General features: G+C 40.7%; 2 long non-coding RNA genes across 2 annotated transcripts; one reads left to right on the forward strand and one right to left on the reverse strand.

Moving 5' to 3' along the window:
• Nucleotides 1-13749: 13749 nt before the first annotated feature.
• Nucleotides 13750-55468, reverse strand: LOC138886898 (uncharacterized). The gene is made up of 3 exons (XR_011405855.1): nucleotides 55014-55468; nucleotides 30026-30113; nucleotides 13750-14790 (listed from the first exon to the last, which is right to left on the reverse strand). It is a non-coding gene; the product is annotated as an uncharacterized lncRNA (long non-coding RNA).
• LOC104226824 (uncharacterized) lies at nucleotides 15186-22626 on the forward strand. Its single transcript, XR_710942.2, has 2 exons — nucleotides 15186-15699; nucleotides 22309-22626. It is a non-coding gene; the product is annotated as an uncharacterized lncRNA (long non-coding RNA).
• Nucleotides 55469-72089: the final 16621 nt, after the last annotated feature.

Raw genomic sequence — 72089 nt, forward strand, 5'->3', positions numbered from 1 at the left:
TTTGATAAGGTAGATTGTTCGAAAATTTTCTAGATTCATATGCAAATTGCCACAATTAGCCAAGGTACCAGCTCATTATAAACATACTTCTCAAAGTTGAAGTTACTTTGGGCAGAATTTGATTGTCAAGCCCCAATTTCGGGATGTGATTTTGCTAAATCTCATGAATTTGTTGTTTTTATGGAATGATTGAAGCTGTTATAATTTCTCATGGGACGTAATGAGTCTTATGAATAGTCGTGTAGCAAAGTTCTTATTATGGTGCCAGTTCCTACTTTATACAAAGCTTAATCCATGCTCACTGAATGAGAGAGCCAAAGAATTATGTCTGCTGCTTCTGCCTCTATTGAAGGTGGAGAATGACATCTCTGATAGATGCTAGAAGCTGAGGTATGCAAAGAAAAAAGAGGAACTATAATGTGCAGTGTGATTTTTTGCAAAATGAAGAGCCATACGCGTGTAGAATGCGATAATATTATAGGATATACAGGTGACATAAGCCTAGAAAGAAGTTTGGGAACAATACTACTAACAATTTGATAGTGGAAAAGCACAGAAGAATGGATTTTGGTGGAAATAATATCAGCACAACTACTGCAGCTGGTGTACCAACTCCATATTTCACACCAGCACAACACAATCAGATTCTGTAGCTACTTAGCAAGGATAACCATGCAAAGCTAATATGACGGGTAGTATCAAAGCATTATTGGTCAATTCTGGGTATAAAAATTGGATTGTGGATACTCGAGCAACAAATCATATGATTTCAGATTTAACAATGTTATTTGAAAGGATCAAGCTTCATAATACTAAGAAAGTTCATCTACCAAATGGTAGTGTTACTGATGTGTCACATATTAGATCTGCCATATAGCGGGGGGATTAGTGAATAATGTGCTATATGTCCCTGATTTCAAATACAATCTATTTTCAGTGTCTAAGATCACTAAGGAGCTGTAATATTTTGTTCTCTTTTTGCTAGATTTTTGTATGTTCAGAGACCTCTACACTGGCAGAGTGAGAGGGATTGGTAAAGAGGATTATGGCGTATACCTATTGCCTCAATTTCCTGCTAAAAACACTACAATATCAGCTAAAAATTTAAGCACAAGATCAGAGAACATGAACCTTGGACTGTGTCACAGAAGGATGTGGCATGCACCTGTTGGAGTGATTAGAAAATATCTTGACTTACCTTTAGTAGATTGCACTAGAACTATACAAGAATGTTTTGTTTGCCCATTAGCTAGACATACTAGATTACCCTTTCAAAATGGTACAAGCATGGCTACTGAAACATTCTATTTGATACATATAGATATCTGGAGCCCTTACAATATACAGACTCATGATGAAAATAAACTGTTTCTCACTATTGTTGATGATCATTCTAGAGTTATTCCGTTGTTCTTGTTGAAATTGAAAAGTGATGTTGTAGTCATTTTGAGATAATTTTTTAAAATGGTGCACACACAATTCAATAAGACATCACCCATTTCTCAATTTTCTCAAACTCTAAACCTCCATGGGCGATTTTCCAAAGACTTAAACTTATCCAAATCATTGGGTAAGTGTATCTAATCAATTTCCAACTATATTTTTGTGATTATATCTTAGATTTCACATCAAATTCATAAGAATATAAAGGAAAATTTGGGGAAAATTGTAAAATCTTTCAAAAAATTTACAAAAATGATTTGAATGATCAAATGGTATCGTAATTGGATAGTTTTTGTATGGGTGAACTCATATTGGAATGGGTATTCGATTTTTGTAAATTTTGTCGGGTTCCAAGGTGTGGGCCCAGGGAGTTGACTTTTGTTGACTTTTTGCAAATTGTATAAGAATCATAGTTTTGTTAATTGAAATTGTTTTCTCCTGCATTGTTTGATGTATTCAAGTCATATTTGGTTAGATTTGAGCCTTCCAAAGGTATTTTCGCCCGAGAACTGCATTTTAGAGTATCAGTTTATTGTCTTTGAGGTAAGTATCTTGCCTAACCTTGTGTGGGGTACTTCCCCTTAGGATTTGAGTCTTCTATGTTGATTGTAGTTCGTGTACACGAGGTGAAAAGTGCATGCTCGGATTTAATTGTAGAAAATTGGACTTTTAGGGTTCTTAGGTCTTTTTATTTACTGTGTATGAATGTGTTCTTGACATGATTGAGTTTTCTATTTACTAGTTTCACCTCTACATGCTTAATTGGAATTAATTGCTTCACGATTCACTCTTATTTCCTAATTGAATCTTATTTGATTTAATTGAAGAATTCTGCCTCTCCTATTGTCATGCTATCTTTTCATAGTTGCTTGTCTTATTTTAGAATTATTATTATCCCTCCTGAAATTGTTTAGTCTTAAGTGAAGCTAAGATCATCTTTCCTTAAATTGAATTATCGAATATCCTCGAAATTGTCCCACCTTAAAAGGAGTTTAGATAACCTATATCTTTGTAGACTTGCACTTATTTGGGACTACTTGACTCGTGTTGATTTCCTCGTTATTGACTTGTGTATTGTGGATTCATCGCTACATGTTAGTTTTCTCGTTGCTAAATTATCCCCTTTATGTCAGCATTCATTTCTGTGGTTACTCTTTGTGAGCTGGTTATACCGCTTCCTTGTGATTTACAATCCTTGAGTTGATTTACTTATCTTGCCTTATATTATTGTCATTGTTGTTGTTATACATATTGTGGTGATGTAAGAGCCTTATGTTTTGCTGTAATTGTTGTCTCTGTTGGTTGCGCTGCGTATTTATTTTGGGACTACAGATTGGTATTCCGGTACCCCCCCCCCCCGCGCATGTTTATATTTGGGACTACAGGATGACACCCGGTAGATCCCCTTGTATTGGATATTTACTTTGGGACTACGAATTAGTATTCCGGTAGATCCCCCTGCATATTTATATTTGGGACTACGGGACGACACCCAGTAGATTCCCCTGTATTGGATATTTACTTTGGGACTACGGATTTGGTATTCTGGTAGACTCCCTACACATTTATATTTGGGACTACGGGAACGACACCCGGTAGATCCCCCTGTACTGGATATTTACTTTCGGACTACGGATTATTATTTTGGTAGATCCTCCTGCACATTTACATTTGGGACTACGGGACGATATCCCGGTAGATCCCCCTGTTGCAATCTCTGTGTTCTGAGCTATTGTTTTTATTGATCCTATCCTTGTGTAAACAATATATGTGTTTTCCGTTCTATTCCTTACACTTACTAGCTGGTATGAATTATGGTAGGACACTTGCACATGCATACACATGACTAAGCACCCTAATTAGATAGGAGGCTTCTTGGTAATGTCGAGTATAGACGCACACCATTGTTTATTTGTCTTCCATGTGAGAATGACTCTATTTTGTACGTGAGTTGTCAGTATAACTATGTAGTGTGATGAGGGTACAGGATGCCAAGTGTCAGGGTTCAGGTATAGAGACCCGTATTATATGATTTTGAGATCAGGCGTCACAGGGTGACTTATATTCAAAGGATATTTATTCGAGAAAATTATATTCGAAAGGTATTTATTTTGAAAGACCTATTTTGGAAAAATATTTATTGGAACGAAGTATATTTCGAAGCATTTTTATCACTTGGAGGATTTGGCTAATTAGTTGGAGTTTGCCTGCTAAGACCAAATGTGAAAGTTGTTGTAGTTATTGAGTTATGACTTGTCTTTTCTGTTATTGTGATTTCGGAGTTGGGTTGTATTTCCTGTGCTCTTATTACGGTGTTCCACTGTTACTTGTTGTTTTCTTTCCTTAATGCAATTAATGTATTGTTAGCCATATCGCGTAGTCCTTATATAGATATTATGCTCTGCTTTTCTACACTTATACTTGTTTAGTTTATTAGACCAATAGGTGTATCGACTGTTCCTCGTCACTACTCCACTGAGGTTAGTCTTGATACTTACTGGGCACTGTTGTGGTGTGCTTATGCTACTCTTCTGCATATTTCTGTTGTGCAGATGCAGGTATCGTTCGTTAGTAGCTGTGCAGATCATTGCCAAGGAGACTCAAGGTAAAACTGTTGCTGCGTTCGCAGGCTTTGGAGTTACCTTCTTACTTGTATTCAACTGTTTTCATTCTTTTCCCAACAGTTATATTTAGAAGTGTTAGTTAACTCTGTAGAGCTTATGACTTGTACTACCAGATTTTGGGAATATATTCATTTGATAAAGGATTCATTTCAAAAAAAAATTTAATATATTGTTTATTATTGGTGTTCTTCCGTAAATGTTAGGCTTACCTAGTTCTTAAGATTAGGTTCCATCACGAAACCCAATGGAGGGGAAATTTGGTCGTGACAGGTTTTATGCTTGGGTCTCGTGTGGTGAGTCTGGGTTGAGGAATTATGGTGTTATAGCGAGGAGAAGTATCAAGTTGGAGGTAAATCAGAAGAAACATGGATAAATAGGATAGCTTGGTATTAGGTCGGATGACATGGTGAAGGATATGATTAGTTCTTTGGGTGCTTTCGAGGTAATGAGTTTCTACAGGTGTTTTGCGACAATTCTCTTGGGTTTTAGTGGCCTGCGTAGCTTGGTTGAGTTAGAGGGATTCAGTCCTGATGGTTTAGTTTTGTGCAAATGGAATTCGGAGTTCTTGATGGTTTCTACCATGGTTAGGGATGTATATTTTCTACAGGCGTGAGGAACATGGGATGTGTAATGATTTTCTTCTAGATGGGATCAATGGAAAGTTCTTGGCTAGTTGAGTATGTAGCTGCTTGTGGCTCAGAAGGTATATGAAGTTCTCACGTTTATCCTAGGATGATATGGTATATGCGGTATGTTGTGTAGGATTGAGATTTGCATGTGTAAGGTCACGGTTCAGTTTTGAAAGGAAGGTCACAAATCCTTAGGTAGCATGGACAGTTCAAATGACTAGATAAATGAGATCACCGATTGGTATGGCTTGATGAGGGCATGCTTTTTAGAAAGGGCGATGTATTTGAGTTGAGGATACTTCATTAGTATTGCGGCACTCTTTTGTTGGATCGACTGCTGATATTCGAGTATGCTTGGTGGCACAAAAGAATTATAGGAGTACTTCTGGTGGGATGATTGGGTATTAGAGGTGTGTTGTATATTCGGACAGTGGAGTTGGAATCGGATATGGTAATTCGTGTGCTGTGTGGATTTGGAGACTGGGAATTCTCATAAATAGGTTAGGTCATGGTTGTGGAGCGCGTATATCGGTGTTCTGTGGTAACTATTAGAGGTTTGGAGACCCGAGTGGATCCTTATTTCTTAGTATGCTAGAATTTGGTGTGATATTGGGTATGGACTGGTTGTCTCCGTGATGTGTTATTCTGGGTTATTGCTCTAAGGCGGTGGCATTGGCTATACCGGGGATGCCACGGATTGAGTGGCGAGGTTTGACGGGTTATGTTCCTAGTTGGGCGATTTCAGTTTTGAAGACCCATCAGATGGTTGGGAAGGTTTGTCTTTCTTATTTGGCCTTCGTGATGGATGTTAGTGCAGAGGCTTCTACCATTGATTCAGTTCCAGTGGTGAGGGATTTTTCGGATGTGTTTCTTGCTGCCGGGCATGTCACCGGACAAGGTTGTTGGTTTCAGTATTGATTTGGTGTCGGGTACCGTATTGTATGGCACCGGCGGAGTTGAAGGAGCAGGTTCAGGAACTCCTTGACAAGGGGTTCATTGGTAGGCCAATATGGATGTGTATTCTAACTTGAGTCGGCTTGGTTGACTCCGAGTTGTATTGTCGAGAGATGTGTTGATTCGATTGTATTGAGCTTCTTAGTGATCTGGGAGATCTATGAGTTGTCTTTCCATGTTGCGAGGCGTTAGGATTCGTTGGTTATAGGCACATATGGTACAGTCTTATTGGGGCCTCTCAGTGGAATTCGAGTGGGAGGAGTATTGGGTATTGCTCGGTGGATGGCGTATTGGTTGTGCCCTTTCAGGTTTGTGTGATGTTATGTCAATTACCTCGCCGTGGTTATGATGAATTGCTTTGGTTCTATACATTAAATTTTGCGCGGTTGTCGATTTTGAGCATAGAGACTTGATGTGTTTCATGCGGACCAGTGTTTGGATAGGGTCGCTCATTGAACCAAAGTTATGTAGAGGTATGACCCTTCAGATTAGATTCGTGTGTTCTATTTCTACGATGTGTGATGTGTTCTCAGCATTGTGTGTGGTAGTACTAGTAAGCTTGCGGTACAACTCTTTCATTTGAGTCATTTTTCATGATTTGAGTACGTTCGGATTGTTGCCTATGGGTGCGCGGATTGCACAAGTTGTGTCTTTGGATTGTATTGATGTGTCATGTCACCAAGGTAGTTGTGTTGGATTAGATGAGATCATTGGGATCTAGAATGAATATAAACGGATTCGGTTTCGGCGTGTTGGAAGGATAATATCGATGTTCGTCTCAGAAATTTGCTATGGTCCTTGTTAGGGGAGAATTGGCTTCACGAATGGTTGATCTGAGGAAAGGTTATGGATTTCTACATGTTTCATTTATCGTTGGCAGTATTCAGAAGTGTTGGAATGAGGCTTTATTGGATAAGAGGCTTATTATCGATATTCGGTTGTTTTGAGCAACTGCTGTAATTAGAAGTTATCGCTACGAGTGTTTGAGTTATGTGGTATATCGTGTAATTGCATCTAAGGTTGCAGGTATGATTTGTTACAGCTTGTTCGGGCTTATTCAGGGTATAAATGTGAGATTTTAATCTAGTAGATGATTTCAGAAGTGGAAATGTGGTTCTAAGGTTTATGGGCTAGGTTGGATTGCGAAATTTTAGTTACATTATGTTATCAGACCTATATGAGATAGGGTTACGTGGGATCAGCCCTGGATATGTGCATGGTAAGGTTACACGGCGATGTGGTGGCTTTCGGAACAACTCTGGGCACGTTCGAGGGCGAACCTATGTTTAAGTGGGGGAGGATGTAACGACCCGTCCGGTCTTTTTGAGTGTTTGCACTTTGCTTGCCAGTTCTCAGGCATGACTAGCCCTGTGTGATGTATTGTGACTTATGTAAACCGTCGGTTTTGGTTTTCAGGATAATCGGAATGAATTTGGAAGAAAACGTTCTTAGTTTGAAGCTTAAAATTTGAAAGATTTGACCAAGTTTTGACTTGTTGGTATATGATCTCAGATTGAAATTTTTATGATTTGGTTAGCTCCGTTAGGTGATTTGGGACTTATGAGCATGATTGGAATATGTTTTGGAGGTCCGGAGTAGATTTAGGCTTGAATTGGCGAAATTGGAATTTTGGTGTTTTCCGATTGATAGTGGAGATTTTGATATAGAGGTCAGAATGGAATTACGTAAATTGGAGTAGGTCCGTTGTGTCACTTAGGATATGTGTGAAACATTTCAGGTCATTCGGACGTGGGTTGATAAACGTTTTGATCAAAAGCGGAATTTGGAAGATTTTTGGAACCTTAGGCTTGAATCCAATGTTATTTGGTTGATTCGATGTTGTTTGAGGTTTTTTGAAGACTGGTATAGGTTTAGATAGTGCTATATGACTTGTTTGTGCTTTTGGTTAAGGTCTCGGGGCCTCGGGGTGATTTCGAGTAGTTATCGGGAGATTTTGAGTTGGGTTTGGCAGCTGAAGTTTTCTATTGCTGTCATAACTGCACCTGTGGCTAGGGGACCGCAGGTGCGGACTCGCAAAAGCGGATATGAGCCGCAAATGAATCCACAAGCGAAGAGACCAGAAGACGTAGATGGGGGAGTTAAGCCGCACCTGCGGGCCCGCAGATGCGGAGTTTGGGTCGCAGGTGCGGAAAGGCGACTTTAGTGAAAAATCACAAAAGCAGTGCATTTGACCACAGAAGCAGAAATAGACCGCAGGTGCGAAAAGCCTGGGTCAGAAAGTATAAAAGATTTCCTTCGCGATTTTTGGTCATTTTCCTCAATATTTCATTCGGGGTGAAGCTTTTGGGAGCAATTTTAAGGGAGATTGTCAGAGGGATTCATTGAGGTAAGGTCCTTGGTTCCTAAGCTCGTTATTATGATACTTTTATCTTTGTTAGCATGAAATTTAAGGGAAAATCAGTGGTAAATTGGGGGTTAGGGCTTGGTTAATTGGAGAGTTTTGAGTGGTGATTTGAGGGGCCATTTGCAATCCGATTTTGATGCTTTTGGTATGAATGAACTCGAGGGAGGATAAGGAGTCTATTGATGTAATTTTTATCAGATTCCGAGATGTGGGCCCGGGGGTCAGGTTTGGCCAATTTCGGGATTTGTATTGTAATTTGATTATTTTCGCATGGGCCTCGTTCCCTTAGCATATTTTGACATCATGATTCTGATTTTAGATAGATTCGACCCGAGTTGAGGCCGAGGCGTGAGGCAAGGGCATCGCGGCTAGAGTTTGGACTAGATAAAGGTAAGTAATGATTGTAAATATTTGTCCTGAGGGTATGAAACCCCGGATTGCACATCGTTGTGCTACTTGAGGCGACGCACACGCTAGATGACGAGCGTGGGGTCATGCACCGTTAGGGATTGTGACTTAGTCCGTCCTGTATGATTGTTTAGCCGCGTATTTGATTAAAAACTGTTTGCTATCATCATGTTTTGGGCTAAATGCCATATTTGGGCCTCGTGCCAACTGTTTTGGACCCTTAGGGGATTTTTACTACTATTCCTCACTGTTTTGATTTCATACTTGTACTCAGTCATGTTGTATTCTACTGTTTTCATAACTCAACCATATTTACTTCGTTTTTTATATTTTTAAACGATATTTTGGGCTGAGCATCATGCTTTACTATTGCCCGAGTGGCATGAGAGATTTCTAACTGAGTGAGGCCGAGGGCCTGTGTTGTGAGGATATTATGGGATCGGGCTGCGTGTCGCAGCAGTGTTGTATCGATTTATGATTATGAGCTCGAGGGTCTGCTTTGTTATGCCACGAGGTGGCTTGATATGAGTCCGAGAGCTTGTTTAATTACGCGACGAGATGGCTTGTTATTGCGCTTGGGCCGTAAGGGGCCCCTCCCGGAGTCCGTACACCCCCAGTAAGCGCGGGTACCCAGTGTGAGTGATATGTTGTAGCCCGAGGGGCTGTTGTTGTTTCATATTTTTGCCCGGGGGGATATTTACGTTTTTATCATTTTTACTCACTGTCTTTATCACTCGTTTGAAACTATTGAAAGTTCTTTTAAAAGGGTTTTACTGAAACTGAGCTTGATTTACGAAGGAAACGATTTTTGTATTGTTTTGGAAATGTACTGCATTTTGATGTAGCGTTATGTTGTGTTTTACGTGTTTTCTTACTACTCAGCTTTCATTTACTTTTATTACTTACTGAGTTAGCGTACTCACATTACTCCATGCACCTTGTGTGCAGATTTAGGTGTTTCTGGACCCAGTAGCGAGTGTTGATTGCTCAGTGGCAGAGTCAACGGAGTTAGCAAGGTAGTTGCTCGATGTTCGCAGCACTGCTTTTCTCCCTCTTTTCTTCCTTAGACTGTATTTAGTACATATTTTAGACACTTCATTGTATTCAGACCTTAGTAGATGCTCGTGACTTGTGACACCCCGATGTTGGGCTTGTGTATTTATTCTGCACTGTTTATTTAGACTTACATTATGAGATATCTGATTAATTAAAGACTTAAAAATGATTGTTATTGATTAAATGGTTAATTCGAGAGTTGTATCAGCTGGCCTAGTTTCACGATAGGGGCCATCATGACTGGGTCAGTTTTAGGGTAGTGACACTCAGGTTAATCGGAATTGATTTGGGAGGATGATTCTCAACTAGGAAGCTTTAAGTTGGAAGAGTTGACCAAGTTTGACTTTTGAGTATTTGACCTCGGATTGGAGTTTTGATGGTTCCGCTGGGCCTGGAAGGTGGTTTTAGACTTGGGCATATTCCCGGATTTGCATTTGGATATTTCTAGAAGGTTCGACACTTATTGGCCAAAGTTGAAAATTTGAAGGTTTGGAATGTTCATGAGTTTGACTGGAAGTTGACTTTGATGCCATTGGCTTTGGATTGTGGTTCCGGGAATTGGGATAGCTTCTTATGTCATTTGGGACTCGTGTTCAAAATTTGAGTTCATTTCGAGTTGATTTAATAAGGTTCGGCATGGGTTTTGGAAGGTGAAAGATTCAAAGTTCATTAAGTTTGATTTGAGGTGCGAATCATGGTTTTGATGTTGTTATGTGTGATTGGAGGTTTCGATTAGGACCGTATTATGTTATGGGACTTGTTGGATTGTTCGGACGGGGTCGCGAGGGGCTCGATCGTGATTCAGGTTGATTTCGAACCATTTTTCTTCATATTTGCATTGTTGGTTTCTGTTGATGTCTAGTGCACCAAATGTTCTTCGCTATCGCGAAGTTTGAGGTGCGATCACGTAGGGGAATATCTAGAGATGGGTATTTCTTCTTCGCGTTCACGAATATTTGTCCATGTTCACATAGGTTGCTAGAGATTGAGCATCGCGTTTGTGCAATTGTGTATGCATTCGCGCAGTGTAGAGCTAAGTTGGGCAGGTCTTCATGGCTTCTTCATCGCGTTCTGAGCCTGGGGCTGCATTCCCGTAGAGACTTTTCGAGGCTGAGCATTTTGTGCTTCACGATCGCGAAGCTTGTTCCACGATCGCGTAGAGTATTTCAGGGGCAGTGCGTTTTTCTTCTCGCGATCGCGATTCATTAATTCGTCCAGTGATTATAAGTACTCTATTTTTGGGAGTTTCGGCCATTTTAACATATTTAGAGCTATGGAGCTTGAATTGAGACAGGTTTTTAGGCAATTTTCACCATATGGGTAGGGGTAAGTGTTCTCTACTTGGTTTTGATTATATTTCATGAATCTATCCTAGTTTTTGGCATTTGGTTGATGATGACAAAAGAGAAATTAGGGTGTTTTTGACTAAAATTTCATAAAGTAAAATTTTGAGTTTTGAGCATTGTTTTCGAGTCGGATTTGAGTGAAACTAGTATGGTTGGACTCGTACTTGAATGGGTTAGCAGATTTTGAGAGTTTTGTTGGGTTCCGAGGTGCGGTCCCAGGTTTGACGTTTTGGTTGACTTTGGGGATTTTGAATAAAGTTCAATCTTTATTGATTGTGATGGTTTTCTTTGGTATTATTTGATGTTCTTGAGTAGTTTATAGCTAGTTTTGAGCTGTTCGGAGGTCGGTACGGGGGGGGGGGATAGCATTTTTAGTGTATTGTTTGGCTTGCTCAGTATTAGATTAGGCTTGTTCAATATAAGTAACACTTCTAAACTTTGCGGTAAGGGTATGAACCCATGAATATATGTGTTATGTGTTTGTGGTTGAGGTGACGCATATGCTAGATGACGGGCTTCTGGGCGTATATCAGGTGAATATTGACTCGGTTGATTCAGTAGTACTATGTAGCTATCTATCTTGTTTCTAAACATGAAATTCCTACGTCTTAGAGTAATTGAGTTGTGGTCCATGTTAGAAACCATGTTTAGGCCATGTACTCATTCTATTGGGACCCACTGAGGTCATTTCTGCTGTTGATTTATTTGCTTAAATTGCAATTACATGCTCAGTCATATTCATTCATTTGCATATCATATCTCAGTCTCTGTTATCATTTATTGTCACATCATGTTATCATTGTTTGGGCTGATTGGCATGCGATTTACGAGCCAGAGAGACTGGAGAGATTGATGACTGAGTGAGGCCGAGGGCCTGTTTGTGAGTGTTATTGATGGGATCGGGTTGCACGATGTAACGGGTACTATTGACTCATGATAGGATCGGGCTGAATGCCGCAATAGGCATTATTGATTCTTGATGGGATCGGGCTACAAGCAGCAATAAGTTTTATTGGCGCTTGGGCAGGATCCACCCCTCTGGAGTGTGACATACCAACAGTGAGCGCAATACTTATTAATTCATGATGGGATCGGGTTGTGCACCGCCACATCAGGTACCTTACAGTGCTGAGTGACTAAGTGTGATGAGTGATTAAACGTGATGAGTGGGAGTGTGAGGCAGTGATACTGAGTACTTTGAGAGTATGTGTCACGCTCCAAACTAGAAGAGGCATGGTCGTCACCTCGTGTCGTACGAGCGTATCACTCTGTAACTGTGGACTCTAGAGGGGTAACCCTCAACTTAGGCTGATGAGGCCATATTCTAAATCGTCTGAAAATAACGTTTCTCTCATTTGTGGGGTAAACATACCCAAAAGCTCATATATATAATTGTAGAGGCTGACGAGGCCGCCATGAACATCTAATGATATACAAACTATACAGGACTTGTCTACAAGCCTCTAGAGATAATTGAACTGTACCATGGTCAGGACAGAGCCTCGACCTACCCATCAAACCTGTATATATAAAATGGACTCCATGGTCTAGACCTGGCAACTCCGAGGAAGTGGATCTTACCAACTAAGCTGATGTTTGACTTTGTCTGCTGGGAGGGTCTGTCCAACTGTCAATGAGGACCTACAGACATGAAATGCAGCGTCCCTGGCAAAAGGGACGTCAGTACAAAATAATGTACCGAGTATGTAAGGCAACATGATAACTGAAAGCTGAAACTGAACTGATAATATAATAACTGAAAGTAACTTGGAGTCAAAGATAATCTGAAGATATGCTTACCTACTAATACTGGCTCAACTGTCTCAATATAGTAAGTAAAATAGTTGTCCGGCGTTATAAGGCTCAGTATGTGTAACGGATCTGCCGTAGTAGGCTCGCTCGTAGGCACTTGGCCATACTACGCTCTGTATCTCGGCCATTCTGGGCTCGCTCATAGGCGCTCGACCACAGTAGGCTCGGTATATAACTCACCATCTGATCAGAGGTTGCCCAATAGGGGCCTGCCCATCGATTATAGCTCGATGGTAGTGAAAATATTGTAATATTGTATATATATAGACTCTCTGCTCTCTTGGTTAACAGAAGACAAAACTAAACTGAATATGAAGTCCCGATAAGGGAGAATACTGTAACTTATGAGAGTAGGATAGTGTATATAAATTCGGGAGTATGAACTTCTCTTTATGCCTCATTATCAAACACATGTAATTATGAGATCATGCCAAAATGAAGGAAAGACTTAGTCGTAACATACCTTATCACAATATATCCAATCACCAAGTTGAACTCGCCTCTTCTCACCTTAATCTACAACAACGATAATAATACTATCATTAAGTTATGAAAGGTACAACTATCGTACAACGGACGACAAGCTTATTTTGTATAAAAACGGGCAGCATCTCCCCTATAATCCTTATTTCCTCCAAATTCAACATTACCCCAACAACATAAGAACACAACAATAACAATATATATACATTATTTTCTAGCCTTATATTACACCATCAAATACTACAAAATAGCCCAACACACTCCAATCTTTTCATACACAAAACGACCACCATAGTAGTGTCAAACGACCCGAAAATATTACGATGAACGATCAACCCACCACCCTACATCTATATAGTGATTATCCACACCCTTCCTCATCCAAAACTCCACAAAGGAGTAGTAAAATACGCAGCCCAATAGCAACACAAAACAGTCCACAAAATAGTCCGCTACAAGTGAATAACTCGAACTCACGGCTTCCGACCACCGTCCCGTGAGTTCTTAAAAGTATAGAACGACTTACCATGAATTTACATAAAAAAATATGGATGAAATAGAGCAGTAAACTTACCTTATTTGTTGGATAATTCAGCCCTTATCTTGGTTCTTCAAACTCTAGGTTTTACCCCCAATTAGAACTTGAAAGGGAGAGAAAATCCATTAGGGTTTGTGGGTAGTTTTTGGGAGGAAGTTTGCAGGGGTTTAGGTATGGTTATTTGTGATATATAATGAGGTTTATATTTCAGGAGATAAGCCCTTAAATGGGCTCTTTGGCTAACCCGAAATTGCCTCTTTTTGGGCTCTCATTTAACCAAGTAGGTGACACACCTACTTGTCACCTAGTAGCCTATGCAGTCTTGCCAAAATTCATATCTCTCTCTACTCTTATGTTGTATTGATAAATGGTTTAATGAGTTAGAAAATAGACTCATAGAGCTTCAATTTTATGGGTGGAACACCCCATAAATCTAAGTATATTGGGAGAAAATTGCAGTTACATTTGACCTAAGTTTAAACACATTTATGAATGTAACTTGTGATGACCTTTTCCAACTTTTGTTCCACAACTCGCTCGACTTCAAATCATAACACACGTCTATCACACAACTAAAATAATTCATAACATAATCTCCTTATAATTTTAAACACCCTATTCTCACCCAAAAGTACATGTTACAATATTCCCAACTTGTCGACTTTCGGCGAAACTTTTTTTTCTTCAATTCATTTAGCTTCGAAGCCTTCAAACCCTCTTGGTACTTGGTATTCATGATCTTAAATATTTGTAACCTCCATTGTAACATGATTAACTTACTTTATGTACTTTCAAAGTTGATCTCATTTCTGAGTTTACATCAATTGACTTACAAATACTTTCACGTACGAAAACATAGGATGTAACATCATTCCCTCCTTTGGAACATTCGTCCTTGAATGTTGATTGATGCGCCTATTAGTCTCATAACCTATAGCTCTTATGAATATTTTAATACTGTCCTTTCCATCTAGGCATTTATTTTGTGTATAAATTCGAAGGCTAGGGCATTCCCCCCTTTAGGTCTCTTTCTCACACCACGACTTGTTGTCGGAATTCTTCAAATCTTGTAGCTGTTGCGACCTTCTATAATGCAGCCTGTATGTGCGCTTGTGAGCACCTAATTTTTGCCCTGCATGAAAAATGTCACGTTTAATTTCATGTCATCATAGGTCCAATTTGCATGAAAAAATTAATTTTATTATGAAAAAATCACAAAAATGGTCATTATTACATATTTAGCTTTTAGTCTTTAGGAAGTAGTGTCTTTATTTAGTTTTAAGTTAATTAGTTGTTTTAATAGATAAACAATATCAATTTTTACAAATTAGATTGATTTAGGATTTTATTAGATTTTTAAAATCAAAGAAAAAGAAAAATGAAAAAAAAAAAATTGATTTAGTCTTCCTACCCCAAAGTTAATTAGCCCAAATTCATGACTCAAATCCCTTCAAGCCCAAACATTGAGCCCACATTCCTACCCCTATAAAATAAGACTTAACTTCTAAAATAAAAAAATACCATAGATCCCTAAGCAAAAATCCGCCGTTTTTGGACCTACACAAGAGAGACCCCCCTTTCTTCACAAAAAAACCTTCCTTCTCCGATCTGCCACGAACAAAATGAATTAATCAGCAATACTACACCTTCAATCTCAAAACCTAGCTCCCCACCCTAGCTTCGAACGAAATCAGCCGCAAACAACCACTAATAGCAACCCACTTCTGCCATCTTCCGACTCCCAGCACATCCAACAATATAGTAACCCATCAATTTAGCAAATTGGCCAACGAGCTGCCCAACTGCATCTGGTGCCACCGATACAAATACTTTTTCTCCTTTCTTTGCTTTAGCAACTTCATGAAATCCAGCATAAGTCGTTAAACCAGTCATCCCTAATTAAGTTTGATGTGCCGTCGGGGTTCAAAATTCGCATGTTGGTCCTTGTCTTTGGATTTTGTAGCAATTGGTTGAGCTTTGAGCATCGTCTTCAAGTGTATAACTTTTCGAACACCAAATTGAGTGATAGTTCATCTCACAGGTCCACACCCTTATCCTTATCTTTATTATAACTTCATTTATGAGTTATTTGAAATGTGGTTTTGGCTCATTCTTCCTAATGTTTTTTAATCGAACTAAGTTTCTTGGATTGGGATGATTTCGGCGTCTAATGAAGCTGTTGGACCAACCTTTAGTCAATATTTGTGTCAAAATTTAATCCAATTTGTCTTCTTATCTTGTTTCGTCAACCTATAGTATTCTGTTATTCTATTTACTCTTTGTCTGTTGTTTGTGGATTCCAAAAAAATATTTTGGCAAGTGTGAACTAGTCATTCTCATTATCTGTGGTATATTAGAGCCATTGGGTCTTGTAATATTAAAGTGAGATTAATGATATTTTGGGCTTTTAGATTTAATAAGTCACAACAAGAATTAGGATTCGGACTCAAATACAAACTGGCTGAAATAAAAATCTACACTTCATCCACAAATGATTTCCATAACTCTGGATTTTCACAATAATCTTGAAGTAGTTTAGGAAAATAACTCATGAATATCGTAGTTTGCTTTAGGCGCGATTGATAAAATCATCGTGGCCATCATACGGTTCCCGTAATGTAGTTGTGATAACTAATTTCCAAATCTGGGGGTACATTTATGTGAACCCCCACAACTTCTAATAACTTTAATAAATTAAACATCTTGTAGATCGTGGGTACGGTTCCCGTGACATGATTCGCAATGTGTATCAAACAAACAAGTGTACGATAATCGTAATTTGTTCCAGAATAATTTCATAAAATAATCAAAAGCGGTTATAAAGTTAAAAATGCACAATAGGTTTAAAATGTGTAGTAAATTTGATAATAGGCCAATAATTAATAGTTTAAGCGACCGTGCTCGAATCACGGAACCCAGAAATGCCTAACACCTTCTCTCGGGTTAACAGAATTCCTTAGAATTTCTGGTTCGCAGACTTTAAAAATAAAGTCAAAATTTCCTCGATTTGGGATTTTAAAATAAACCAGTGACTTTGGACGCCAATTAAACTATTCCAAGTGGCGACCCTAATAAATTAAATAATCTCATTTCGATTAATGTCACTTTAATTGGAAAAACTCCCTTATATCCCCCCACGGGTGGATAAAAAGGAGGTGTGACAGCTTTGGCGACTCTGTTGTGGATAAAAATCCAGAACTTCTGGTTCAGGGTTGAAGAATTCGAGCTTAGAATAACTGTTATAATTGGCTTTTATATATTATCTGACTTTTATTACATGTTTGAGCCTAATGTGCTAAATCCGTCTTTTATCGCTTTGATATTATTTGAACTATATATAAACTGCTCCGTAACCCTTCTCTTCTCATATTCGAGGAAGTGCACGCTGGCGTGACTTCTTTTATGTTAGTGTCATACCCCATTTTAGAAAGAGGTTCGGACAAGTTACAAAGCTGGATGACCTTTTGGTTCCCGGTACGTAACCCCCCATCGACTCGAGTTGTACGCTCGGGTACACCAGGTTTAGAACAATACACCCAGATTTTTAAACTTAGAATAACTCATCCTCATGCCGGATCCCTAGTAGGAACGTTTGTTTACATCACGTGCATTTGACTTTGGGGACTCAACACAGTGGTTGAGTCCGTCTAGGACAAGTGTACCCAAAATTAAAAGACCATTCTGATGCATCTTACGTGCTACTTGCGCATTTGTTTGATTCGGCTTGCATGTTGACCAGCTTCTAGAATAGGGAAAGAAAAAATACAAAAAACAAAACAAGAGTGAGGTTGGTATTTGAAAATCCTGAAACTCTTCCAAAATTCTAAAAAAAAAGTCATTTCAAAATGAGCCAAATTTTCAAGTGTCATGTTTCCCTGTTCCATCAAAACTGACTGAACTACGTGGGTCTGATTCTCACCGGATGTGAGATACGAGGCAAATCTCATTGGTTCCAGCCCCAATTTTAAAAAAATCCAAAAATATTTTCCTTTAGTGCTTCTTTAGAAATCTTTCCTTAGAAAATTCAAAAAAAGAGAAGTTTTTTTTAAAAACTCAAAAAAATAGTTTCCTTCTTTCTAAAGTCTTTCATACGAAAAAAATCAAAAGAAAAGAAAAAACAAAATTAAAAAAATCAAAATCCAAAATGCAGGTATCCTTTCTTTTGAATTATTTTTCCCAAAAATAAAAAAAAGAATCCAAAAAATAAAATTCTTTTCCTTTTTTAAAAGTCTTTCTTTCGTAAATGTCATAAAAAAATTTAAAAAAATTTGAAGTTCAAAAATATTTTCGCTTTTCTTTATTCGTAAATAAATAAAAACTCAGAAATCCAAAACATTTTCTTAAAAGTCCCTCTTTCGAAAGTCGAGAGGCAACATCCAAAATCCAAAAATATTTTCTTTCTTCTTTAGAAAAAGAGAAAACAAATGAAAATCAAACAAAAATATTTTCTTTTTACTTTTAAAATTTCCAAAGTTCAAATCAAAATCAAATGAATTTTTAAAAGTCTTTCTTTCAAAAATAAAATAAAAAAAATATTTCCTTTCTTCTTTTTAAAGTTCTTTCAAAAATTCCAACCGAAAAAAAGTTAGTTTATTTACTTCATTTCGATCTTCCCGAACTACGCAAGATCTGATTCATGCGGCGACATGATATGTTGGAAATCCTCATCGGATTCGATCATAGCCATAAAATTAACTGAGTGAAAAATAAACTGAAAAAAAAAATTGAGAAAAAAAAAGAGTGAAAAAAAGAGAGTGCCAAAAAATAAAAGAGCGACAGAAACAAAATAAAAAAATCAAATCAAGAGTGATTAAATAGAGACAGAAATAAAAGAAAAGGGATACATACTGAAAGGGTTAACTAAGGTCGGGATGAAACATGCAACCGTTCAAACACATGATAGAAACGTTTAACTATTTAGGTGCATTGCATCCAAACGTGCGATTTCCTATCTGTTAAGCGTCTCAAAACTAACAAGGTTGTTAGGTATACAAATTAGCCAGACTTTGGTGGTTGGTTTTGTTGGTAGTCTAGCCTCCCTCCTTCACAAGATCTAAAGGCACAGATGGCCTTCGCAAGCAATCTACCAACCATCGGTCCTGAGGATAGCCCGGCATTGGCTATTTTGCAGCTAGAATCAGCAGCTGCTAAAGAGAATAAGATGTTGCTTCTTCGCATATTGAAAATGTGGGACGCCTGGTCTAATGGTATGGAACTGCCAAGTGCAATCCTTGGGTTCCTTGAATTGATCCCCAGGTCAGGTGAGATTACCAACGCCCATGTGCCCAACCCGCTCATCCCATGTGGGCACCCTCCAATGCCCTCCAATAATCCTGGCATGCCTTCTGTGGTTCGCCCCCAGGCGCCAATTTCCAGGGCACCTCCACTATTGTTCTCTGCAGCACCAGTCTGCACCAAAACACAACCAACTTTACCACGGTCGTATATTGAGTCTCTAATGTTAACCTTTCAGGGTCCACAGCTTCAATCAAAAATATAATATGTGACCCCGTTCTCTTTCACTCAACCCCTGCAATATGATCTCTTGGTGGAGCAAGAAAAGGTTATTAAAAATTCCGAGCAAAAGGAAATGGCTCGGAAGATGAAAAGCCTCGAACAAAGCCTGTAAAACATGCAAGGTCTGAGTGGCCAAAAGAGTGTCTCATACTATGACCTCTGTATGTTTCCCCATATCCACTTGCCGACTGGCTTCAAGATGCCAAAATTTGAAAAGTAAGACGGGCACGGAGACCCGATCGCTCATCTGAAACGATAATGTAACTAGTTGAGAGGCGCTGGTGGAAAAGAGGAGTTGCTAATGGCCTATTTTGGGGAAAGCCACACCGGAATCGCTTCTGAGTGGTATACGGATCAAGAAATTACTTATTGGCATGTGTGGGACGATATGGCCCGAGATTTTATCCGCCAGTTCCAGTATAATGTGGACATCGCTCCCGACAGAAACTCTTTGACCAATTTGAAAAAGAAAACCGCGGAAAGCTTCCACGAATATGCTGTCAAATGGCGTGAGCAAGCTGGCAGGATAAAGCCTCCAATGGGTGAAATTGAAATGGTCACTATCTTTCTACAGACCCAAGAGGCGAACTACTTCCAGAACATGATGTCCGTTATGGGAAAGCCGTTTGCTGAGGCTATCAAAATTGGGGAAATGGTTGAAACGGTTTAGAAACAGGGCAAATCTTGAGTCATGATGCCTTTAAGGCCACATCACAGGCTGCTCAGAATGGTTCGGACGCTTTGATGAACAGAAATGGGTTTGAAGATGGAGCCATGAGGTTTCAAGCTCGAGGGGGCCCATAGTTCATTTAGCCAATCATATGTGACTCCTATGGTCCCACCACACTATTATCCCCTTCAAGATGTTGCTTATACCAGCACCACCTCCTTATGCGGTGATGAATGCGCAACCTTACCCGCTGCTACAATATTATACACAAAATCGAGCTCCACCTCCCAAAAATGTCCATCCTTACCCAGCTCCATATAATCCCTAACCAAAAGTGTAACGACCCGACTGGTTGTTTTGCTTTTTAGAACCTCATTCCCCTAAATAAAACATCCCGCACTTGCTTTAACTAATTTACGACCCGCGGGAATAGTTGGTTCGGGAATTGGAAGAATTTGGGTTGAAATATGCTCATTTGATTCCTTAAGATTTTCTTAAAAGGCTAAGTTTGACTTTGCTCAACATTTTGAGCAAACGGACCCGGATTCGTGGTTTGATGGTCCCGGAGGGTCCGTAGGAAAATATGGGACCTGGGCATATGCCCGGAATCGAATTTCGAGGTCCTTAGGCCGAGTAATGAATTTTTTATTAGAAATTGTTAAACTGAAATTCTAAGGATTTAAAAAAAAACTAAATAATGATTGATCACATGGATATCGGGCTCGTATGTTGGTTCCGGAGCCTGATACAAGTCCAATATAACATTTAAGACTTGCCCGCAAAATTTGGTGTCAATCCAAGTAGTTTAAGGGTGTTTCGGCTCGTTCGAGGAAAATTAAAAACTTGAAGTTCATAAGTTTGACTCAATTGGTTTTAGGGGGTGATTCTTAGATTTAACGTTGTTTCGGGTGTTCCGAAGGTTCGAGTAGGTCCGTTTCATGATTCAGACTTGTTGGCATGTTTGGGCGAGGCCCGGGAGCCCCTAGCGTCAATCGGACGAGGCTTGAGTGAAGTTGGAAATGTTGAGAAGTGCTGAAGCATCTGCTTCTGTCATAATCGCACCTGCAGTTTTCCGCCTATCGCAGATGCGACCAAGGTAGGCCAGGCCCAAAACCACAGAAGCGGCTTCAAGACCGCAGAAGCGGTCGCAGCCCACTTGGTTGGTTCCGCATATGCACCCAATTTCTCGCAGAAGCAGGACTGCAGATGCGGAAATCGCTGAAGCAGTGAGCTTCATTTAATACGGGTTCTAAGTATTTTTGCCATTTTCACTCCTCCATTGGCGATTTTGGGAGCTTTTGAGAGAAGACCTCCAGCTAGCATCTTGAGGTAAGCTTATCCCACCTATTCTTAGTTTAATACTTGTGTCTTAGGTAGATTAAACACTATGATTTAGGTAAAATCATGGGGTTAGAGCAAAAACCTATAGTTTTGATAAAACTTAGATTTTTCCACGAAATTAGGTATGAAGCGAAATAAAAATTATATATTATTGATCCTTAGATTACAAAGAACAACTTTCTTCGAAAAATTTCGGAACTCGGGCACGTAGGCCCGGGGTCGAATTTTAGGAAACTTGTGTTTAAGGTTGGGAATTGCTTTAATAGTTAGAATGTGGTCTTATGAGCTTGTATTGACTAGTCCTTACCCCATTTAACTAGTTTTGGATCGTTTGGCTTCAAATTGAGAGTTCGGGCTCGTTCTTAGTATTGGAAGAGCACTTTGGAGCGAGGTGAGTCTCCTTTCTAACCTTGTAAGAGGGAATTGTCCCCATAGGAGTAATGATTGTATAATTTGATACTAAATACGGGGGATACGTACGCACTAGGTGACGAGAGTCCGTGCGTAACTACTATCATGTTAATTGTCCGGGTAGTTTAGGACTCGTGTCATGCTATATTTGCAAATGTTATATGTCCTCTTGCTAATGTGATCATTTAGGATATGCTAGAGAATTGGAAATGAACATAAGCGAACATATGTTGTGTTGAACACTGGTATGAGTTTATTTGAATATAAATGCGCCTTCTTGTATTTTTCTGTTGATAATTGATATTTGTGGATCAGGCCGATCGCCTCGGTAGAAATAGATGCATCTATGGTTCGCGTCATTCGACCCTCTGGCAGTGCATAATTTCTTTTATGTTGGATCGGGCCGTCGACCTCGGCATAACATGCGCATGATATTTATGTGAATTTATTATTGATGACCTGCTTGATACATGGCTTAAATTGTAAAGGATTAACTAGGGCATTAAAATGACATGACTTAGAAATACTTATTTCAACTGTTATATTTTGTGACCATCACGCCTGGCATAACATCGTATTATATTATTTGGCCCTAGTATGTATCAAGTCGACCTCTCGTGCTTCGAGATTAGACGGGATACTTACTGGGTACATATTGTCTATGTACTCATGCTATGCTTCTGGTACTTAATTGTATAGTTTCTGAGGCAGGTTCATCTGACTATCAGACCGGTGTGCGTCCCTGATCATAGTCCGAGACTTCCACGGTGAGCTGTTTCCCTGCCTGTGCCGATCAACAGCTGGATGGAGTATTCCTTACTTTTGACTGTCTATTCTGTTTCAGACAGTATGATAGATGTATTATTTTGTATATTCTACTAGTTTTCCACGGTTTGTGACACCAGGTCTTGGCACACACATTAGTAGACGTTTCTTTTGGATTGTATAATTATTACTGAATGTGCCTGCTTTTAATTGAAAATTAAGAAAAATGTTGTAACTATTTGGGTAAGTAAAATAAGAATTCACTAATACTTCTGCATTGGCTTGCCTGACAACGGTGTTGGGCACCATCATGACCTATTATGGAAAAATGGGTCGTGACAACATGGTATCAGAGCACTAGGTTTACGTAGATCTCACAAGTCATGGGCAAACCTAATAGTCTTGCGGGTCGGTATGGAGACGTCTTGGTATACTAAATCTCCCTCTTCTGTCGTGCAGTGGTTGGTATACTAAATTTCCTTCTTCTATTCTCTCATAGAGGACACGCATGGCTGATGTTCCAGACCCGGGAGGAGCTTCTCCTCCCATTGCTAGAGGCCGAGGCAGAGGCAGAGGCCGAGGGAGGGCACCAGCCCGAGGTAGGGGACAAGGGCATCCTAGAGCTATTCTAGTAGCACCACCAGTAGATCCTGCGGGAGATCCTATAATCGAGGAGCAGTGCGAGGTGCTCGCAGCCAAGCCTACCCCGACAGACTTTATGATATCACCAGGTTTTTAGGAGATCATGGGCTGTATGCTGCGATTCATGGATTCCATGACTCAGGCTGGTTTATTTCCAGCAGATCCAGCTACATCATAGGCAGGAGGGGAAGCATAGACCCCTACTGCTCAGGCCCCTGGACATGGCTGCAGTGTATCAAACTCTGGGTGCACTACCCGCAGATGGGGCCTAACCAGTGGCTGCAGTGGCACCCCAGCCCAGACCAGCTGTGGATGGCGACCTGCGGAAGTTGTTGGATAGATGGACCAGACTTCACCCTCCTGCCTTCGGGGTTGAGCGTCACAGACAGGTGCAGGGACAAACTGCACAAAATGAGGATATTGGAGTCACATGGGGTTGACTTTACTACTTTTCAGCTAGAGGGCAGCGCTCGTAGATGGTGGCCGTCTTATGTTCTTGGCAGGCCAGCAGGTTCCCCTCCCCTCACTTGGGGTCAGTTCATACAGTTATTCTTGGATATGTACATTCCACCCTCTAAGAGGGAAGAGTTGTGGTATCAATTTGAGCATCTGGAGCAGGGTCAGATGTCCGTGATCGATTATGAGGTGAGGTTTTCTGAGTTGTTTCGTCATATACTTATGATACTTCCCATTGATGCAGAGAGAGTGCGAAGATTTGTTGCGGGGTTGCACCCCGATATTCGAGCTAGCATAGCCCGAGAGGTGGAGATGGGTACTGAGTATCAGCTAGGGGTAGAGATTGCTAGCAGGATTGAGGGATATTGCCAGAGGGGTAGAGAGCAGATTCAGCAGGACAAGAGGGCCTGGGTTTTTAGAGAGTTTAGAGGTGCCCCAGCTAGGGGTAGAGGTCACTTCAGGAGGGGTTAGCCTAGCAGACCCCTATATTCAGCACCACCACCACCTCCCCGAGGTGCTCTAGTGAGACCGTATTTCAGTGCGACGCCGGAGAATTCTTACCGCCCACCAGCTATTCAGGGTTCCTCCAGTGGTTATTCAGGTCCACAGGGTTCTTCTAATTCTTATTTTAGTGCTATGTCGGAGAGTTCATACCATCCACCGGCAATTCAGGATTCTTCCAGTGGGTCTACAGGCCATCAGGGTCAGCCATCAAGGCAGCAGGTTGCCGCACCATAGGGTTGTTTCGAGTGCGGAGACCTTGGTCATATGAGGAAATACTAGCCAGGCTTCGGGGCAAGGCAGTACAGCAGGGTCAACAGCCTATGATTTTAGCACCGACTGCCCCGCCACCTAGAGGTGGAGGGTAGACTGATAGGGGCCTTCCTAGAGGTGGAGGCCAGGCAGGGAGAGGTCAGCCAACTACTGCTCAGTTAGGTGGATGCCAGCTAGCCGGCGCTCCAGCCAGATTTTATGCCCTTCTGGCTAGGCTAGATGCTTTAGCCTCAGATGTCGTCATCAAAGGTATTATTTCTGTCTGCGGTAGAGATGCTTCGATATTATTTGATCCAGGGTCTACCTATTCGTATGTGTCATCTTTGTTTGCTCGTTTTCTGGTTATTGCTCTTGATCCCTTGGGCACTCCTGTTCATGTGTCCACTCCTGTGGGCGATTCTGTGGTTGTGGATCGGATCTACCTGTCCTATATGGTCACACTCTGTGGTTTCGAGACTAGAGCAGATCTCCTGTTGCTCGATATGATCGATTTTGAGATCATCCTAGGCATGGATTGGTTATCTACGTATCACGCCGTCCTAGATTGCCATGCCAAGACTGTTACTTTAGCGATGCCAGGGATGCCAAGGTTGGAGTGGAAGGGTTCCACAATTGATACGTCTGGCCGAGTTATCTCTTTCCTGAAGGCTCGACATATGGTCGAGAAGGGGTGTTTGGCTTACTTGGCTTATGTTCGGGATACCACTGCAGGGTCTCCGACCATTGATTCAGTTCTAGTAGTTCAGGAGTTCACCGATGTGTTTTCTTCTGATCTTCCTGGCATGACACCGGATCGTGATATTAATTTCTGTATTGACTTGGCTCTAGGCACCCAGCCTGTATCTATCCCATTGTACCGTATAACTCCGAAGGAGTTGAAGGAGCAGCTTGAAGAGTTGTTACCAAAGGGGTTTGTTAGACCAAGTGTATCGCCTTGGGGTGCACCAGTGTTATTTGTGAAGAAGAAGGATGGGACGATGCGGATGTGCATTAATTACCGCCAGTTGAGCAAAGTCACCATCAAGAACAAGTATTTGTTGCCTCGTATCGATGATTTGTTTACCAGTCGCAGGGTGCTAGGGTGTTCTCCAAGATTGACTTGAGGTCAGGGTATCATCAGGTGAAGATTCGAGATTCGGATGTTCCGAAGACTGCATTCCGGACTAGATATGGCCATTATGAGTTCCTGATGATGTCCTTTGGCTTGACTAATGCCCCAACATCATTCATGGACTTGATGAACAGGGTATTTAGGCCTTACATTGATTCATTTGTCGTCGTCTTCATTGACGACATCTTGATATACTCCCGTAGCCTGGGGGAGCACGAGCATCATTTGAGGGTAGTGCTTCAGACCTCGCGAGAGCAAAAGCTATATGCTATGTTTTCCAATTGTGAGTTCTGGCTCGAGTTAGTGGCATTCTTGGGGCATATTGTGTCAGGAGAAGGTATTAAGGTGGACCCCAAGAAGATTGAGGCAGTTCAGAGTTGGCCACGTCCTACTTCGGTGACCGAGATCAGGAGTTTCCTGGGGTTAGCAGGTTATTACAGACGATTCATGCAGGGCTTTTCATCTATTGCATCACCTCTAACTAGATTGACCCAGAAGGGTGCTCCCTTCTCTTGGTATGATGATTGTGAGGCGAGCTTTTAGAAGCTCAAGACAGCCTTGACTACAGCACTAGTTCTTGTGTTGCCTTCCGATTCAGGGATGTATACGGTATATTACGATGCTTCGCGCGTTGGATTAGGGTGTGTATTGATGCAGGAGGGGCGAGTTATTACATATGCTTTGCGTTAGCTGAAGATCTATGAGAAGAATTATCCTGTGCACAATTTGGAGTTGGTCGCGATTGTTCATGCTCTTAAGATAGGGAGGCATTATCTGTACGGGGTATCATATGAGGTTTATACTGAGCGTCTCAACTTACAGCACTTGTTCAAGCAGATGGATCTCAATTTGAGGTAGCGTAGATGGCTTGAGTTGTTGAAGTATTATGACATCACCATTCTTTATCACCCGGGCAAGGCAAATGTGGTCGCAGATGCCTTAAGCAGGAAAGCAGAGAGTATGGGTAGCTTGGCATTCATTCCAGCAGAGGAGAGGACACTAGCTTTGGACATCCAGTCCTCGGCTAACAAACTTGTGAGATTGGATATTTTAGATCACAGCCGAGTTCTTGCGTGCATTGTTGCTCAATCTTCATTGTTAGGGCAGATCAAGGCCCGTCAGTTCGATGATCCACATTTGGCACTTCACAGAGAGACAGTGCTTCAGGGTAGTGCCAAGGAGATTTCTATTGGGGAGGATGGTGTTTTGCGACTCCAGGGTTGCTTATGTGTTCCTAATGTGGATGGTCTGAGGGAGAGGATACTAGAGGAGTCACACAATTCACGGTATTCCATTCATCCGGGTGCTACAAAGATGTATCGTGACTTGAGGCAGCATTATTGGTGGCGGAGGATGAAGAAAGACATAGTGGAGTATGTGGCTAGGTGTTTGAATTGCCAGCAGGTCAAATATGAACACTAGAGGCCGGGTGGCCTACTTCAACAGATGTCTATACCAGAGTGGAAGTGGGACCACATTACTATGGATTTCGTAGTTGGCTTGCCCCGGACCTTGCGAAATTTTGATGCAGTGTGGGTCATCGTGGATAGGTTGACCAAGTCGGCACACTTTATACCGGTTGTGACTACTTACACTTCGAAGAGACTGGCTTAGTTTACATCCGGGAGATTTCCGGTTACACGGTGTGCCTGTTTCCATCATATCAAATAGAGGCCTTCAATTCACTTCTCATTTCTGGAGAGCTGTTCAGGGTGAGTTGGGGACCCGCGTGGAGCTTAGCACATCATTTCATCCACAGACTGACGGGCAGTCGGAGCAGATAGTCCAGATCTTGGAGGACATGCTTAGAGCATGTGTGATTGACTTTGGAGGGTAGTGGGATCAGTTCTTGCCTTTGGCAGAGTTTGCTTACAACAACAGCTATCAGTCCAGCATTGAGATGGCTCCATTTGAGGCTTTATATGGTCGGCAGTGTCGTTTCCCTATCGGGTGGTTTGAGCCTGGTGAGGCTAAGTTATACGGTACATATTTGGTGCAGGATGCCTTGGACAAGGTAAAGTTGATTTAACAGAGGCTTCACACAGCTCAGTCCAGACAGAAGAGTTATGCGGATCAGAAGGTGCGCAATGTATCATTCATGGTTGGCGAGAAGGTCTTCTTGAAAGTCTCGCCAATGAAGGGTGTTATGAGGTTTGGGAAGAAGGGCAATCTGAGCCCAAGGTTTATTGGCCCATTTGAGGTGTTGAGACGAGTTGGGGAGGTTCTTTAGTCATGATAGGTGCCACTTTCTTATGGCGTGCATACAATATTGTAGTGAGATTATTGTTACAAGATCATTTCTTCTTTAGGTCACTATGCTTATGTTGAAGCCTTCTTCCTTATTTCCTCAACTAGTATTTCGTTGCAGTGCTTAGGGAAGACCCTCTGACTCGTGTAAAGTTGCGAGCTTATTACATTGTATACCTGATGGAATTTTTGATGTATTTACTCGCCTATAATTATCCTTACTTACCTCTGTGCCCTTATGCTCGTAGGGTTACTTCTAAACTAAAATTTTGATTATCTCCCCAGTGGCACTCTCTTTTAGTTCTGTAATACTTATATGGTGCCTTTAACTACCCCAACTCTTATTTGAATATTCCTTAAGGATTATGATGTCATATCTGTGAGACTAAATTTCATGTGTTGGGTTTCACTACGTTTATCTTGCATGATCTGCTGATTTATCTAAGATCTCTTGTCTAGCCATAACTAGGCTCTTCCTAAATCAACTACTAAGTACTAACCAGTCCATGCTCATATCAATAATTCGTATACTCTCTCTCATGTTATGTCATTTGTCTTAACTTACCACTTGCACTAACTCGTTAAGTATCAAGCGTTCATTCGCATTTATTTATCAATAACATCCTAGAAGGGAAACCTTACTGCATCTCCCCACCATCATACTTGCATAATGTTCTGGAGTCATAACATATCTGTAGGATCTAATAAATTCAATCTCTTCCCTTTCAGCTTTTTACCGCATTCTTCCTTTACTATTCTATAGTTACCTCTTCATCTTTGGCATCTTTTCACATCTTCATTAACTCCTACTCACCTTGCTATAATCCTTTTGTACCAAGGACAAATGAATTCCTTACGCACAAGGGTTACACCTAGTGTAACTGGAACACTTAATCCCTTAAGCTTAACTTTGCTCATAGTGCTTGCTTTAGGGAAGCGTCTTCCTAAATGACCTTTAAAGGTTATTCTTTTGTTGTCCTTTTCTATTATTGCCGGAACGCAACCTCTTAAATTATCATGATGTCAACTATTATCAAATCCTCCGGTCCCTAACTCATGTTCAATTTTATCATGTTTACTAGCCCATAAAAAGTTTTAATACTCAGAGGGTCCAACTTAGCCTTCTAGTAATCATGTTGGAGTCACCAACTTATTTCTCAAAATAAGGATACAACTTTGTGGCATATACTCTTTTATTGTCTCAAGTCATGTCATCTCTTGTCTTTTCCTTCATTTGACTATAGACTCTATCATTTCGTCATATTCTGATTTACCGTTATCACTCATTTAACATACCTTACTCATAATGCTTCATTTACTCTTTTCTTATTCTCCTGCTAATATTTCTGTCTATCACATTATTCTGAAAACCTCAACATAACAATGTTTCACTTTTAGCTCCCCTGGCTTAATCCACTATTTTGGGTTACTCTAACCCAAGCTGGATCCTGATATTTCATCCTTCTCTCAAACTATATATGTTAGCTCCCATAGGGCATAACTGAGATAGATGTGGCCAATTGTACATACCTCTATTACTGTTGAAAGTAAACTTAGAGTACTTGTATTTCTCTACCTGAATTGTAAATATTGATAATCTCCACTAACTGGGTACCTCGTACCCTTCTTCACCTTGCTTCAATTACATGTTGAAACTTAAACTTTTACCTTATGATACTCTCATGACCTGCTATTCACGGGGTGTATTTGATATTCCCATCTTAGAGTCTTAAGTTGGAAATTTGCACATCTAGTATGCACAATCTGATAGGGCCTCAAACAGGGCCACGTCGTCAAGAACTCTCTTCTATTAGTGCCCTTACTTGTTGCTATATTAGACTCTAGCTAGCTATAATTTCTTTCTAATTGAAATCATCTTTATATCATTAGAAAACATAAGTCTTTGCTCGAACTCTTATAACTCAACTCTATATCATGACTTGGATTTGAAAGAAGGGTAACAGACTCCTAAATGCCTTGTAGCTTCCTATTTATATAATGTGGTGCACAACTAATCTATAAACAAGGCTCTACTAGACATGACTTGTAAACTCCCTAGAACAGAACTGCTCTAATACCAAGTTTGTCATGCCCCAAACTTGAAGAGTCATGGCCGTCACCCGGTGCCGTACTTGGCCCGAGCGACCACTCTGTAGCTGTGGACTCTGGAGGGGTAACCCTCAACTTAGGCCGATGAGGCCATATTCTGAATCGTCTGAAATAACGTTTCTCTCATCTGTGGGGTAAAATACCCAAAAGCTCATATATATAACTGTGGAGGCTGACAAGGCCGCCATGAACATCTACTAATATACAAACTCTACAGGACTTGTCCACAAGCCTCTAGATATAACTAAACTATACCATGGTCAGGACAGGGCCTCGACCTACCCATCAAACCTGTATATATAAAATGGACTCCAAGGTCTAGACCTGGCAACTCCGAGGAAGTGAAGATTACCAACCAAGTTGATGTTTGACTTTGTCTGCTGGGAGGGTCTGTCCAACTGTCCATGAGGACCTGCAGGCATGAAATGCAGCGTCCCCGGCAAAAGGGATGTCAGTACAAAATAATGTACTGAGTATGTAAGGCAACAGGATAACTGAAAGCTGAAACTGAACTGATAATATAATAACTAAAAGTAACTAGGAGTCAAAGATAATTTGAAGATATGCTTACCTGCTGATACTGGCCCAACTCTCTCAATATAGTAAGTAAAATAGTTGTCCGAGCTTATAAGGTTCAGTATGTGTAACTAATCTGCCGTAGTAGGCTCACTCATAGGCGCTCGGCCATACTAGGCTCTGTATCTCAGTCATTATGGGCTCGTTCATAGGCGTTCGACCATTGTAGGCTCGGTATATAACTCACCATCTGATCAGAGGTTGCCCAATATGGGCCTGCCCATCAATTATATCTCGATGGTTGTGAAAATACTGTAATACTATATATATATATATATATATATATATATATATATAGAGAGAGAGAGAGACTCTCTGCTCTCTTGGCTGACAGAAAAAAAAAACTGAATATGAAGTCCCGATAAGTGAGAATACGGTAACTTATGAGAGTAGGATAGTGTATATAAATTTGGGAGTATGAACTTCTCTTTATGCCTCGTTATCAAACACATGTAATTACGAAATCATGTCAAAATGAAGGAAGGGCTTATCCTTAACATACCTTATCACAATCTTTCTGACCACTAAGTTGAACTCGCCTTTTCGTACCTTAATCTACAACAGTATGAGTACATGAGTTCATCGCTATGATGCATTGCATTTGACATGCATACTTTACATACAGGCATGGAGACACATTTCCTCATGTTACACGGTTTTGTGATATTTATGACTTCATATGCACATTGACATGTATGTATAGAGATGTACTTTTTTGATGCTATCTGAGATTGAAACTTCTTATCTGTTGTTGAAAGTTTTTGGGAAAAATCACAGATTTCTAACTTACTTATATTTTGGTGATTTCGGTGAAGATTTGGGTTTTACTGTTATACTTGAAAAGCATGCCTATTTTTCGTAACTGGGAACGAGCTGAGCATTCTATCCTTAAGTTATTTCATGTACATCTTTTATTATGTTGTTATGAGTTGTTATTGGCTATTGGTGCTGGACTCTGACCGTTGCCCAAGCTCGTCGCTGCTTTCAACCTAAGATTAGGTTTGTTACTTATTGAGTACATAGGTTCGGTTGTACTCATACTACACTTTTGCACCTTGCGTGCAAATTTTGGAGCTGATATTGATGTGTATGGAGGGAGCTGGCATTGAAGATATACTTGCGTTCCGGTTAGAGCTGCCTCTTGTTCTTGGTAGCTTTAGAATTATTAATCTGTTTATGTATATTTCGAACAGATGTGTTTATTTCATACTACTTTTGTAAACTCTAAATCTTAGAAGTTCATAATTTATACTACCTGTCTTTGGGTTGTTGTATAAAAGTTCAGTTATTTTATTATTTATTTTCTCAGTAAATCTCAATTGAATCAGATTATTGCTAATTGGCTTACCTAGCGGGTTGAGTTAGGTGCCATTACGACTAGTTTGATTTTGGATCGTGACAAGTTGGTATTAGAGCTCTAGGTTCATACATTCTACGAGTCATGAGCAAGTGTCTAGTAGAGTCTCGCGGATTGGTATGATGACGTCCATACCTATCTTCGAGAGGCTACAGTGCATTTAGGATAAACTTCCCATCTTTCTTTTCTTATCGTGCGACATTGATTCAGCTTGAAGTGTATCTCTTTGAATTCCTTCCACTCACTCGTATGCGTAGGTGAGCGCTCAGTATCAGCTGTGCATCGACGATTTGTGGTTCTGTGGATGAGGTCGAGATGTGTTTTCTATGTTTTGGTGATGGGCTAGTCTAGAGGACTTGAGGCCATGTTTAGACTGTAGCATAGGCTCGGTAGTTTCAGTTATGTGAGCATGTGCTTTTGGACTTATCTGTCCAGTAGTGTCCCTATCAGTGGAATTTATGGCTCGGTTAGTGGTTGGATGGCTATATGATGAGTATGACGTGACTGTGTGATGTGTTCAGATGGTTTGAATGTGACGAGAAGGGTCTGCTTGAGATGTGAAAAGGACTATTATGTGCTTGATTTCTGTCTTGATGTGTTGTACATCCTCGAGTAATGATCGTGTTAAAGGATCTTTCATGTCATTTATTTGTGGAACGAAGTAGATTCACATGTCTTGTGGATGAGTTCGGACTCAGGAATATAAAGTGATTACGTAGTAATGGTGGCTGTGAAAGGGGATAAGGAGATATCAGTTTGAGGCTAAGCGGGTGGGTTATCACCTGGGGGTAATCTACGGAGGTGTGATTCTTATGATGTTATGTGGAGAGTTTCCTTCAACCAGTGGGTTATATGTGCTGCGATTTGAGTTTGGATCGGTGGTGAAAGTGTACCTGACCATCACGAGGATGAATGCGAGCTTAACAGATAATTTGAGGTGCTAAACCCTTTGTGTTACATGAGCTTATGAAGGACTTAGTTGAATCTCACTACGATATAACAGTAGTAATAAAGTATGGGCATTGTAAGTTATCAAGTGTTTTGATCTATGGCTTTAAGACAAGTGGGGGAGTTTGTTATCGACGATTTGATTACATGGTTATGGGTTGTATTGGTTTCTATTTGAGGCATACTTGTGGATCAGTTATGATTTGTAGAGGCTGGTTTTGAGGATGACTTAAGCAAGAAAATATCTGGATGCATGGTTTATTACACTTTATAGGTATGTGGGAATAAAGGAATGATTTGAATTGTTATTCGTGAATGATGTAGTACGCAAGGAGAAGGAATTTACTCGGTTGATTAGAGGTCTGAATTACTTCTTTGGGTGTTGTTGTGCTAATGGGGCACAGGTTGTTCGGCCGAGTTGGGCGGTGCAATTGGGATTTGAGCAGAGTGGATGACTCTCGAGAAGGTTCTAATGGATTCAAGATTTTTACGTAGCAATAGAAAATTTTTCGAATTTTGTATATGGCTAGAATCTGAGATTTACGTTAGATGGTGTCGAGACTCGTGATATTTCTATATTATTATGGATTCTACATTTCAGTATCAAGAAGGTGAAGGAAACGACTTTAGATTCACAGAAGGTCTCTTCAGAGTGGGTGTCTCGGTTGTGGTACTTTTGGGGTGCTTAAGAGGAAATACAACGGCTTATGGGCCTTAGGGCGGAGTGGTTTTATGCTAGGATCTCTTGTGGTGAGCTTTAGGTAAGGATCGTGGTGTTCTAGCAAGGAGAAGTGTCAACTTGAGGGTAATTCAGAAGGAACTCGAAGAAATAGAACAACTTGGTAGTAGGTTGGATCAGCACTGTAATGGATAGGATCGATTCTTTTGGTTCTTGTGGTGAGGTGAGGCTTTACGGGTGTTTTGTGACAATACTCTTGGATTTGGCGACCTGCGTGGCTTGGTTGAGTTAGATGGATTCAGGTCTAATAGCTTGGTTATGTGCAAATGGATTTCAAAGTGTTCTCGATGGTTTCTACCACGGTTTGAGATGGATATTTCCTACCGGCATGAGGAGCATGTTGTGTATTGTGATTTTCTACTGGATGGGATCTTGTGAAAGGTTCCTAGCTAATTGATTATGTAGTCTACTTGTGACTCAAAGTTGATAATGAGGTTCTCGTATTTTCATATGATGGCCTAATAGATGCGGTGTGTCATGTGGGAATAAGATTTGCATGTACAAGGTCAAAACTCAGTTTTGAATGGAAGGTCATGAATTCTTAGAAAACATGGACGGTTTCGGATGACTAGATGAATGCTATTACAACTTGGTATTGCGTGAGAAGGATGCGCATTTCAAAAGGCACATTGTGTTTTGACTTACAAATGCTTTATTGGAATTGCGGTACTCGCCTAGTTGATCGACTGCTGATATTCAGATTTTTGCTATATGGCATGGAAGAACTATAGAAGTATTTCTCTTGGGGATGATTATGTATGATAGATATGTTAGTCATTCGAGTTGCGGAGTTGGGATCGGCTATGGTGATTCATGTGTTCTATGGATTTGGAGACTGGGCGATCTCAGAAGCAGATTATTTCGGGGTTGCGGACTGTGAAGATGTGGCCAAAGATAGCTAGACGGTAGTACGTGCTATGGTAAGGTCATTGTGGACTTTTAGAGGGACATTTATCCATTTGGGGATGACCGAAGTTTATTTGAGGCCCATTGGTAGGTCCGAGGAGGATATGTATTCTACCCCGGGTCGAATTTGTTGACTCACCACCGTTATTGCTAAAAGGTGTATCATTCAGTTAGAGTTGAGCTTGTTCGTGTTCTGGTATGTTATGTGTGATACTCTTCTGTGCTACGAGGGGTTGTGATTTGTTGGTTATATGCACACATGATATGGTTCTGTTAGGGCCTTGTAGTAGAATCTGAGCGAGAGGTTTATTGGGGTGTTGAATGGTTGATTGTGCCTTGGTTATGTTCTCTCGGGCTGTGGTATATTGTGTTATTTGCTTCTCCATGGATATGGCCACGCATTTCGTGTATTTGATGTTGAATTGCGTGTAGTTGTTGATTTGAGCATGGTGGCTTGAGATATTTCATCTGGACCAGTGTTTGGATGGGTTACGCATTGCAGCGGGGCTATGTTGAGATGTTATCCTTTGTGTTATATTCGTGCTTCTTGGTTCTACTATGTATGATGGGTTCGTAGCATTGTGTTTGTGGTAGAACTTGTTGAGCTTGCGAGATGGTTCTCACATTTGAGTCATTTTCCATGTTTGAATACACTTGAATTGTTACGTATTAGTGCATGGATTGCACGGTTTGTGGCTTAAGATTGTATTGGTATGGCATGTCAGTAGAGTGGCTGTATTTGATAAGATGAGGTCGCTGGACCTAGAATCAGTGCTCTCATATTTGATTGTGGTATATTTATAAGGATAATGTCACTGATCGGCTTAGAAATTGGCTATAATTCTTGTCGAAGGAGAGAGGGCTCCATGACTTGTTGATCTAATGAGTGGTTATGAGTTTCTGCATGCTTCTTTCGTCATCGTCAGTGTACAAAGGTTTTGAACGAGGTTTTATTTGATATGAGGTTTACTATCAGTATTGGGTTTGTTTTGAGCAGCTACTGTGATCGGGAATTATTGCTACGAGTATGCGAGTTATGTGGTATATCATGTGATTATATCTTGGGTTATGGATGTGACTTAGATACATCTTGTTTAGAGTTATACAGTATGTAAGTGCGAGATTCGGGTCTTGTAAGGAATTCTGGATGTTAGAAATTGGGTTCTAAGGCTTACAGACTAAGGTTAAAGTAATGATCTTCAGTTATGTTATGTTGTTAGGCTTACATGGATTGGGGTGACGTGGGATCACCCCCGGGTATGTGCATGGTAAGGTTATACAGCAATTTGATGGCTTTGGAACGACTCTAGGCATGTTCGAGGACGAACGTATGATTAAGTGGGGGAGAATGTAACGACCCGACTGGTCATTTTGAGAATTTACATTAAATTCGGCCATTTGAAGTCTTGAGTAGCTTCATAGGATGTATTATGACTTGTGTGAATCATCGATATTGGTTTTCAGATTAATTAGAATTGATTTGGGAGAAAGATTCTCAACTAGGAAGCTTTAATTTGGAAGAGTTGACCATGTTTGACTTTTAAGTATTTGACCTCGAATTAGAGTTTTGATGGTTTCGTTAGGCCTGAATGGTGATTTTGGATTTGGGCGCATGCCTGGATTTGCATTTGTATATTTCTAGAAGGTTTTGGCACTTATTGGCAGAAGTTGGAAATTTGAAAGTTTGGAATATTCATGAGTTTGACCGGGAGTTGACTTTGATGATATCAGCTTCGGATTGTGGTTCAGGGAGTTGGGATAGCTTAGTTATGTCATTTGGGACTTGTGTGCAAAATTTGAGTTCATTCCGAGTTAATTTGATAAGGTTCGGCAAGGGTTCTGGAAGTTGAAAGATTCAAAGTTCATTAAGTTCGATTTGAGGTGCGAATCATGGTTTTGATGATGTTATGGGTGATTTGAGGCCCCGAGTAGGCCCGTGTTATTTTATGAGACTTGTTGGAATATTCGGATGGGGTTCCGAGGGGCTCGGACGTTATTCGGATTGATTTCAGACCATTTTTCTTCATATTTGCATTGCTAGTTTCTGCTGATGTCTGGTGCATCAAATGTTCTTCGCGATCGTGAAGTTGGAGGTGCGATCATGTGGGGAATATCTGGAGTTGAGTATTTCTTCTTCGCGTTCGCGAATATTTGTCCACGTTCGCGTAGGTTGCTGGAGATTAAGCATCCCATTCGTGCAATTGTGTGCGCGTTCCCGCAGTGTAGAGCTAAGCCGGATAGGTCTTCACGACTTCTTCATAGCATTCATGAGCTTGGGGCTGCGTTCACGTAGAGACTTTTCGAGGCTGAGCATTTTATGATTCGCGATCGCGAAGCTTGTTCCGCGATCGAATAGAGTATTTAGGGGCAGTGCATTTTTCTTCTTTGCGATCGCGATAGTATTTCCGCGATTGCGATTCATTAATTCGTCCAGTGATTATAAGTACTCTATTTTCTGGGGTTTCGGCCATTATAGCATATTTGGAGCTATGGAGCTCGGATTGAGATTATTGTTTAGGCGATTTTCACAATATGGATTGGGGTAAGTGTTCTCTACTTGAATTTGATTATATTTCATGAATCTATCCTCATTTTTTGCATTTGGTTAATGATTACAAAAGAGAAATTGAGGATTTTTGACTAAAATTTCATGAAGTAAATTTTCGAGTTTAGAGCATCGATTTGGAGTCAGATTTGAGTTAAGCTAGTATGGTTGGACTCGTAATAGAATGGGTTGTTGGATTTTGTGAGTTTTGTCGGGTTTGGAGGTGCGGGCCTGGGTTTGAATTTTACGTTGACTTTGAGGCTTTTGAATAAAGATTCAACCTTTATTGATTGGGATTGTTTCCTTTGGCATTATTTGATGTTTTTGTGTTGCTTTGGGCTAGTTTTGAGCCGTTCAAAGGGCGGTACGCATGGGATGGCGTTTCTAGTGTACTGTTTGGCTTGCTCGATATTGGATTCGGCTTGTTCGAGGTATGCAACACTTCTAAACTTATTGTTGAGGGTATGAACTGATAGTAGGCTATAATCTCGTGTTTAGTCGTTTATCGCACTCTAATTTACTGCACTTTAATTGAGTTGGAGCTTTAATCGCTAGTGTTTTGCACTAATTATGTGTTTTATGTCTTGTAGGAGTGATTCTTAGCTATGAAGATGTTATGAAATGAATTAAAGTGATTTGGAGCTTTGAAGTCTGAGTAAAAGCCCAATGAATTAAGTCGAGATCGTGTTCGAGGATCAATGGATGATAGTTAGGGACGAACGAAGAATCGAGTAGATATACTGCACATTATCTAGTAAAATGCACATAACTTTTCGCTCAGAACTCTGTTTGGACTCCACAATATATCGTTGGAAAGCTATTTAAAAGGGCTACAACTTTCGTGTTATGATTTCCCAAATTCCCAATAGAACAAAGTGATACGTGTGCGACCGCACACTGGCCGCACATAGTGTGAAAAGTGTGCGGCCAAGTGCGCTAGCACACTTTCAGGTGTGCGGCCGCACACGTACTATCCAGGAAAAGTGTCCTTTTTTGCATAGGAGAAGGTGTATTTGTTTGGGACCTACTCTACTTGGTATATATACATGGAAAATGGTATTTTGAGGACTTTTGACATATCTAAGACTTAAGGAGGCTAAGGAGAAGTTGTAGAAGCAAGAGCACAAGGAATCCATCATTCAATCTCAACTCAAGACAAGGGTTTGGATTGTTTTATGTTTTCTTTTAACTTAAAAATTGTTATGATAAATTACTCCATATCTATGGAGTAGTTCTCTTTAGGGTTTGATGGATTTGGTGTATTGATACTTGTTTGTGGATAATTAACTCTAGTTTATGTATTGAATCATTTTGGATGTTTTAACTGTTGCATCTATATTCACTTGTTAACGTAATCGAGAGAGGCATAACTTGTGATATCTTTGCATTATATTTTATTGGTTGAAGTCCTTCATTCTTCTTAGCAATAGAAAGATGCTAGTTGAGTTGTTGATTAAAGCTAGTTAGAAGAATAATTGAGAGAGGCTCTCCTAAAGACCAATCTACTGCGAATTCTTGCATATCTTCACGTGCTTAAAATTGGTTCATCTTGTAAGGTTGAGACTTAATCGAGAGAGGAGTTTCCACTAATCAATTGAATTAGTAACCAAGTGAATTCGAGAGACTCACTTGAACATTAGAAGTGAATTAAATAGTGTTTAATCCCAAACATTTATCTTGCACATATCCTATTAACCCTATCTTCTCCCAATTTATAACTTCCTTTGCTTGGTATTGTCATTAATCGATAGTTTAGACTCTTACTTAACTTTAGTTTAAATCAAATAAATCTCTATTGTTGATCATCTTGGATAGCAATATGTAATGACTTGGCCGGTCGTTTTGAGAATTTAAGCTTCGTTCGGCGGCATAAGGTCTTGCACAGCTTCATATTATGTGTATCGACTTGCGTGCATGGTTGAATTCAGTTACCGGATGATTCGGAGTCGAATTGGAAAAAGGAATCTAGTTTTGGAAGCTTAAGCGATGAGAATTTGACCGGAATTTGACTTTTGTGTAAACAGCTCCGGAATGAATTATGGATGATGTCAGCAGCTTTGTACGGTAATATTGGGCTTAGGCACGCGCCGGATTTGGAGGTCTGTAGGGTAATTTGAGGCATTTTGGCGAAAGTTGGAAAAGTTGAAGTTTGAAAAAATGGAGAAGTTTGACCCATAGTTGACTTTTGTGATATTGGGGTCAGAATGTGATTTCGAGAGTTGGATCAGCTCCATCGTGTCATTTGGGACTTATCTGCAAAATTTGGCATCATTCCTGGTTGGTTTGATTGGTTTCGGCACGAGTTTTCGAAGTTGGAAGATTTGAAAGTGCATAGTTTGATTCATGGCACGATTTGCATTTTCGGCGTTGTTTGATGTGATTTGAGACCACAAGCGAGCCCGTTTTAGGTTATAGAACTTGTTTGTTTAGATGAGGTCCCGGGGGCCTCGGGTGTGTTCCGAGTGGGTTACGGGTCAATTCCTCCTATTTTTGAATTGTTGTTTCGGTTTTTTGGTATCCTCCTTCGCGATCACGAAGATCCCCTCGCGTTCGCGAAATATTACTGCTGACCACCTTGAAATCCTTCTTCGCGTTCGCGTTCAACCTAGCACGTTCGCGAAGGTTTGTTTTTCCCTTCATCGCATTCGCGAAGATTCCTTTCCTTGTTCTTCGCATTCGCGAAGGATTCTTTCTGGGTAGCCTCACCTTCCTCTTCGCGTTCGCGAAGCACATCTAGGTAGCTCTCATTCTATTCTTCTTCGAGAACGCGACCCTATCTCCTCTTTCGCGATGCATATTCATCTGGGAAGAATATAAGATTTCCAAATCGAGGGTTAGACCATTTTTATCATATTTTGACTTGTGGAGCTCAGTTTTGAGCAATTCTTTGTGGGTTTTTCAAGCAAATTGATTGGGTAAGTGTTCTTCACCTAATAATTAATTCCATAATTTTATCTTCATTTTTATCATTTAATTTGTGTTTTGAGTTGAGGAAAATGTTGGTTTTTGAAGAAAGTTCTCAAAATAAAAAATCGTGATTTGAGGGACGAAATAGTATCGGAATTTGATAATTTTGTGTGGTTGAACTCGTACCGGAATGGGTGTTCGAGTTTTGTAAAATTTATCTGGTTCCGAGATGCGGGCCAGGGGTCGACTTTTGGATCGATTTCTGGATTTTGTTAAAGATTGAAACTATGATCCGGAATAGTTTCTTATGAGTTTTATTGGTGCTTTGAAATTATTTTGGTTAGATTTTAGCCGTCCGGAGGTCTTTTTACCCGAGAAGTTCATTTTATAGTATCGGTTTGTCTTCTTTGAGGTAAGTATCTTGTCTAACCTTGTGTGGGAGATTTCCCCTTAGGATTTGAGTCTTCTATGTTGATTGTAGTTCGTGTACGCGAGGTGACGAGTGCGTGCTCAGACTTATTTGTGAAAAGTTGGCCTTTTAGGGTTCTTAGGTCCTTAGATTCACTGAATATGAAGTTGTTCTTGATATGACTGAGTTTCCTATTTACTAGTTTCACCTCTACATGCTTAATTGGAATTAATTACTTTATGATTCACTCTTATTGCCTATTTGACTCTTATTTGACTTAACTGAAGAATCTTTACCTCTCATGTTCTCACGCTATCTTTTCATAAATGCCTATCTTTATCTGAAGTTATTATTATCTCATCCTATAATTGTTTAGTTTTAATTGAGGCTGCGATAATATTTCTGCCGCTTATCCTTAATTGAATTGTTGAATAACCTTCGTAATTGCTCAACCTTAAAAGAAGTTTGATATCCTATATTTCAGTTGACGTAGCATTATTTGGAATTATTTGACTCGTTTTATCTTCCTTATTGTTGAATTGTATATTGTGGGATCATTGCTACATTTTAGTTTTCCATTGTTAAGTTGTTCTCTTTACGCCTAACATTCTTTAATGTGGTTATTCCTTGTGAACGGGGTCTATCGATTCGTTGTGATTTAAAGTTCTCGAGTTGATTTACTTGTCGTACTTTGTATTATTGTCATTGTTGTTGTTGTACTTATTGTGATGATGCACGAGATTTCTGCCGTGTTGTAACTGTTATCTCTCTTAATTGTGCTGCATATTTACTTTGGGACTACGGAACGGTATTCCGAGAGATCCTCCTGCATATTTGTCACACCTCTTTTAAGGGAGTTTTTTCCAATTTAAGTGACAATACGTGATTATTTATTAGAAATCAGAGTCGGCACTTGGGATAATTTATGGTGTCCCAAATCACCGGTTTAAAATCCCGAATCGAGGAAAAGTTTGACTCTGTTTTACAGTCTACGAACACATAAATCCGGGTAAGGAATTCTGTTAACCCGGGAGAAGGTGTTAGGCATTCCCGGGTTCCGTAATTTTAGCACAGTCGCTTAACTATTAATATTAGCCTAATTATCTGATTTTAAAACACTTTTAAACATATGTGCATTTTTAACTTTAAAACCGCTTTTATTATTTAAGGAATTATTTCAAGGTTATTTAAAACACATCGCAAGCCACGTGATAATAGGTGAATTTAACTTTATTCAGACCCTAAATAACCGTCTTCTGGCATAGTTTTGATAATAAAAGTGATAACAAAATCTCTTATTAGTGCTTTTAATGATTTGCAGGTTATATATGACTAAGGAAGGCTAGGGAGCACTTTTGGAGTGAAAAAAAATGAAGAAAGAAAGGTCAACCATGAAATATCCCAAGTGAACCATGCAAAAACAGGCTGAAGAATCAGAAAACTGAGTCTACCGCGGTTCCACCGCGACCGCGGTAGAACCGCGGTGAAGGATGTTCGCGGATAGAAGGAAGATCAGAGGCCATGTTTGGCCACGGTTCTACCGCGACCGCGGCAAAACCGCGGCAGGAGGCGGAAAGTTCAGGGACTAAAGTGCAAAACACGGGATTTTTAGCCCAAAACCCTATTTTAAACACTAGACTCCGCCCAAGAGAGGCATGTATTGTTTTGGAGAGTGGTTTTGGAAGAAGAACAAGTGTGAGAGATCACCCAAAACATCTTGGTTTCTTCTTCTCTTTATGTTTCTTGCAAGTTTTATGATGAACATTGTTTTAGTTTATTTACTCATAGTTATGAGTAGCTAAATCTTTTGTCTAAGGTTTTGATGGAACTTATTGGGGGATGAACTTCTTATTTATGTGAATACAAATTGCTAGTTTCAATCTTTATTTATTCAACTATGTTCTTGTTGTAGCTAATTGACAGGATCCTCAATTAGCTGTGCTTATTTAGTGTGCATAACTCGGGAGAGTGTGCATATTTAGGTTATTGTTGAATAACACCACTCCTAAAGTATAAGAGGAATCTATAACTGCGGGTTTAAAGGTGGGATTAGGGATAACGAAGCCTTGGGTGCAATCTTAAGTGAACTGTGTTAATTAAAGCTAGCTAGTGTATCTCGGGAGAGTGCAATAGTATATTACTGTGATTACTCGGGAGAGATTTACGGTAAGAAAAGTGTTCATGATTGATAGAGGTGTGTTGGTAAATTTGTATGACGCATAAACATAAGGGATTCCATCAATAGGGGGAATCTTTACCTTAGCTTTTTCTCACCATTGTTTACAACCTTAGCATCCTTAGTTTACAGCTGTTTATTTACTTGCAATTTTAGTTACTATAGAAACCATCAACTTGTGATTTAAAACATTTAGGAAGCTGGTTCTGAAGAGTTTAGTGGGTCTAAAGATAGTGATTGATAGGTTAACTCTCTGTGGATTCGACCTTGGGCGTAATACTCGTGTTATATTTGCAACGTCCGCATTGTCCTTTTTATAAGGCATAGTTGGGCGTGATCAAATTTTGGCGCCGCTGCCGGGGAGTTAACGGAATTATCAATTACCATTGCTAGAAATACAAAAATTCTTCGCGTAGGCAGTTTCTCTACACCCAATTTTTGATTGAAATTTTTGACGGTTGTTGAGTTGGTTGCACAGGTGTATGCCTAGAAACTCTACGAGGACTGGAGAACTACTTGAAGGACTCGCAGACCTTGAGAAAATATTTAGGGCATTTAACCGTGCCAACAGAAGACTTCAACCACCTCAACAAACAGACAAATTCGAAACTGACATGGGAGACACAATCGACCCTAACGGAAACGGCAGGCATGAGCAAATCAACTTGAATGTCAGAGACGCAGCACCTCTGGTGCCCGAGGGTGCACTGTATGACTGGGCACAGCCCACAGCTGACAATTTAGCTACTCCCATAGTTGTGCCTGCAATACAAGCTGAGTCGTTCCAGATCACAAATAATATGCTGCACTTATTGCAAAACAAGGGACTCTTTTCTGGGACACAACTTGAAGATCCTCAGCAACACTTGAAGAACTTCCTGTCGATCTGCAAGACCCAAAGGCAGCCCAATGTCACTCCAGAGGCTATCAGGTTATTATTGTTCCCATTCTCGGTGACAGGAGCTGCACAGGTTTGGCTAAACTCACTCCCCATAAATTCTATAGCAACGTGGGATGAGTTAGTCAAGCAGTTTCATAACAAGTTTCATCCACCCAACAAAACTGCCCAACAAATTGATGAGATCGTGAGCTTCAAGCAGAAACCAATGGAGACACTGCATGAAACATGGAGCAGGTTCAAAGGAATGTTGGTTATGTGTCCACATCATGGTATTCCAGAACAGATGTTGGGACAACGATTTTATATGGGACTGTCAGATGGCTTGAAGAATATTGTGGATGCTTCAGCTGGTGGGGCATTCTTGAGCAAGACATGAGAGAAGGTCAGAGTTTACTTGATAAAATGGCACAGAATTCGGGATGGACATCCAGGAATGCACCCATCACTCCAGTAGTACACTCAGTGCCCCTTGATCCTTCAAACACTATGGCTGAAAATATGGCGACCCTCCTGACACAAATGAGCATCCTCACCAAAAAGGTGGAGGAATCAGGACAGAAGCAGCAGGTACACATAGTAGACACTACCAATGGGGGCTTGTGCACATCTTGCATTAGTCAACCAGTTGGTAATCCTTGGAATACAGAGCTTGATCATCATCATCAGCACCATGAAGATATGAACTATGTAGCTAACTATGGGGGTCAGAGACAGGGAAATCAGAACTGGGGTCAGCAAACTCAACAACAGTACAGACCACCTCCGCCACAATATAACGCCAGAAACATGGGAGGTATGAGACCCCCCAACAACATGGCTCCGTATCCTAGATCCCAGGGGTACAACAATCAGCAGCAGGGGTACCACCCGCCTCAGCAGCAGCATGGTGGAAGACAGGATGATGGGTTTGCGAGACTAGAAGCAATGATGCAGCAGGTTATTGGGTCCACTGCGAAGATAAATGAGAGAGTAGATGCACATGACGCAGCTATCAAAAATATTGAAGTGCAGGTGGGCCAAATTTCAATGTCTCTGAATAATTGTCCTCAAGGAACGCTACCTGCAGATACCCAAATCAATCCTAAAGATCAGGGCTCGAAGCAGCTGATGGCGGTGAGTCTCCGTAATGGCAGGGATCTCGATGAAGAGCAGGAGAGAGTTCGTGACAATATACAGGCTGAGACACTTATTCAAGTACCCATTGAGCTGGATGAATCCATAAGGCTGACAGATGTGACAGTCCAGCCTGCTCAGGAAGAAAAGAATACTCAGCAGGAGACCGAGAAAGTTGCTGAAGCAGTTGAAGAGCCAGTAGTAGAGATAGTAGCTGAGAAAGAAAAGTCCCAAGTGATTGGGAAGAAAAGACCTCTTGCACCATTTCCGCAAAGGTTGGCTAAACACCAAAAGGAGGAGCAATACAAAAAGTTCTTTGAGATGCTCAAGCAAATTCAGGTAAATATTCCATTGATCGAAGCTTTAAAGGAGATGTCTGGATACGCAAAAATGATGAAAGACTTAATGTCCTGGAAATTTGACTTCCAAGACTTGGCTACGGTGACACTTACTCAGACGTGTAGTACAGTGGTAACTAGACCTGTTGCTGAAAAGCTCTCAGATCCCGGGAGTTTTACTATTCCATGTACTATTGGAAACTTTGCTTTTGCGAAAGCACTCTGTGATTTAGGGGCCAGCATTAATCTTATGCCCCTGGTCATTTACAAGAGGTTGGGCATTGGGAGAGCTAGACCCACCTCTATGCTGTTGCAGCTGGCTGACAGGACTGTGAAGCGTCCATTTGGGATCCTTGATGATGTACTTATTCAGGTGGGGAAGTTCGTGTTCCCTGCTGACTTTGTGATATTGGATTGCAAAGTAGATGAAGAAATTCCTATCATCTTAGGAAGACCATTCTTAGCCACAGGGAGAGCTCTTATTGATTGTGAGACCGGAGAGCTTAAGATGAGGCTCAATGACGAAGAGATTATATTCAATGTGCAGAAATCTATGAGGCGCCCAAGTGAGTTCGCAAGTTGCTCTCTTATTGATGCCGTGGATGTAATCGTTCAGTCTGATGATGAAGTGTTGATGATTGAGGATCCCCTCGCTGCATGTTTAACGAATTTGGAGGAAGTGAACGGTGAAGACTTGGCAGAATGGGTGTTGACATTAGAAGGTAGAGGGTTTTGGGAAAGAAATCTAGAGTTTGAGCCCCTACACTTAGAAAAGAGGGAGACTCCTCCAGCTAAGCCATCCATTGAAGAACCACCGAAGCTGGAACTAAAGTCATTGCCAGGCCACCTCAGGTATGAATTTCTGGGACCTAACTCCACTCTACCTGTTATTATCTCATCTGGTTTGTTAGATGTGCAGGTCCAACAGCTTCTACATGTATTGAAGGAGTGCAAAACTGCCATTGGGTGGACCATGGCAGATATCAAGGGGATCAGCCCCGCGTACTGCATGCATAAGATTCTGCTGGAAGAGGGGCACAAACCTTCCAGGGAACATCAGAGGAGGCTGAACCCGAATATGAAGGAGATGGTGAAGAAGGAAGTGATAAAGTGGCTAGATGCGGGAATTATTTTCCCAATCTCTGACAGCAACTGGGTTAGCCCAGTTCAATGTGTGCCTAAGAAGGATGGCATGACGGTTGTGAAGAATGACAACAATGAACTAATCTCAACGAGAACCGTCACAGGCTGGAGAATTTGCATGGATTATCGAAAGTTGAATCTAGCCACCCGGAAAGACCACTTCCCACTTCCCTTCATTGATCAAATGCTGGATAGATTAGCAGGGAGGTCACACTTTTGTTTTCTGGACGGGTACTCAGGGTACAATCAGATTTCCATTGCACCTGAGGATCGAGAGAAGACCTCTTTCACATGCCCTTATGGCATCTATGCCTTTAGGAGGATGCCCTTTGGCCTATGCAATGCACCTGCCACATTCCAACGGTGCATGATGGCCATATTCACTGACATGGTTGAGGATATAATGGAGGTGTTCATGGATGACTTCTCAGTGGTGGGAATTCATTTGATGAGTGCCTGGTGAATCTGACGCGTGTGCTGAAAAGGTGCATCGAGACAAATCTGGTGCTGAATTGGGAAAAGTGCCATTTCATGGTACAAGAAGGCATAGTTCTGGGGCACCGGGTGTCAAGCAAGGGAATAGAGGTAGATCGAGCAAAGGTTGATGTAATAGCAAAGCTGCCTCCACCAACCTTCGGTCAAAGCAATCAGGAGTTTCCTTGGACATGCCGGTTTATACCGGCGGTTCATAAAAGACTTCTCCAAAATCGCCAATCCTCTCTGTAAGTTATTAGACAAAGATCACCCGCTTGTATTTTCTGATGATTGCAGGGTATCGTTTGAGAAGCTGAAGCAGAGGCTGGTCACAGCACCCATCATTGTTGCCCCCAACTGGGAGCAACCGTTCGAACTAATGTGTGACGCTAGTGACTACGCAGTGGGGGTAGTGTTGGGCCAGCGAAAAGATAAATTGATGCACCCAATCTACTATGCTAGTAGAACGCTGAGTGGAGCCCAGTTGAACTATACGGTGACTGAAAAGGAGATGCTAGCTGTGGTGTTCGCATTCGACAAGTTCCGGTCCTACCTGATAGGATCCAAGGTAATTGTATACACTGACCATGCTGCTCTCAGATACTTAATAGAAAAGAAAGACTCTAAGCCACGCCTGATTCGTTGGGTGCTGCTTCTGCAAGAGTTTGATCTTGAAATACGTGACCGCAAGGGCACTGAGAATCAAGTCGCTGATCACCTATCACGACTGGAGGGATCTGAAAATGCAATTGAAGTTGAGGAAATTCTGGAAACTTTTCCAGACGAGCAACTGCTCGCCACCACTCATCAGGAAGCGCCATGGTATGCGGACTTGGCCAATTACCTAGCCAGTGGTATAGTCCCTCACGACCTTTCATCGGTCTAGAGGAAACGATTTTTTCGTGAAAGCCGCTTGTACTATTGGGATGAGCCCTATCTATTTAGAATATGCCTGGATAACATGATCCGGAGATGCGTCTCCGAGATAGAACAATCTTCTATTTTGCAGGCTTATCATGCATCGGCTTATGATGGACACTTTGGAGGGATCAGGACAGCAGCGAAGGTGCTAGAGGCCGGATTTTTCTGGCCGACTGTGTTTAAAGATGCACACTCATGGGTGAAGGGTTGTAATGAATGTCAACGCACCGGGAACATTTCCCGGCGCCACGAAATGCCCATTAACCCAATTCAGGAGATAGAAGTGTTCGACGTCTGGGGGATTGATTTCATGGGTCCCTTCGTCAGCTCCTATGGCAATAAATACATCCTTGTTGCTGTAGACTATGTGTCCAAATGGGTGGAAGTTGTAGCATTGCCCACAAATGATGCGAAAGTGGTGGTGGGATTTCTAAAGAAGAACATATTCACCCGCTTTGGGACACCACGGGCGATTATTAGCGACGGAGGCACTCACTTCTGCAATAGAGCCTTCGAGAAGTTGCTTATGAAATACGATGTGCGCCACAAGGTAGCTACTCCTTACCACCCGCAGACTAGTGGACAGGTTGAGGTATCCAACAGGGAAATCAAGAGTGTGTTAACGAAAAATGTAAACGCCACAAGAACTGATTGGGCAAGGAAGCTAGATGATGCACTCTGGGCTTACAGAACAACTTTCAAGACACCAATTGGTATGTCACCATACAAGTTAGTGTTTGGGAAGGCCTGTCACCTACCTGTAGAACTTGAGCATAAAGCGTGGTGGGCACTGAAGCAACTAAACTTAGATATGGAAGCTGCGGGCACATCAAGAGTCACAGAATTGCATGAGCTCGAGGAATTCAGGTATCTTGCTTTTGAGAGTACAAGGCTGTACAAAGAGAGAATGAAGAAACTACACGATCAAAACATTGTTGAGCGAAATTTCAAACCTGGGGACATGGTATTGCTATACAACTCAAGACTAAGGTTGTTCCCGGGCAAGCTGAAGTCACGATGGTCGGGACCATTTCGAGTAGTTGAAGTTTTCCCGTCAGGAGCGGTTGAAGTTGCCACTGAGAATGATTCTCGTACATTTAGGGTCAATGGTCAGAGATTGAAGTTGTATGTGGGTATGAGCGAGCTTAAGGAAGGGTCTGAACTACACTTGACTGAACCACAGAGGTCGAGCGAGCCTTAAATGCGCTCATCATGCGTCGTGCCGCGACGTTAAATCAGGCGCTCCGTGGGAGGCAACTCACAAAATTGTTGTAAGTATAACATAAACATAAAAAAAATGTCTGAATCAGAGACGCGGTCAGACCGCGGTTCTACCGCGATCGCGGTCAAACCGCGGTACTGGCCCCTCTCTGAACCCAGGTTATCGCGTTTCCACCGCGGTCGCGGTAGAACCGCGGTAAGTATATCTGAACTTGGTCTACCGCGTTTCCACCGCTATCGCGGTAGAACCGCGGCAGACACAGATCGGGTCCAGGTCCGATTTTTTTAAAAAAAAAAAAGTTTTTTTTTCTTTCCCTTTTACCCAAAAATAACACACACCCACCTACCACTAATCCCCCCATCTGCCCAGCACAATAAAACACAACCCCCCTTTCTTTTCTCATTCTCTTCTTCTCCATCTTCTCTCTATCTTCTCTCTTCCACTCTTCTCCTCCCAAAACCCCATTATCACCCTCCCTTGCCATCCACCTTCATCACCCACTTTTACTCAACCACACAAGTAAGTTTTTATTTTTCTCTCTCTACTTAATCTTCTATTTTTGTGTAATCTAGAATACTTTTACTTAGTTTCAACCTAGGTAGGCTTCGTATAATTTTTGTCAATTTTCGCTTTGTTCTTGATTTTCGTTGTTGTATGATAATGTTGTGAACTTGGTCGGTGTTAAGGTGCTTGGGGCTTCATGGTATTTGTGATGTTTTGGTAAAAAAAATCTTATCTTTTGGGAATAGTTGTTGTTAGGCACCATGTGGGCCACAATTTCGGAGTTGTTGTGATATTGCGGAGCGGGTTCTACCCACCCCTAATTGGGGAGTGTTGTACTCGATGATAGGGGGTGTTGTTTATGTTTGGAAATATATGCACAGGAGTAAGTGTGGGGTGGTGTTGGCAGAATGTGGTAAGTAGTTCTGTTGTGAAGCCTATGGAGGTTATGACCTTCACCACCCCGCTTGTGCGGCTAGTTGTCATGAAGAATTATATGGGGGCATTGTTTTGGTGCCATACGGTGGCGATGTCTGCGTACCCATCTGACTGGCACTAATTAGGATGAAGTTGATTTTTTTTTCTCTAACTCCCTGCAGGTACTATGGCACGTAAAAGGCAAAGGAGAGGGGCGGGCACATCCCTCCAGCCGACATTTGACGAGTCCCGGTTTGAATCGGAACGAGCTGAGGACGATTTTAATGCGAAGGCTGGAAAGAACTTCATTCACGAGATTCAAATTGACCGGGCAGCCCTCCGCGTGGAACAGGAGGACATGTATGAAGAAATTTGGAGGAGGGAAATGGAATTCCTCTTTGATCCGCCCGTCCCGGTGAACCGGATGATTGTTAGGGAGTTTTACGCGAACTGCCCTGCACATATGCTGCGGGAGGTGATTGTGCGAGGCATAGTGGTGGATGCCTCTATTGTGACTGTCCAACAGGTATTGCAGCTGCCCCAGTTCACGGGCGACGTTGATTTCTACCATGACAGACCAGGTGTCACGTGGGAGGCTCTGACATATGTACTTTGTGCTGGGGGGCACCCCACCTGGATCAAAGACCAAAGCACCCTGAATTCCAATTCTTTCACGCATTTGGCTAAGTGTTGGTTGACTGTCATCTGCAGCCGGTTCATGCCATCCAGCAACACCACTGATGTGAACTTCAACAAAGCATTATTGACATGGTGTTTCGTGACGAAGAAGGACTTTGATGCAGCCCGGGTAATTAGTGACGAAATGGTCATGCGAGGACCGTTGCTGTCAAAGGGGTTTTACTTCCCTTCCTTGGTGACTGCACTGTGCTTGCGGAGGGGGGTCCCCACAGGTCCTGCCGATGGAGAGTTGGCACCTGAAGCACCATTCCGCGCTTCACGCATCAGAGTGGGCAGGGGTACACGTGCTACAATTGTGATAGATGATGAGGATGCTGACCCATTTCCGAGTGCACCGTCCAGGAGATCAACTGACAGTGCGGGACCCTCTCGGCGCCCCCATACTGGGGCAGGCTTCGCCAGATCTCAGTCTACCAGGCCTATGCTGCGTTCCATGGAGGAAGAGGTCGCGGATATCCGCGCCTCAGTGGATGGCCTACACACACGAATGATGCAATGTCTCAGAGGCAGGTCCGGTCTGAGAACAAGTTCATGGCCTGGTTCCGTGCTCTGGGGAGAGCTTGCCATGTGGATCCCCACACCGTCTCCGACTCTGATTGAGTCTCAGGGAAGTCTTCTTACCCTTCTGCTCTTTACTTTCTTGATATGACATGAGGACATGTCATTATTTTTAAGTGTGGGGTGGGAGACTTGCTCTAGTTATATGTGTACTGTACATAAGCATTGTGTTTTTTTTCTTTTTAGGTAGTGTAGCAAGTCCCCCTTGGTTTTTCTTTTGGCAACGGTTCTTTTCCAAGGGTTTTGCTTGAACCGGGTTAGGTAGATTTTCCGTTTTTAGTTAGAACTGAGATAGGTAAAGGCTAGAATTTTACCCGTGATGTACACACCTGCAAACAACTAAAACGAATTTGAGAGTGTGAAGTCTAGGCTCAGTTGTGGACTTATAAATCTATGCCTTAATATTGCACATCTTGCCTTGCTCGAACGCTTGTATGAGTGTGTTGATAAACTGATTCAGAATGAGTTATGTGTCATGTGTGTGTGAGGTTTGTGGTATTTTGTGCATTGCATTTGATGCCTAGAACTTGCCCGGTGTGTTTGCAAAGCGAAATAGTAGTTTGTTCAGTCTTGGAAGTAATATAGGCATTTCTTTGTTGAGCCAGATATGTATATTTTACCCACCTAATTGTTATGTATTGTAGTTAACCCCTTTGAGCCTATAATCTTATTTCTTTGGCAACCACATTACAAGTCCGACCCAATTGCTTGAATTAACCATCTATTTGAACCATTATAACCTCTCATGAGCACTTGAATTATTTATGAACTTTGTAAAAGTTAAAGTGTGGGGTGGTTGGTTTGGCTTCTGAGTGGAACTAATGAAATAAGGAGAAAGGGTGCATTGATTTGAAAAGCAAGAGCCACTTGAAAAAAATAAATATTCTTTGATAGTGGTGACTTTTGATATAATTGTGCTTAAATAATTTGGGAGTTGATGTATATTGATGTGAAGGTGAAGTTTGGCTTGACATAAGTATGGGGTTTGAATGTTAAAGTATAAGTATTAAAGTGCTAAGGGAGTTGTAGTCACTCTTATATCTAAATGTATCATACCCGTCCCTCAGCCTACATTACAACCAAATAAAGTTCTAATTGATCCTAGAATGAATGGGCTCCATTAGTAGAGTAGTACACTACGGGCAAGCTTATGGTGCATCTTTTGTGGCATATGAATGTTATTTTTGAGAGTGAGTGAATTCTTGATATCTTCGATTCCTTGTGTTTAAATTTTATGCATGTGGAAATGCTCTCAGATTTTTTTTTAATGTGAGGGAATGTGACTCAGGAAGAAGAAGTAAGTCTTCACCTCTGTTAGAGTAACTAGAGTGAGCGCAAGTGTGTCATGGCAGTAGAGTCTGCAACTGGGGTGTGACCGGCACATTTCTTAGGCTGTTCTGTCAAAATGGAAGGTGTGACATACATGGGGTAATGCGTCAAATGGGTAGGCCTAGAAGTGTGGTTTAGCTTGCTCGAGGACGAGCAAAGGTTTAAGTGTGGGGTGTTGATAATAGGTGAATTTAACTTTATTCAGACCCTAAATAACCGCCTTCTGGCATAGTTTTGATAATAAAAGTGATAACAAAATGCTCTTATTAGTACTTTTAATGATTTGCAGGTTATATATGACTAAGGAAGGCTAGGGAGCACTTTTGGAGTGAAAAAAAATGAAGAAAGAAAGGCCAACCATGAAATATCCCAAGTGAACCACGCAAAAACAGGCTGAAGAATCAGAAAACTGAGTCTACCGCGGTTCTACCGCGACCGCGGCAGAACCGCGGCAGGAGGCGGAAAGTTCAGGGACTAAAGTGCAAAACACGGGATTTTCAACCCAAAACCCTATTTTAAACACTAGACTCCGCCCAAGAGAGGCATGTATTGTTTTGGAGAGTAGTTTTGGAAGAACAACAAGTGTGAGAGATCACCCAAAACATCTTGGTTTCTTCTTCTCTTTATGTTTCTTGCAAGTTTTATGATGAACATTGTTTTAGTTTATTTACCCATAGTTATGAGTAGCTAAATCTTTTGTCTAAGGTTTTGATGGAACCTATTGGGGGGATGAACTTCTTGTTTATGTGAATACAAATTGCTAGTTTCAATCTTTATTTATTCAACTATGTTCTTGTTGTAGTTAATTGACAGGATCCTCAATTAGCTGTGCCTATTTAGTGTGCATAACTCGGGAGAGAGTGCATATTTAGGTTATTGTTGAATAACACCACTCCTAAAGTATAAGAGGAATCTATAACTGCGGGTTTAAAGGCGGGATTAGGGATAACGAAGCCTTGGGTGCAATCTTAAGTGAACTGTGTTAATTAAAGCTAGCTAGTGTATCTCGGGAGAGTGCAATAGTATATTACTGTGATTACTCGGGAGAGATTTACGGTAAGAAAAGTGTTCATGATTGATAGAGGTGTGTTGGTAAATTTGTATGACGCATAAACAGAAGGGATTCCATCAATAGGGGAAATCTTTACCTTAGCTTTTTCTCACCATTGTTTACAACCTTAGCATCCTTAGTTTACAACTGTTTATTTACTTGCAATTTTAGTTACTATAGAAACCATCAACTTGTGATTTAAAACATTTGGGAAGCTGGTTCTGAAGAGTTTAGTGGGTCTAAAGATAGTGATTGATAGGTTAACTCTCTGTGGATTCGACACTGGGCGTTATACTCGGGTTATATTTGCAACGTCCGCATTGTCCTTTTTATAAGGCATAGTTGGTCGTGATCACCACGCTACATAAAATGCACCCGTGAGTCGCGACACGTTCTATTTAACCTTGTTAGAGATTAGAATCGAGTCACATGAAATGTACACCCGAATTTTAGAATTAAGCATCACAACTACGTCACGTGAACCGTACTTATAGCTATGACAATTAAGAAAATAGAAATAAAATTAACTAAAGTAAATAAAACTTGTCTCCTGCTCATATTTTGTTTTTAGCTTTTCATTTTGTTCGGTCGAGCCCGATACCTAAAGCATGGAACAAATTATTTGCTAATGGGCTTCGACATTTCTTCCACTCCCCACGATCCAACAATCGTTCAAATAATCCATTCAGATAAACAAGGAATCTATTAAAAAGTAAAGAAATAACAAGAAAAGCTAACAACACAGTGTGGATCTGAGTATGATATCTCCAACCTTACCCCCATTCCCTACAATGGGGGTAATTTTTGGGGTAATTTAGCTCCAACCCTCACCCATTTTTGTCCCCAAAATGGGGAATGAATAATGTTCCCTCAAATATGGGGTACACTATTCATCTCTCCCATTACGATTCATCATTTTTTATTATTATTTTATTATTTAATCTTTTAATTTATCTCTTTATATATACTCAATTATGTTTATGTAATATCTTTATAATATTAATTTTACATCTTAACTTTGGTGTATATTTTTAATAAATTAATTTTTGTACGTTTACTATTTTTATGTAAAATTGTAAGTTATTTTATTATAAGGTATAATTGTACAAAAAATATATAATTATCTCAAAAAATAAATGGCGCAAATATAAAATATTATATATTGCTAAAATTGTGCGGATATAAAATATTAGATGTTGCAATGATTTCACTTTTATTTGAATTATTAGTTAATCTATAATAATTGCTTACAAGTTATATTATTTAAAATTTTATGGAATTGTTTTAATGGAAATTACAAATTAATAAAAATAAAAGATGGAATTTGTTTAACGAAAATTAAAAAATGAAATTGAAATGAAAGATAATAATACAATGTAGAAGAGAAAGAAGATATAAAAAAGTTTGGGAGAAAAATGGGGAAATGGTTGGAGTAAGTTGTCCTTAAAATAGGGGAATCCCCATTTTGGGGACAAAAAATGGGATAAAGGTTGGAGATGCCCTAAGAATCTTTATACATGCATAATTTCCTTCCCCTTTCCCCATTTTTGGGACAAAAAATGGGGTAAAGGTTGGAGATGCCCCAAGAATCTTTATACATGCATAATTTCCTTCCCCATCGCTATGCCAAATCTTTCTAGCACTTAATATGTGACCAAGGCAACAAGTGAATCAAAATTCTCATTCAGCAAGTTTCAATCAAGTTGTATGAAAAATACATTGAATTCTCTGACATAAAATTAAACCACTATTATTTGAATTCAAACACGATAATGCCTATGTTTGTTTAAGTCATTAACTCCCATTTCGTTAGCTACAGGTGTTTCAAATCATCAGCTAGGTATATGATTACCAGCGAATCACATGTATTTTAATCATTTTTAATGAGATCAGTCACTCATACTCAAGAAACAGAGGAAAACCAATACAGATTATGAGGCAAAATGCAAAGCCAAGATTCTCAAATCAGATTTCAATCGACTCTTTCTAGACCTATTCTCAAATACTTCCCGAATTAATTTAAACCTTAAACTTACCATATTTAGATCCACATGACAACAGAATGAAGGATGAGATATGAACCTGAAAGTGAGATTTCAATTAATTCGATTTTTGAATAGTACACAGTCAGTTCTCGAGTCAAAATTCAATCGCCCAACAGCAACTCGGCGAGACAGCTACAAAATGGGATTAGGAGCCAACGAACTCGACCTCAGACGATAGCCTCACGAACTCGCCTATTCTGTTCAGGTCTGGTCATTTTTGACTGGGTTTGGAGGCAGCTTCGGCAAATCTTTCAGCTGGTGATTTTGGGGTTAGTTTTCGCCGGGGTTGGGATTAATTTTTGGTGTTGTTTTTGAGCTATTTCGCAGCCGGTTTTGCTTCTCCTTTTGGTTGGATTTCGCTGAGCTTCTGGTGGTGTTTACGGGAGCTAAGGTGTGAGGAAGATAAGTGAAAAGGGGGGGAGTGCAGTAGCTGCGGCTGTTGGGGTTCTGATGCTCTAGGTTGACGAAGAAGCGGGGATGGGTGTGGGGTTGTTGGCGGGGGGGGGGGGGGGGGTGTTCCAACAAGATGAAGTTTAAGGGGGTGGAGTTCTTGGTGTTATCGGCTAATATCTCTTAAAGGATATTCAAAAACCGACTAAATTGACCGAACCGTACTGCATCGAACTGATTTTTAAGTTTCTTTTTAAGAAATTGTAGGTTTTTATATAAATTTATAACCGCACTGATAATTAGGGTAGGTTTTTAATTTTATAAAAATAAACCGAAAAAATACCGAACCGTACTGAATAAATTTTACATATGGAAAATATATTTATTTAGTAAGTTTAAAAATAATAATGCATTAAATTTTCTTTAGGCCTTGGAATTATAAAAACTATTACAAGCCAACAAGTAATTAAACTCAAAATATTAATTCCTAAAACCTATTATGCTACTTCTACTTAAACTAAGTTATTTCAAGTATTTTTATTAGCAAGACACAAAGTATTCTAGTAATTATGAGTAGCAAACTACAATGTATTGAATATGTTTCTTTTCATATAGTTTAGATTTATCTTTTTGAATATTTAATCTTCTATAGACTTTATTCTTGAGTCTCAGCCTGGTATATCTTTCAACTCGTGTGATTTATATTTTCTTTGCCTTTGTTTGATTTCTTTTACGTTGTTGTAGAATAGTTGATGGATCTATACTCTAGCCATCTTTGTTTTTAATTCATCACCCTTTAAACAGTAAAAATGTCTAGAGAGTTTTGCTAAGTCCTATAAAAGAACGTATGTTATTGCATTCTACTTCTACTGGTGAATTTTACATGATATTAAAAAAAATCGAAAATTAACCGAACCGTACCGATACCGAAGAGAAACTGACATGATTGGGATGGTTTTGAAAAGTCTAATTTTGGTTATACATAATAAAATAACCAAAAATTGGTATGGTACAAATTTTATAAAATAACCGACCGAACCGAACCATTGACACCCCTAGGGTCTAGGTTAGAAAATCCTTTTTAGATCTTGTATATTTTTTGTACATGTTAGTCCAAATCAAGAGAAAAACTGCTGAAGGCTTCATAGGGTAGGAATTTTTTAGGTTTTTCTTTTATTTTTTCAAAAAGAAGAGTGTAGAAGAGTTCCTAGGATTTGCTTAATGGGTATTGGGTATTGGGCTAATCCGAATTGGGTTAAAAATTGGGCTCTAAAACTCCTAAAATTGTGGTCCAACACCTTAATTGACTCCATTTAATATAAGATAAAAATACTAAACAATGCAAAAACTAATCCTAATTAATTAAATTAAACTATATTAAAACATGAAACTATTTTTTTGTATTTTCAAGATTATATAAAGATGAAAATAAGGTACTATCTTTGTATATTTTTTTTAATTTAAAAAAGGTACATGAATTAAAAATAACTAGGTAAAAATATTTTTTGTAATTTTTATTTTTGTTATAAAATAAAATAAAATAGTTAAAACTAGTTGACAAAGCAATATTAGGCCTAAACTAAATATTTACATGCTAAAATATAAAAAAATATTGAGAGGGTCAAAAATCACATGTCTACGATATTTACTTTGGGACTACGGAACAGTTTTCCAAGAGATCCCCCTATTCTGCATATTTACTTTAGGACTATGAAACGGTATTTTAGGAGATCCCCCTGTTTTGTATATTTACTTTAGGACTACGGAACAGTATTATGGGAGATCCCCCTGCATAATTACCTTGGGACTCTGGAACGGTATTCCGGGAGATCCCCTGTTTTGATAATTACTTTGGGACTACGGAATGGTATTCCGGGAGATTCCTCTGTTCTGCAAGCATTCTACGTGATGTCCGTTCTTTTCCTTATGCTTACTAGCTGGTACGAATTATGTTAGGACACTTGCACAAGCATACACGTAGCTAAGCACCCTTATCAGATAAGAGGTTTTCTTGATATTGTTGAGTATAGATGCACGCCCTTGTTTACTTGCCTTCCATGTTAGAATGGCTCTATATGGCACGTGAGTCATCAGTGCGGTTATGAGGTGTGATGAGGGCACATGATGCCAAGTGTTAAGGTTCAGGTATTGAGACCCGTGAGTTGTAATGTATCCGAGGTTCGGCACTTCGTGAAGGTTGTTGACTAAGAATCAATGTGAAAGTTGTCGTAGTTGCTGAGTTATTATTTGTCCTTGTTGTATTTGTGATTTCGGATTTAGGTTGTGTTTTCGCTCATTCTTTTGTGTCATTATTGTGGTATTCCGCTGATACTTGTCATTTTCCCTTCCTTATTGCAATTATTGTATTCTTAGCCACATCGCGTAGTCTTTATATAAATATCATGTTTTGTTGTCCTTATACTTATACTTATTCAATTTATTAGGCTAGTAGGTGTCTTGAGTGTTCCTCGTCACTACTCCACCGAGGTTAGTCTTGATACTTACTGGGCACCACTGTGGTGTGCTCATACTATACTGTTGTACATTTTGTACATATCCAGGTATTTGCTCGTTAGTAGCTATGTAGCTCGTTGCTGTGGAGACTCAAGGTAAACCTGTTGCTGCGTTCGCAGGCTTTGGAGTCACCTTCCTATTTTTGTATTCACATTATTTTGCTTATTTACAAACAATTGTATTTAGAAGTTGAAGTAAACTCTGTAGAGCTTATGACTTATACTACCGGTTTTGGGAAATTGTAAATTTTGTAAAGATTTCTATATCGAGACTGTTAAATTTTCTTTATTATTGTTGTTATTCAGTAAATATTAGGCTTACCTAGTCCCTAAGACTAGGTGTCATCGATAACCAACGGAGAAAAAATTGGGTCGTGACACAATATAGCTATAAACTATGATAATACTGTTTAACTCCAATCCCTGTGGATACGATATTTTAATTTATTGTATTCGACTAGCGAGCATATTTTAGTGTGTGTTTCAAGCTCGTCAAATTTTGGCGTCGTTGCCGGGGATTGGCAATCAATAGTATTTGAAATAGTTTGCAGTGCTAATTCAGCAATTTTTCTTTTTATTTTATTTTCTCTTTTTACGCTTGGTGTTCTTTGACTGTGCGCAGGCTACATGTTAGATTGGTGTATGACTCGATCTTCTAGTAAGGAATTACAACCATACGTACCAGAAATCGAGAAACATCTGTGATAGTTTAGAAAGGAAGGAAATCTTCTCGAGAATATAGAAATGGTTGGGCAATCCTCAACCAAAGAAAAGATGGCGGGAGATGATGATAATGTTGATTTGCCTGCGAGAGATGCAGCCAAACACATAGAGAGAGCTGCAAGAGATGCTGAAGAAGTAGCACTTAGAGATGAATAAATTGCTTATGAGGAGGAGAGGGCTCGAAGAATGGCTCAGAATCAGCCCTTGGATGCAGACCAGTTCGGAAACGTAACTCCCGGCCAAGGGAGACCACTTGGTGATTATGTTAGACCAGTCTACAACAAAGGTTTATCAAGTGTGAGACCACCTCCAGTTGCAGACAATAATTTCGAGTTGAAGCAAGGGTTGATTCAAACCCTCCAAAACAACTGTGTCTTTAGAGGAAAGATGAACAGAGATCCAAACAATCATCTAATGGACTTCGAGGAGATCATGAACACCTTTCAATACAATGGTGTGTCACATGATGTAGTGTACTTAAGGGCATTCCCGTTCACTCTGAATGATGATGCAAAGCATTGGCTTCGAAGCTTGCCCCAGGGATCAATTAGAACATGGGAGGAGATGACCTCAAGGTTTCTTTCTAAATATTTCTCCTAAGCTAAAACGGGCAAGTTTAGAAGAGAAATCTGTAACTTCTGCCTGAATGAGTCTTAGACTGTGTTTGAATTATGGGAGAGGTTTAAAGAGATTGTGCGAAAGTGTCAACACAGCGGAATTGAACTCTGGATGCAACTCCAGGACTTTTGGAATGGTTTGACACCAACCTCATGCAGAACATTGAGCAATGCAGCTGGAGGTCTGTTAATGAAGAAGACTCCAAAGGAGATAGTCACTATTCTAGATGAGTTATTTGAAGATGCAAATCAGTAGCCCTCAGAGATTACTGAAAGAAGAAGATCAACTGGTGTTCACAAGTTGACACTAACACATCTGTGCCGGTACAGCTTGATGCCATGGCAAAAGAAATCAGGAAGCTGACCTTAGCTTCACTACACAATGAGCCTCATGCAGCATGTGATATATGTAGAAGAGGACACCCTACTCATGAGTGTCAGGCTACCATGGAGGAAGTTAATGTTGTGGGTAATTACAACTTCAATGCAATGGGTCAGAAGCACCACGGTTTTTCATGGAGTTTACCTGAGGGTACAACAAATGCATGACAACAAAATAATTCAAGATTTCAAGGAGCTCCTGGTTTTGTGAATCAGCCGAGGCCGCAGTTCCAGCCTCAACAATCAAATCAGTCTGGGTTAGAAAATCTAATGAAGTCTTTCATTGTCAAGACATATGAGAGGTTAGATGCTCATGGTGCATGTCGCGCCCTATTTTTCTCGCGAAATCAGGTTTATGACATTTGGGAGGACAACTCATTCCCTTTCAGGAATTGGGTTTGAAGTGAAGAGTCGCCACCTAATGATTTGAGTGAATTAGGACACTAGGGAAGGTTTGATTTTAACAACCAGAGATTGGGTAAGGGCTTAAAATTATCTCAAGGGGAAGGTGTTAGGCACCCCTCAAGATCCACTAGTGTGGTTCCCGGCCAAGCTATTATTGCGACTTTAAGTACGAACAACACATAGGCAAATAAAAGCTTCAAATAAAAGGGGAGTTTTCACGTAATAAACAAAAGTAAGAAAAAGGAACTAAAAGAGTTGATTTTCTTAAAAGAAACGGTTTTCAAAAAAGATTTAAGAGAAACGAAGAAAACAACAGGAAGGGGGGTCCTAGGTTCATTAATAATATGGATCACCCCACACAACATCTGGTAATCACTCCTCAATGAGGGGGGCTACACGAGATGTTATCGCGTGGTCATCATATCCATATCTACCCTTTCCCACCCCGTTGAGGTATTAAAGCGCGAAATGGTCTCGTTTATTTATTGTATGCTATTACCTGCCCCAATCCTATCAGTCCCGAAGGCATTTAGGACTACTAATCCTAAAAGGGAGGTATGTTAGGCTTATTTATAGTTTCAAAAGGTAAAAATACTGAGGCGACAAACAAAACATATATGGCAAGTGTGGGGAAGCATATAAACAAATGAAAAGGCTCAAACAGACCTCCTTTTAGTAGAGAAAAAGCAAGTAGTTTGCATGACTTACACATACTGTTTAGGGTCTGATTAAACTTAAAGGATCGATGCAGACTGTTTTATTACATAGTTTAGATAAGAAGCTCGAGTCAGGTCTGCCTGCTGGTTGTAGCATATAAAATCTGATTCAGTTTATAAATTTTCACCCTATGGCTTGCCTAAGTGTTAGATGAAGACCCTATAGACATGATATCTACTGATTCCAGAAACAATGAAGTAAACATGAATACATACTGGTTTAAGAAAAAAATCGCTTGTTATTAAAAAAAGGTGAGTTTTAGCAAAAGAGCACAAGTCATTTGTGATTGGTTTTAAACTTATAAGCAAATGAAGCGGTTCCGATTCGATTAAAGCTCCTATAGGCATGTTTTCTATGTGTTGTCGATTTTGGACACTTTTACAGACATAGCAATAGTGCAGAAATATTATAGGCATGGCATCTAAATGTCGTACTTCGTTTAAGCCTATGAACATGATATCTAGATGCAGTTAGTTATTTAAGCCCTATGAACAGGTTTGCCTAGTGACAGATGCATATGCAGGATTCGGATTTCCAGTTAACTATGAGCATGGTATCTATATGAGAGATGCAGAAATTTAACTATAGGTAGGATATCCATATGCATGCAGAATTTCAGAAAATTATAGGCAGGATATCTATATAGGTGCAGAATTCCTCATAGGCATAGTATCTACATATGAAAGTGCAGAATTCCTATAGGCAGGATATCTATGTGATATGTAGAGATCAGAAATTCCCTATGGGCAGGATATCTACCCATTTTACATACATAGTTATCCCCCCCCCCTTTTTCACTAGCCATCTCCAATAGTTTATTACAAAGTTATTACAATCCAGAAAAAATAAAGTAAAGAAAATACATTAGAAGTTGAAAATTACAACCAAGGAGAGCCTGATTCAGACTTCGTATCTGAAGTATGAAGTAAACCAACTCCAAAGATCATGTTTCAAAGCCTTTCTACCACTTGGGTGTGTTAGAGCTCTCTAAGAGTTTCATAAGAACTCCGGGCAGTGCTTACATCCAAATGTATCGCCATATTAAGCTAAAGTGTAGTATGGAAGGGCTAGCCCTCAGGTGTCCAAGTTCAGAGGGAACTCAAGGTCCCAAGGCAAGGCTCACAAGAGGGGGCAGAACTTAGAGACTAGGAGAGAGTGCAAGTGCAGAATTCTGAAAGGGGAAAAAGGGAAGGGAAACAGTACACATAGGGATATAGGGAATAGGGGATTGCGAGAGCACAAGAAGAGCAGGCTGATGGGCATACCCAGCAATGGGATATGCTGGCACACCCTCCAGCCTGTTTAGAGGTTAAGACCCCATTGGTTCAAAGCTCAGTTCATGGACAACAACTCCTATTGCCATGCCTTAAGCCACCATTTACAAACATATAGGGGTAATGGGATAGGGAGCAAAGATTCACAACAGAAACAGGCAGTAGAACATAAGCATACTAAGCTAAATGTCGAACTCTACATAAAACAATGAAGTAGACATGAATACACTATAAGTAAACACATTGGGGTGATGCTGAAACTTAAATCAGGACATACCAGTTTCGAAGAAATATGTAGAAAAAGCAGTAGTCTTGTAAAAGCCAAAGTGCAAACAAGAAGACATAATACTATAAGTGTGAGTTCAGAAGAGATTGTGAAATTGTGAAGTTTGAAGTCTGTGTTTGTGAAAAGGGTCGTGCCTTTTATAGTGTAGAAAGCGGGAAGAAATAAGGTAAGAAAATAGTTTGAAAACTGATTGTCAATCAATTACACAAGGCTTCCCTTAATTAAGGGATTCAGATTCAAAACGAATAAAACCATTTAAGGAAAGGAATTGAATAAACACTTTGTGTAAAGCATGCAATTGAGGGCAAATACATAAAGGTTATTTAAGGACAGGGTTTTGACAGTACACGATTTGTGCAAATAAGGTAAGGGAGTCAATTAACAGCCAGTAAATCACAAGGTCTGAGATTTGGTATGAATGAACCAAGTCAGAAAAGATGAAGAAGGGTTTTACTTAAGTCGAGTAACAGAGGAAATCAGTAAAAGATGGAAAGAAATCAGTCAAGCTATATTCAGAAGGAAGTTTGCACTAATTGCAAATTTGAAAACCATTTAGCAAAAATCCAGTGTAGAAGAGTTCAGCAAAGAGTTCAGCATTGTATGAAAACAAAGATGTCCAAACTCAGTTCAGAGACTCAAAGTCAGTCTGAAAGAATTAAGGGTTCTAAAATAAAACCCTAGTTCAATCAAAACTCAGTAGAACCCCAAATTCCAGGGTTTCCACCTTGAATCAAGTACAGAGATGAGGAGGCAAGTAGTCAAATCAAAACATGTTTAGAGTTTTCAGAAAAGAACTGAAACTTCTAACATGCTTCTTCCAGCAATAGAACTCATGAATAACATGTAAATATAGTAGAGGGATTCAAGGCAAACAGAGTAAAGAAACTAATTCGAAACATGATGAGAAAAGACTAATAAGAACAGTAGAAGAAAGCATGTTTAAGAAGATCTTTTTAAAAGAAATTTAAAGAAAGTTCAATAGAAGAAAAATAGTAAGAACACTTAAGAACACGGTAGAAGAATACAGTAGGCGAAACATACCAGAACATAGTAGAAGAAAATAGCAGGACATAGTAGAAAACCATACAAGAACTTAGTATAGAAAGCACAGTAGAAGAACATACAAGAACAGAATATAGAAAGCACAATAGAAGAACATACATGGTAGAAGGAAAATATAGAACACAGTAGAGGCAATACACACAAAAGAAAAGGGAAAGAAAGTCAGAGAAACACTTAAGCATTTTCAGAAAACCCTAAATCGTAAAAGAAAGACTTTTAAAAGTAATTTTCGAAAGAAAAGTTAGGGAGATCATTTGAAAACTCAAAGAGAACACAGATACACAACAAATCTAAAGAGATCGAAGAAAACCTCGAAGGGTTAGGGTTCCAGAAGAACCGTAGAAATGAGAAAGGCTTTGAAAAGGTCACTGATCTGAGTTTGAGAGGTCAGAACCAGGCTCAAAACACCATGGTACGCCAAAGCAAGGCCGACGATGACTCTGGAACCTTTAATCGACATAGGTCTGAGTGCAAACCTTCGAGGCCTAGCCTCGAATCTTCAGGTATCAGGTGTGTAAGAGCAAGGGGAGGTGAGTATAGGGCCCTCACAGCTTGGGAAGCCATGGTTTCTGGTAGGTTTCGAGGTGGAAGATGATGAGAGGCGGTTAGGGTTAGGGAAGGTTCAAGAGAGTTTGAGAGAGGAGAGGGGTTTCAGAGGCGGTGGGTGAATGAAAATGATTTTAGGGTTGGGGTGTGTGTGAATTAAAAAGGAAAGGTAGAACCGTGGCCGTTGATCATTTTGATCAACGGCCTGGATAAAAAGGGAGCCGGGCAGGTTGGATAAATGGGTCAGGGGTCGGGTAATTTAAAATTGCAATTGGGTTTAATTGGGGGGTTGATTTGGGCTACAATTAAAATGAAATAGGGCTAGTATTTTAATAGCCACTTTTCCCTTTTCCTTTTATAAAAAATAGTAAATGATTTCTGGAAATAAATTAAAGGTACCAAACTAATTAATAATGTATAAATATTAAATAAAAATACTGGAATTAATTTTGTAATTATAAATGCAATTAAATCTTACAATAGGCTAAAATTGCAATTATATGCAATTTAGCTTTAAAAATACTAAATAAATTTGTAAAAATTACCTTAACTATATTTTGGTATAAATAGAAGAATAAAATAAGTTAATCACCAAAATGATAATTTGGGGAATAATTATTGGTTTTTATACTGCTAAAATAGGGCAATAAATTGATTTAAAAATCTTTTAAAAAAATTAGGAAAAATACTAAAATATTTGGACACACTTATATATACATACATATGCTATTTTGAAAGTATTGCATTTATAAAAAAATATACAAGTAAAAATTGGGTATCAACAGCTGCCCCTCTTTACCCGGGAAGGATGAAAGAGTTATTGGGTAAAGATATGATGGCAAATTTTGACCGAACGGAATGGTTTGAAGAATTTGACCGAGCTCTGGCTATTGAGCTGCCTACATATCCCTAGTCTTACAGGAATCAGGCCATATGTAGTTCAGGATCCGTCGGCGGAATATGCCGATGGAGATTTTCCAAGACGGACGCGATTTTTGGGTTAGGATGGATGGTTAAAGTCTAATAGGGCTGCGGGAACTGGAGCAGGATTGCTCCTACTGAGGCGGCCATTGCTCGCCGGTTTTCCTACAGATGAACAATATGTTGTGTGGAAATTTAAACATGATGCAAGTTTCCATCGGACCATGAAATGTTGTCTTTGGACGGTTAGGATGACATCCTCAGACCATGACGTCCTGGGCCATGAAGCATATAATAAGGATTCGTAGGCCATGAAATGGTGCTCTCGGGCCATGAGAATGATGCCTCCAAACTATGACGCCTTTAAATAATGCTATGCAAAATATAAAAGGGGTCCTCAGGCCATAAAATGGTGCTCTCGGGCCATGAGAATGATACCTCCGAATAATGACGCCTTTGGCTGATTTGGCGATCTTTCAGCCTATGAGATGCAGTAGGTGGCGATATTTCAGCCAGTGCAAATGTAAATAAGGTGGCGATCTTTCAGCCAGTGCAAATGTAAATAAGGTGGCGATCTTTCAGCCAATACAAATGTAAATAAGGTGGCGATCTTTCAGCCATGCAAGATGTAAATAAAGTGGCGATCTTTCAGCCGATGCAAGATGTAAATGAAATGGCGATCTTTCAGTCGATGCAAGATGTAAATAAAGTGGCGATCTTTCAGCCATGAAAGATGTAATTAAAGTGGCGATCTTTTAGCCATGCAAGATATAAATAAAGTGGCAATCTTTCAGCCATGCAAGATGTAAATAAAGTGGCGATCTTTTAGCCATGCAAGATGGAGGTAGAGCTTAACCTCGGAAGGCAGAATGGTAGCCTTATGCAATGAAGAGAATGCAGATGGAGGCAAGCTTAGTCTCGGAAGGCAGAATGGTGGCCTTATGTAATGCAAACAATGCAGATAGAGGTAGATCTTAACCTCGGAAGGCAGAATGGTAGCCTTATGCAATGCAGAAAATGCAGATGGAGGTAGAGCTTAACCTTGGAATGCAGAATGGTAGCCTTATGCAATACAGAGAAGGCAGATGGAGACAGATCTTAGTCTCGAAAGGCAGAATGGTAGCCTTATGCAATGCAGAGAATGTAGATGGAGGTAGAGCTTAACCTCGGAAGGAAGAATAATAGCCTTACGCAATGCAGAGAATGTAGATGGAGGTAAAGCTTAACCTCGGAAAGCAGAATGGCAGCCTTATGCAATGCAGAGAATGTAGATGGAGGTAGAGCTTAACCTAGAAAGGAAGAATGGAAGCCTTATGCAATGTAGAGAATGCAGATGGAGACAGAGCTTAGTCTCGGAAGGCAGAATGGTAGCCTTATGCAGGAAGTAAAAATGGCAAATGGCAATAGAGTTTTCTTAGCTGATAGCGGATTGCGGTATCGTGAGTGTTGGGGATATTGTGCCTGCTGGGGACACTGTTGTGCGGATAGCAGTTGCGAGCAAGTGCAACGGTTCAGAGAGTTGTATTCCTGAACTTTGTGAGGGAGCGTATAATATATTTGGTGATCTTGCAACTCAAGTGCCTACATCTAAAGAAAAATCATAAGTTTGTAAAGGGGAAAAGGTTAGTCTGTATCCCTGCTGGCTTTGCTTGACCTGCTCAGCTTTGATCCGGCGATACCGTATATATCACTTGGGTAGCGTTGCTAAACAAGGAAATTTTAGTAATAAACATGCATGATTTAGTAAAAGCATAAAATAAGTACATAATTAAGAATAGTTTTCTTTAGATAAACCGACGACTGCGACGTGGTTCAAGACATTGCAACTTCTCTTGCTCCGGAATTTTGAGGGTCCTCCTCAAAATTCTGCCCCAGTTTACTGGGTTGTTGCTTCTGACGGCTGTTAATGATAAATGGCTGGAATTTTGAGGGTCCTCCAAAATTCTGCCCCAGTTTACTGGGTTGTTGCTTCTGACGGCTGTTAATGATAAATGGCCTTATGTAATGCAGAGAAGGTAGATGGAGACAGAGCTTAGTCTCGAAAGGCAAAATGGTAGCCTTATGCAATGCAAAGAATGTAGATGGAGGTAGAGCTTAACCTCGGAAGGAAGAATAGTAGCCTTATGTAATGCAGAGAATGCAGATGGAGGTAAAGCTTAACCTCGGAAGGCGGAATGACAGCCTTATGCAATGCAGAGAATGCAGATGGAGGTAGAGCTTAACCTAAAAAGGCAGAATGGTAGCCTTATGCAATGCAAAGAATGCAGATGGAGATAGTGCTTAGTCTCGGAAGGCAGAATGGTAGTCTTATGCAGGAAGTAAAAATGGCAAATGGCAATAGAGTTTTCTTAGCTGATAGCGGATTGCGGTATCGTGATTATTGGGGATATTGTGCCTGTTGGGGACACTGTTGTGCGGATAGCAGTTGCGAGCAAGTGCAACGGTTCGGAGAGTTGTATTCCTGAACTTTGTGAGGGAGCGTATAGTATATTTGGTGATCTTGCAACTCAAGTGCCTACATCTAAAGAAAAATCGTGAGTTTGTAAAGGGGAAAAGGTTAGTCTGTATCCCCGCTGGCTTTGCTTGACCTGCTCAGTTTTGATCCGGCGATACTGTATATATCACTGGGGTAGCATTGCTAAACAAGGAAATTTTAGTAATAAACATGCATGATTTAATAAAAGCATAACATAAGTACATAATTATGAATAGTTTTCTTTAGATGAACCGACGACTGCGACGTGGTTCAAGACATTGCAACTTCTCTTGCTCCGGAATTTTGAGGGTCCTCCTCAAAATTCTGCCCCAGTTTACTGGGTTGTTGCTTCTGACGGCTGTTAATGATAAATGGCTGGAATTTTGAGGGTCCTCCTCAAAATTCTGCCCCAGTTTACTGGGTTGTTGCTTCTGATGGTTGTTAATGATAAATGGCCTTATGTAATGCAGAGAAGGCAGATAGAGACAGCTTAGTCTCGGAAGGTAGAATGGTAGCCTTATACAATGCAGAGAATGTAGATGGAGGTAGAGCTTAACCTCGGAAGGAAGAATAGTAGCCTTATGCAATGCAGAGAATGCAGATGGAGGTAAAGTTTAACCTCGGAAGGCAGAATGGCAGCCTTATGCAATGCAGAGAATGCAGATGGAGGTAGAGCGGCTTTGAATCGGGCCCTTCATTTTCTCCGGGGGAAATAAGGGTTGCCCAGAACACGGGCGCTACTGATGTGGGGATCTATCAAGGAGAGGATAATGCGTTCAAGGACTACTTCATCGGTATTGATGAGGACATAGACCTTGATGCCCCCGTGTCTCTCGAGGAGGCTGAGAGGCTTCAAAAGCAGGTGATATTCTTGACATACCATTTGTGCTTCAAATTTTTACCCTTGCCTTTCTAACTTCCCTGCTTTGTTGTAGGTCAAGAAACTGTATGATCATACCTTTTCTAAGCTTCAAGATGAGCTTAGATACCGTGAGGAGGAGCTTGAGAAGCTCACCTTGAAACTAAATAAGTCAACGACTTCCTCTGCCTGAAAGGAAGAGGATTTGAGTGAGCTTCGGGCGAGTCTGGAGGGAGTGCACCACGAACGGACTAGCTTTGTTGAGCAGGTAATATGACATTCATGAGTTCATATTTTTATTCTTACAACTCGATGCTCACTATTTTGATTCGTCTTTGCAGATTGGGCAAAAGGACACCCTGGTGGGGCAACTTCAGGAAGAGGTTGCAGCCAAGGAAACGGAGATCCTCGAGCTGAAGAGGCAGAATGAGGTCGTGACCTTGGAGAGAGACCTTTTGCGGAGCGAGTTGGCCTCGACCTAGGATCTTCTTCGAAGTGCTCAGGAGGAGGCCACTGCAGTATCGACGACCAAGTCCAATGCTGAAGAAAATGCGTCCTCATACAAGAGAGATGCTGCCACCGCAAATGATTGAGCCAAAGAGATATACGAGAAGGTCGAGCAAAAGCTGGCTCGGGCTATTGCTCATGCTCGTTTGCAATCTAGGAGGTAGGCCTTCGAGGAAATAAGCGTCGAGGGCGTCAATCTCTCTACTGAGATTGAGAAATCCAGAACCTTAGTGGAAGCATCAGCACCTTCAACTACTTCGGATGAGGGTTCCAGAAGTGATTCAGACAGTAGTGAGGGTGAGGAATAGACATGCGTCATTATCTCTACTTCTCCTTTTCTTTCTTTTTGTATATGGACTCCTTGGGGGAGATTTGTAAAGACACATTCTGTAAATGTATTTTTGAGAATGCAAGAAGACCCTTTTGTTTCAAGTCTTCAAATTTTATTTTTTAGTGCTTATGCAAAGCCGATCTTTTGAATTTTGATGTCGTCTCTTTATAGCCCATACTTGGGACAATAGAGACCCTAGGGATCGGGCACTATCCCGAGGCTAGATCGATATGTGGATCTCGATAGCTCTTTTTTTAGCCTATACTCGTAATGACAGAGATCCTCGAGATCGAGCACCTTCTCGAGGCTAGATTGATAGCTCTTTTAGAGCCCATTTTTGTAGTAACAAAGATCCTTGAGATTAGGCACCATCTCGAGGTTAGATTGACACGGGAATCTTGATCCCTAGAATGCTATATGATAGCGTCATTCATATGACATAATCGTAAGGTGACCGGGGTAGTCCCACCGGCACACTTCCCCAAGAGTGGTAATGGCATGGTCTTAGAATTAATTGGCCTCCAAAATAGGCGAACAATCGCCGCTTGCTCTATATATGTATTTGCTTTCTTCTTTTTTGAGGATTCCTCTACTTTGAGAAACTATCCTTTTTATAGATCTCTCCTTCCTTACGTCAACTCTTTCTCCATTTTAATTCAAAGCTTTCGCCTAAGTTTTCATTTCCCTTCTCTTGTTTCACCATAGCTATGGCTGCTATGCCCAAATCCGTTCACCAAGAAGAGGAGAGTTCTGCCTCTGCTTCCCGCTTGGTCGGTGGTACACCGCCGGTGTCCGGTGAGCTAACCTCGAGATGCTTTGTCTCGAGGAGGGACTTTACATTAGAGAGACCTCCCAATGTTTAGGGCCATTGGGAGTATGCATCGAGGTTCATCTCATCAATAGGACAAGAACACCTCGAGGCAGTTAGGAAAGACTGCGGATGGGGAGAAAAGGTGGTACTGCAGGTACCTTCCCCGGAAAAGAGCATCATGGCTCATGTAGAGGGGTTTTTGAATGTATACACGTACCCCTTTACATTGGGCCCTCTTGATAGAATCGTGCTCGAGTTTTGTAGAAGATATCAGGTTACCCTAGCATAGGTTCACCCATCGTTTTGGAGGATAGTGTTGATGATAAGGTTCTTTAAAGATAAATCCAGGCTCGAGTTCACCCTCAACCATCTTATTAGATTATACCAGCCCTTACATTACTGAGGCCTGATTACTCTTTGACGTCGACCCACCCGGCCCTTTGTTGCTAACAATGAAGAAGATGGGGACCAAGGGTGGATGAGTCAATTTGTCTGAGTGCAGACTGTTGACATTATCCCCGAAGAGTTCCTGCCATTTCTTGGGAAATGGAATTGCACATGTAAGTGGTATACTTGTGCTTTTATCATTTTTGTTCATAGTGGAGGCGGAATCCGTAAAGGCATTTCTTTCCCTTTACGCAGCAATCTCGTAGTTTCCATACGAGGTCCCTGATCTAGCGGATTGGACTCGGAATCTGGTAGCTTGCTCGACATACGATGAGCATAAGTGGTGAGACCTGTCAATGGGTAGATGGGAGGCAAAACACCACGGTACATGATGTGTGGTTTATTTTCTTTGAAAAGGTGCTTTCTTTTATGTATATTAACTCCGCCACCGCAAGTATTGGGAAGTTCTTTGAGATGAGACCATGCCCGCTCAGAGAGGAGGAAGGATCCTCGACTTTGGGGCCGAGGAATGATAACAAACCGAAGGAATCCTCGAAGGACGAGGGTACTCATAGCGAGGCAAGCCCTGCTCGGAGGTTCAAAGAAGATGTATCAGCTGAGCCTGCAGCACCTGGGGCTTTTAGCCTCGGTAAAATGGTTCCTCCTTTATCGCCGTCTTCTTTTCTCGTCGAAGGTACTTCGAGGGATAAAGATTTTCTGCTGCCATCTTCTTCTCCCATTGAAGGTACTTTGAGGGATACAGATTTTTTGCCGCCACTTCTTCTCCCGTCGAATGTACTTCGAGGGATGTTCGAGGCCAGTGGCCACCTAAATCAAGCGAGGTCTCGAGCGATCATATACCCACTGAGAGCGGTTCGACTGGGGCTGAGGAGACCAAGCCAGTAGATGTACGCTCAACTTTTGAGGAGGCTCAACAGCTCTGTTCTGTGGTGAGTTTTGGTTGACTTTGTTGGTTTTCCGTATTTACATCTTCATTTTCTCATTGAGCTTCTTTTTCATAGGCCTTTGACAAGCTCAACTCCGAGCTGCTCTGCCGTGAAGCCAAGTTGCAGAAAGCCTTGGACGAGGAGAAATCCCTCAGACTTCTTTGTGATAAAAGGGGAAAGGAGTTGAGACATCTTCGGTACGAGATGAATCGAAGCCTGAACTACGAGGGCCACCTCGAGAGATAGGTAATCTTTGTTTCGAGAGGATGGGTGTTTCTTCTCCTAACTTTAGAGACTAATATTTTTATATTTCAGTTGCAGAGAAAGACGAAGGAGCTGGAGCGCCTTTTGGGCAAAGTTGGTCAGGCCAAGTATGAGCGTAATGAGCTGGCCAAGTATGAGTGTAATGAGCTAAGGGATCAGATAGATTCCCAAGTTGCGGCCAAGAAGAATACTTTGGCCAAGGCTTCTGCCCTCGAGGTGCAACTCTGGAATGCTCGTGAAAACACCTCGGTCCAGACGAGCAGGATTGTAAAGCTCGAGTCTGATCTTTTGAAGATGAAGGACGAGGTCGTGGATGCTCGGGCTGAAGCTGAAGAGATTCGAGCTAAGGCTGATAAGAAAGTGGTCATCTATTTAAAAGACACTACCGACGCTTGAGCTGAGTTGAGAGGGGCTTCCGATCGGGAGAGCAGAAGCAATGAATATGCCCGGTGCAGATACCGTAGGGAAACCCTCGAGGAGATCCACGCTAGGGGCTTTGATATCTCGGAGGAGATAGAGCAGGCCAAGGCAGATGAACACGACACCAAGTTCCTCATTTCCGATTTCGAAGACAATGAGGAAGGGGCCGACTGAGACGTAGTCACCGAGGGGAAAGTATAATAGGCTTTTTCTTTCTGATTCTGTGTATATTACTCTTAGAAAGCATTGTAAATGAATTCTTTCATGTGTATATAT

Source organism: Nicotiana sylvestris, chromosome 3 (assembly GCF_000393655.2).
Source record: "Nicotiana sylvestris chromosome 3, ASM39365v2, whole genome shotgun sequence".
In the NCBI taxonomy this organism is placed as follows: Eukaryota; Viridiplantae; Streptophyta; class Magnoliopsida; order Solanales; family Solanaceae; genus Nicotiana; species Nicotiana sylvestris.